Here is a 72,089-nt window from a genome sequence, read left to right as displayed (position 1 = left end):
GACTCTCATTGCTGAAGACGACACGTCTCCATTCGTCCCTCCATTCACGCCTGTCGCGACACCACTGGAGGCGGGCTGCACGATGTTGGGGCGTGAGCGGAAGACGGCCTAACGGTGTGCGGGACCGTAGCCCATCTTCGTGGAGACGGTTGCGAAATGTCCTCGCCGATACCCCAGGAGCAACAGTGTCCCTAATTTGCTGGGAAGTGGCGGTGCGGTCCCCAACGGCACTGCGTAGGATCCTACGGTCTTGGCGTGCATCCGTGCGTCGCTGCGGTCCGGTCCCAGGTCGACGGGCACGTGTAGCTTCCGGCGACAACATCGATGTACTGTGGAGACCTCACGCCCCACGTGCTGAGCAATTCGGCGGTACATCCACCCGGCCGCCCGCTTGCCCACTATACGCCCTCGCTCAAAGTCCGTCAGCTGCACATACGGTTCACGTCCACGCTGTCGCGGCATGCTACCAGTGTTAAAGACTGCGATGGAGCTCCGTATGCCACGGCAAACTGGCTGACACTGACGGCGGCGGTGCACAAATGCTGCGCAGCTAGCGCCATTCGACGGCCAACACCGCGGTTCCTGGTGTGTCCGCTGTGCCGTGCGTGTGATCATTGCTTGTACAGCCCTCTCGCAGTGTCCGGAGCAAGTATGGTGGGTCTGACACACTGGTGTCAATGTGTTCTTTTTTCCATTTCCAGGAGTGTACACGCTTCCAATGGGGGGTCACAGCGATGTCGCCAAACACGGATTATGATGCTGTAAATATAACCTGGATTCATCCAAAAAAATTGCGTTTTGCCATTCGTGCACCCTGGTTCGTCGTTGAGTACACCATTGCAGGCGCTCCTGTGTGTGATGCAGCGTCAAGGGCAACCGCAGCCATGGTCTCCGAGGTGATAGTCCGAGCTGCTGCAAACGTCATCGAACTGTTCGTGCAGATGGTTGTTGTCTTGTAAACGTCCCTATCTGTTGACTCAGGGATCGAGAGGTGGCTGCACCATCCGTTACAACCGTTATGTCAAACAGTTACTCTGTTATAAATTTTTATAATCAGGGCAAGACTTTGTACTCACCCTGTGTTTCCAAGAAAGTATCTTGGGAATGAATTTCTTAACTAAATATCAGGCAATATTTAATCTTTCGCTGCACAGTATCATCTTGTTGCAGCTGGGAGAGACCACTAAAAATGATACATGCAAGGTATTTCTGTCATGAGGCTAGAACTGAGTAAGCTGAGTACATAATCATTAAGGCTCAATTTGGATGACAGAGTGACGAAAGGCCTAGGGCAACTACTCTGTGTGTGTGTCAGTACCGACCTACCAAATAACATTTTGTATGTGGTAGAGTAATTGGTAGACAGTTATGAATCAGCGTATATTCCATTTTTTATATGTAGAAGCATGGCACACGTGCAAGAAGTGGATAGAGAACACATGGCTCCAGTTAGTGTCGATAATTTCGACACCAACGAGATGATTTTGGCAAAAGAGCTATTATTTGCCAAGTTGGACATCGTAGACGCGAACAATTTGGGCTGTCAGGTGAGGACCTCTCCCAGAAGCGACCACGAATACAGCACTTGAAAGGATAGGATAGTTATGGAGAAACAATTGTCAAAGTTTGATGACCTTCACAACCCTAGTGAATCGTTACCAGTGACACCCATTACACAGCGGAGAAACCCAACCATTTTCAACCAATAATGGAGCAATTTATCAATCAACACTCGAATGATAAAGTTATTCAATAGATCGGTAGCCCCTGGTGAGCACATGCTGCCATTGTGATCAAAAAGTCGTTCGATAGATATATATTCTATACCAAAAAATTGCAGAAAGATTAGGTAAGTTTGGTCAATGCAAGTAGTTATCAGTAATGGATCTAAAAGATTGTTACCACCAGTTAGAAGTCGTGCTGGAGGATCGGCCCATTAGTTCATTTACCAACATCTGCGCATGAGCAATACTGAGGGATGCCTTTTATGACTATTGTTATATGGGGTGTTGGATAGGTTGAAACCATGTCAGTGTAGGGTCTGCTTAGATGACATTATTGTTTTTTACAAAGGATGTAAAGGAGCACACGTAGGGACTACAAGAACTGTTTGAAAGTTTACTTGTTGATTATCGAGAAACGTCCTTTGTGTTGACGGCAGCGAACTATGTAGGCTACCTGATTAGCCAAGATAAAGACCGATCCGAGACGAATACATGTCGCGCGCGATTTCCCACCACCACAGACTGTGAAGCAGCTACAATCATTTTTGAGTTTATGCAGTCCTTGTAGAAAATTTGCCAAGGGAATTAGTGACATTGCCAAACCAATGAAACATTTATTAAAGAACGGAGAAAATCCAGTACATTCTAGAACAAGCAAGGCGCGCAACTAGCCCTACATTCATAATACCAAGTTTTACACTGTCCTGTGATGCGAGCAACGAAGCAACACAATGAGTTCTAAGTCAGGAAGTAAATGGGAAAGAGCATCTAGCAGTATATGCATCAAGACAAACAAAACGGAGCAAAACTACTCTATTACAGAGAAGGAAATATTGAGTTTAATATATGATGTCACTTACTTCTGGAATTACGTATATGGCAGAAAATTCAGAGTTGCAACTGATCATATGTCATTGAAAAGGCTGTTGGGATTTGAAGATCCTTCAAGAAGGTTGACTTGATGGGCACTGCAATTAAACGAATTCGATTTTGAGATGGCACACAAACTGGGAAAGAAGTTTGGTAACGCAGATGGGCTGAAAAAAAAATGTTCATACAGGCTGCTACCCAAAGCCTTGCGTAATGGAAAAAGGTGCAGACCTCTGACACAGACTGTCAGCTATTCAAAATACAGCTGCAGTTCAATATACATGATGGCCTATCATGTAGGATGATGAAGTTGGGGCCATGCATTGTGGTACCTGTAGTACTAACAGAAGAAGTATTGAGTGGTTATAACTAAACTGACTATGTTCCGAGTGCTGCAGAGGGCGTTGTATACATCGCAGGACGCTGAAGCACTGTGTGTATGTTCATTAATCAGAGCGCTCTCGGAGAAAGTTGTAAAAAAAAAAAAAAAGTTCCATTTCGCCGTCTACGGTGGTCTAGCGGTTCTAGGCGCTCAGTCCGCAACCGCGCGACTGCTACGGCCGCAGGTTCGAATCCTGCCTCGGGCATGGGTGTGTGTGATGTCCTGAGGTTAGTTAGGTTTATGTAGTTCTACGTTCTAGGGGACTGATGACAACAGATGTTAAGTCCCATCGTGCTCAGAGCCATTTGAACCAATAGTTACATTTTCATATCGGGAACATCATCGACAGAAACAGCTGTGAAGATGCCCCATGTCCATGAATGGGTTAAGGAATACGATCATGAAATTTGAAGAAACAAGCGAATTAGGTGGTGCAGCAAGATGAGGGAGGCAGCCCATTCCCAAGGCAGTTGTTGATGAAGTTGCTATACCTATAGCCGACAATACAGCACATGTCTTAAATTTTGCAGCCAGTGCTCGAACTGAGTCAGGGGAATGGTCTTTACTGTGGTCAAGAGTTCAAAAATTTTGCGGCGCGTTTTATTCTGGTATTCCTACAAGGTTCAGTGTGTGCACCATATGAAGCTCTAAGAAGGCTACAACTTTGCCCTTCGGTTTTTGACACACATGGAAATGGATGACATGTGACATACACTACTGGCGATTAAAATTGCTACTTCAAGAAGAAATGCAGCTGATAAACGGGTATTCATTGGACAAATATATTATACTAGTACTGACATGTGATTACATTTTCACGCAATTTGGGTGCATAAATCCTGAGAAATCAGTACCCTGAACAGCCTCCTCTGGCCATTATAACGTCTGGGCATTGAGAGAATCAGAGCTTGTATGGCGTGTACAGGTACATGCAGCTTCAACACGATACCACAGTTCATCAAGAGTAGTGACTGGTGTATGGTGACGAGCCAGTTGCTCGCCCACCATTGGTCGGACGTTTTCAATTGGTGAGAGATCTGGAGAATGTGCTGGCCAGGACAGCAGTTGAACATTTTCTGTATCCATAAAGGCCCGTACAGGTCGTGCATTATCCTGCCGAAAGGTAGGGTTTCGCAGGGATCGAATGAAGGGTAGAGCCACGGGTCGTAACACATCTGAAATGTAACGTCCAGTGTTCAAAGTGCCGTCAATGCGAACAGGAGGTGACCGAGATGTGTAACGAATGGCACCCCATACCATCACTCCGGGTGATACGTCAGTATGGCGATGACGAATACACGTTTCCAATGTGCGTTCACAGCGTTGTCGCCAAACACGGATTATGATGCTGTAAATATAACCTGGATTCATCCAAAAAAATTGCGTTTTGCCATTCGTGCACCCTGGTTCGTCGTTGAGTACACCATTGCAGGCGCTCCTGTGTGTGATGCAGCGTCAAGGGCAACCGCAGCCATGGTCTCCGAGGTGATAGTCCGATCTGCTGCAAACGTCATCAAACTGTTCGTGCAGATGGTTGCTCTCTTGCAAACGTCCTAATCTGTTGACCCAGGGATCGAGAGGTGGCCCTCCTGAACCCACCGATTCCATATTCCGGTAACAGTCATTGGATCTTGACCAACGCGAGCAACAATGTCGCGATACGATAAACCGCAATCGCGATAGGCTACACTCCGACCTTTATCGAAGTCGGAAACGTGATGGAAAGCATTTCTCCTCCCTACACGAGGCATCACATCAACGTTTCACCAGGCAACGCCGGGCAACTTCTGTTTGTGTATGAGATTTCGGTTGGACACTTTCCTCACGTCAGCACGTTGTAGGTGTCGCTACCGGCGCCAAACTTGTGTGAATGCTCTGAAAAGCTAATCATTTGCATATCACAGCATCCTCTTCCTGTCGGTCAAATTTCGCGTCTGTAGCACGTCATCTTCGTGACGTAGCAATTTTAATGGCCAGTAGTGTATTTAGTTTCACCAAGGAGTTGCGCAAACGCACGGCGCGCATGCGCAGCGTCCTGTAGCGCAGTTGCCTGCAGCCTAGTGTCGTCGTGTAAACTAGGCTTTAGAATTGCGAGACACGAAGTTGGCGAAGTGACGCGGCGGATCTGCGTGGCCGCCCTAAGCGTACCGCAGGCATCGCAGGGCTGAGGGTGTGGGGCGCATGTGCGGCAGGAGGCACGCGCCGAGGCGGCTGCGGCGGCCGGGCGGCAAGGCCGGCCGAGTTCCGGCTGCCCGCAAGTGTGTCGCCGTGCGGCCCAGATCCTGACCTAGCGCACGCCGCGCCGCGCCGCCAGCGCAGCAAGGACGGCGCCGCCTCGCAGGGGTCGGCGACCCGGCCAGCGCCGGCCGGCTACAGCCGCTGCCGCTGCCGCTGCGCGCACGTGCCTGCCGGCTCGCGGCGTGCCGAAACGGGAAAGCGTGCGTCTCGCCGTTTCTTCTACGAAGAATTTCTACGGGGCAGCTGCTTAACTTTCAGTCTGTAAGATCAAGTGAACGCACTGAATATCAAAATGCAGTCAACAGATCACACGAAGCGTTTCCTCCATTACAGAGAATGAGAAGAACATATAAATTTAGTTCTTAATAAAAAAAACACACACACACATACACACGCACGCGCGTGCGACCTGACAAAACTGAGTGAATAGTAAAATGCCAGAGCATGATGGCCTGTCAATAAATGGCATCATTTATACAGGGTGTTACAAATAGGTACGGCCAAACTTTCAGGAAACATCCCTCACACCCAAATAAAGAAAATAAGTTATGTGGACATGTGTCCGGAAACGCTTAATTTCCATGTTAGAGCTCATTTCAGTTTCGTCAGTATGTACTATACTACCTCGATTCACCGCCAGTTGGCCCAATTGAAGGAAGGTAATGTTGACTTCGGTGCTTTTGTTGACATACGACTCATTGCTCTGCAGTACTAACATCAAGCACATCAGTACGTAGCATCAACAGGTTAGTGTTCATCACGAACGTTGTTTTTCTGTCAGTGCAGTGTTTACAAATGCAGAGTTGGTAGATGCCCATTTCATGTACGGATTAGCACGGGACAATAGCCGTGGCGCGGTACGTTTGTATCGAGACAGACTTCCAAAACGAAGGTGTCCCGACAGGAAGACGTTACAAGCAATTGATCGGCGTCTTAGGGCGCGCGGAACATTCCAGCCTATGACTCGCGACTAGGGAAGACCTAGAACGACGAGGACACCTGCAATGGACGAGGCAATTCTTCGTGCAGTTGACGATAATTATAATGTCAGCGCCAGAGAAGTTGCTGCTGTACAAGGTAACGTTGACCACGTCACTGTATGGAGAGTGCTACGGGAGAACCAGTTGTTTCCGTACCATGTACAGTGCGTGCAGGCACTATCAGCAGCTGACTGGCCTCCACGGGTACACTTCTTCGAATGGTTCATCCAACAATGTGTCAATCCTCATTTCAGCGCAAATGTTCTCTTTACGGATGAGGCTTCAATCCAACGTGATCAAATTGTAAATTTTGACAGTCAACATGTGTGCGCTGACGAGAATCCGTACGTAATTGTGTAATCACGTCATCAACACAGATTTTCTGTGAACGTTTGGGCAGGCATTGTTGGTGATGTCTTGATTGTGCCCCATGTTCTTCCACCTACGCTCAATGGAGAAAGTTATCATGATTTCATACTGAATACTCTACCTGTGCTGCTAGAACATGTGCCTTTACAAGTACGACACGACATGTGTTTCATGCACGATGGAGCTTCTGCACATTTCAGTAGAATGTTCGTACGCTTCTCAACAACAGATTCGGTGACCGATGGATTGGTAGAGGCGGACCAATTCCGTGGCCTCCACGCTCTCCTGACCTCAACCCTCTTGACTTTCATTTATGGGGGCATTTGAAAGCTCTTGTCCACGCAACCCCCGTACCAAATGTAGAGTTCTTCGTTCTCGTATTGTGGACGGCTGTGATACAATACGCCATTCTCCAGGGCTGCATCAGCGCATCAGGGATTCCATGCGACGGAGGGAGGATGCATGTATCCTCGGTAACGGAGGACATTTTGAACATTTCCTGTAACGAAGTGTTTGAAGTCACGCTGGTACGTTCTGTTGATGTGTGTTTCCATTCCATGATAAACGTGATTTGAAGAGAAGTAATAAAATGAGCTCTACCATGGAAAGTGAGCGTTTCCGCGCGCATGTCCACATAAGATATTTTCTTTGTTTGTGTGTGAGGAATGTTTCCTGAAAGTTTGGCCGTATCTTTTTCTAACACCCTATTTTTTTTCCCACTGTGTACAAGCTCTAGGGATCGATTGATGAGAGGATACGGTACAAAAAGGGTGTAACGAACTTATGCCCAGAAATGCATGGTTTCCATTCTAGAGACCATTTATTTAGTCATACTTTGTTACAGGGACTGCAGTCTAATACACGATGTACCATGTAGCAACAATTGCAGTTGTAAGAGGTCCATGACTGAGGAATTTATTACTAGCGCACTTGAGCAGATGTTACTTCGATGGGTTGCTCACGCGTTGCCTGCGATATGTATGCTACAATAGAATCGCAGACCAGAGAACAGTGTAGGCAGCAGAAGTAGGAGTAGTAGCTCGCAGTCGGGCGGTTGGGCCGATCCTGTCTGAGCGATGTAGTATAAAAGCAGCCCTGCGCATATGTACTTTCTAACAATTGATTTTGTACTATTGTTATATCAAGGCGCATGTAAATGTTTTCAAAAAATTCTTTTGATAACAATCTTTCTTATAAAGATAACTTTTGATAATCATTAATCTGAATTTAAAGATTTTACTAATTTCTCCTATCTATCGTCATCCCTATTATCGAAGAAAAATCAGTTGTTTCTTTTAATACATGACAAACCTAGCAGCCAACATTGCACTGGGCTGTGCCAGAAAAATTTCTTATAGGAACATATATATACGCGTTATCCGGCGAATTCATTGAGGTAAGATTTTTCATTTTATTCAGAATGATTTTTCAGGGTCATGACGCACCATGCTGACGTCGAAATTTACCAGTTCAGATTCACAGTCAGTTAATTATTGAAAGCTTATATGTGAGCGACAATTTTCATTGTGTGGTTAGTCACATTTTTATTGCGAGGTTACGCAAATAAACTGTTGGGATGTTACACAATATGTGTTGAAAATGGTTTCCATGTGCTTTAACGCAATCTTGTACGTGCCGTAGCATGCTGCGTCTCACATGTTGACATCGGCCAGGCTGCATCGGAACAGTGTCAAAGGAAGCATGAATACGCTGCTCCTGTGTCTCCACATCTGGAATGGGCTCAGCATTCACGATACTTCTGAGATGGCCACATAAACAGAAATGGAAGGGATGAGATCCGGTGAACGATCAGGCCATACAACTGGACAGCCTTGTCCGATCCATCAACCAGGGAAGACACGATTGAGATTCGTCCGAACGTTAATGGTTACGTGGGCTGGAGCACCATCATATAGCAGCCACGTAACCCTTCGATGAGTCAGTGGCACTTCTTCCATCTGGGGAGGCAAACTCACCATCAAGAGAAACGCCAATAGTTCCCGCCTGTTAGGCGACGTGGAAGGAAGACTGGTCCCAAAATACAGGCGCCAATTATTCCGGACCACACATTCCGGCTGTACTGATGCTGATGGTTTGCTGCCACCGCACCAGGGGGTTTCTGCATACTATCCCCCAGATGACTCTTACGAAAGCTGAAGATATCACTTCGTGTAAAAGTGGCCTCATCTGTCAACAGGATTGATGACACAACCCCCTTGTAAAGTAACCAGTGACAAAACTGTTCCCGATGTGGAAAGTCTGTCGCTAATAAGCCCTCCACGCACTTTAAGAGATAAAGGTAGTAACAATTGTCATGGAGAATGTTCCACCCTGTACTGGCGGGCCAACTGCCTGGTACTGACACAGCGGTCGCCTTCCACAGTGTTAATCACATTTTCCTCCAAGTCTAGTGTCCGAACATTACTGGTACTTCCTTTATGAATGCCTACTTCCTGAAACGACCCTGTCTCGGACAAACGGCGAAACACTGTTGTAAGCATTGAATGCTATGGCTGTTGTCGATGGGGATAGGTCTCCGGGTACAACCTTGCTCTCCGCCGTCCGTTGCCACTTGCCTTTCCGTAAGTAAACACTACTTTGGCAAGTCCTCGATTCCAATACGGAACCACTGTGTACAATGCTGTATCGCGTCCACTACAAGGGAGTCAGCAAGAGAAGTGAATCGGACGCAACAAACCAATTACTATGGCAGGAGAGGATGCCAGGCCATGAGAGATGAGGAACAGTACCACCCTCTAGGAGGAAACCATGCATACTGTGACGGTACCTGCGTGATACAGCGCGTATTAAACACCCCAGTCTCTGTAACAAAGTATGGTTGAATAAATCATCTCTACCATGGAAACCATGCATTTCCGCACTCAAATTCATTAAACCTTTGGAAATTGAAATAAGAACACCGTGAATTCATTGTCCCAGGAAGGGGAAACTTTATTGACACATTCATGGGGTCAGATACATCACATGATCACACTGACAGAACCACAGGCACATAGACACAGGCAACAGAGCATGCACAATGTCGGCACTAGTACAGTGTATATTCACCTTTCGCAGCAATGCAGGCTGCTATTCTGCCATGGAGACGATCGTAGAGATGCTGGATGTAGTCCTGTGAAACGGCTTGCCATGCCATTTCCACCTGGCGCCTCAGTTGGACCAGCGTTCGTCCTGGACGTGCAGACCGCGTGAGACGACGCTTCATCCAGTCCCAAACATGCTCAATGGGGGCCAGATCCGGAGATCTTGCTGGCCAGGGTAGTTGACTTACACCTTCTAGAGTACGTTGGGTGGCACGGGATACATGCGGACGTGCATTGTCCTGTTGGAACAGCAAGTTCCCTTGCCGGTCTAGGAATGGTAGAACGATGGGTTCGATCGCGGTTTGGATGTACCGTGCACTATTCAGTGTCCCCTCGACGATCACCAGAGGTGTACGGCCAGTGTAGGAGATCGCTCCCCACACCATGATGCCGGGTGTTGGCCCTGTGTGCCTCGGTCGTATGCAGTCCTGATTGTGGCGCTCACCTGCACGGCGCCAAACACGCATACGACCATCATTGGCACCAAGGCAGAAGCGACTCTCATCGCTGAAGACGACACGTCTCCATTCGTCCCTCCATTCACGCCTGTCGCGACACCACTGGAGGCGGCTACACGATGTTGGGGCGTGAGCGGAAGACGGCCTAACGGTGTGCGGGACCGTAGCCCAGCTTCAAGGAGACGGTTGCGAATGGTCCTCGCCGATACCCCAGGAGCAACAGTGTCCCTAATTTGCTAGGAAGGGGCGGTGCGGTCCCCTACGGCACTGCGTAGAATCCTATGGTCTTGGCGTGCATCCGTGCGTCGCTGCGGTCCGGTCCCAGGTCGACGGGCACGTGCACCTTCCGCCGACCACTGGCGACAACATCGATGTACTGTGGAGACCTCACGCCCCACGTGTTGAGCAATTCGGCGGTACGTCCACCCGGCCTCCCGCATGCCCACTATACGCCCTCGCTCAAAGTCCGTCAACTGCACATACGGTTCACGTCCACGCTGTCGCGGCATGCTACCAGTGTTAAAGACTGCGATGGAGCTCCGTATGGCACGGCAAACTGGCTGACACTGACGGCGGCGGTGCACAAATGCTGCGCAGCTAGCGCCATTCGACGCTGTTCCTGGTGTGTCCGCTGTGACGTGCGTGTGATCATTGCTTGTACAGCCCTCTCGCAGTGTCCGGAGCAAGTATGGTGGGTCTGACACACCGGTGTCAATGTGTTCTTTTTTCCATTTCCAGAAGTGTATATACAGGGCAACGCCTATATAAGACAACGAGAATCTGGCGCAGTTATTATATCAGTTACTGCTTCTACAATGGCAGGTTGTCAAGATTTAAGTGAGTTTGAACGTGGTGTTACAGTCGGCGCACGAGCGATGGGACACAGTATCTCCGAGGTAGCGATGAAGTGGGGATTTTGCCGTATGACCATTTCACGAGCGTACCGTGAATATCAGAAATCCGGTAAAATATCAAATCTCCGACAACGCTACGGCCGGAAAAAGATCCCGCGAGAAGGGGTCAAAAAAAAAAAGAATCGTTCAACGCGACAGAAGTACAACCCTTCCGAAAATTGATGCAGATTTCAATGCCGGGCCATCAACAAATGTGATCGTGCGAACAGTTAAGTGAAACATCACCGATATGGGCTTTCGAAGGCGAAGATCCACTCGTATACCCTTGACGAGTGCGCGACACGAAATTTTACACCTCGCCTAGGCACGTCAACACCGACATCAGACTGTTGAGTGGACTGGAAACATTGTCTGGTCTGGCGAGTCTCGTTTCAAACTGTATCGAGCGGATGGACGTGTACGAGTATAAGTGTGTGTGTATTATGGAAGTTATTCAGTTGGAACTTGCTTTAATTGCCTTTATTCTGTGTTTCTTTAATTGATTCTTATTTTCAATTTTATGTTTCAATTCTTCTTTGATATTATCAGTAGTTGCTGTTAAGGTAATATATTAGTATGCACAAAATATAAATCATTGTGTGCAGCCTGTTTATTGAACATGTACGACCTGTTTAGAGTTTCAGGTCATAAATTCATAGAAAGAAAATGAAACAAGAAAAAAGATTTCTACAGGGTGAAAGTATCTAATGAAAAATATTTAATGATGAGAAATTGCTGAAAGCATCTAATAAGCGGAAAATTATTTAATTTGGAAATTCCTAATGAAAGGGACTTTAAACATTGGCAGTATTAAATGAAGCTAACTTTGTCGCGGAAATGCTCACTTACAGTGACTATATGTTACATGTCGAGAATGTGTTCACGTCTACTTTATTTTTCTGCAGGCAACAAGGAATTCTCCTTCCAAATGAGTTCCGTACTTAGGCCCTGAAAACGTGTTACTGCAACGGACGCTCGGTTCTGTTCTGTACCAGCGTACCTGTCAATGACAATGCTGTTGCGACATAATAAGGTGAAACGCAAAAGCGCTGTAAGATATATCATCACTTGTCAAGAAAGATAACACCCCACCCACTCGTCAGTGTTACCAACTCTTCAAAACGAAATAAGCCAAGTGTGTGTACCAAAAATCTATAAAAAAAGTTGGAATAATAGACAGTGTATCATTCTGCTGTTTTATTTTTGCAATAATTATACTGTATGAGAGATTGCGGCAGGGAAGCGACGTATACCAAAATTCAGTACGGTATGTATTATTAGATAACTCTAAACATATGAAGAAGAATTTGATCAAATTTTGTACACAGACATGTCCAAATATAATCAATTCCGATTGTATTTGGATGGACTTGTTTTTTACTTTGGAATCCAGTTTTTGAAAAATAATTTACTCATGTCAGGTACGCAATTCACTTTAAAACAACTTTATAAAATAACAGTTCCACAGGATTTAGCATCCTATCTTAAATGGGTGTACAACATAAAATTTTGATGGCTTTAGTAGGATAGAGAAAATGTATACCATAGATATTTAAAGTTGAAAAGCTCCCAGATAGCACAAAAGAATAAAAATTAAGAGGCATGCTTTGCGTATCACATTAAGAAATGATTTCTGGAAACACATGTACTTCAAATGCAGATATAACAATTTGAGATTTTATTTTTACACTATGCATGAAAAATATCAGACCATTTTGAAAACTTCGATATGTGCTTAAATAAACAGCTTCATGTCAGTTTCTTTTGCATAATTTCCTTTTTCTCTCACAATAAAAACGGAAACATCCCCTTAGAAAAATTTATAAATGACAGTGTTGGTAAACCTCTTACGTTATTTGATTTTCAAACAGTTGAGCAAAACTGAACGTACTCAGACACTTCTCTCTTTACCTATTCTGATCAACAGTAAACTAATACATAATGCTCTTAGCGCAACGCAATCTGAATTTCAATAATCCCTACAAAATAATGGCCCTGACTAACCATAACCTATACCTTCCACGAATCACTTACCTCACAAAAATCTTCATTACTCAAACTACTGCAATCCAGTGTCCGCCAATACTGCCAGCTAAACAAAAGTTTCAAACTACTGAAGGCACTAACTACTGATAGGCATACTTAGCAAAATAAAGATTTTGATGGAGAACAAACATTGTATTTACCTCAATAGTGTTCAAAAGTCATTATATATATATATATATATATATATATATATATATATATATATATATATATATATATATGTATATATATATATATATATATATATATCAGTTCACGACATCCAGTCTTACAAATTTCGTTCGCTCTCAAAACTCTGCCGTCTCTCTCCCCACATCCACCACTGCTGGCGGCTCACCTCCAACTGCGCAACGCTACGCGCTGTTCACATTCAACTTCCCAACACTACAATAGCAAATATTCCAACAATGCAAATCAGCCACAGGCTGCACACAGCACAGTCACTGATTTTCATACAGAGCGCTACGTGGCGTTGCCAACATAAAAACTTAAACAGCCTACTTACAAAATATAAATAAAGTTTGTGTTAAGTATTTATAAGACAAATTTTACAATATCTATAGTGTAATATTACATTATTACTTACAATTAGCAAACTTACTCGCCGAATAGGTGTTTGCTATTTTTCTACTCAATTCAGTCGATGGCATTTTGTTTATTGCAGCTGTGAAATAAGACTTCTGATTCATACTGCATAAATCAAAGTTCGCTTTGTTTAGAACAGCTTCCTTCATTATTGTGAAGTTCTGATGCTTTGCTGATGTCAGATATGCTGCAACGGCATATCCAGCAAGGCTCTCAACTGTTTATATTTCGTAGTTTTGTTTTCGGTCTTGTGTATGTGTATGCTGACAGGACCGGAAAGCAAATCTACACAGCTTCATATTGTTTTTTGTGCTTTTTAATTCAATCTAGTAATCATTTTCGTGGACTACTGAAACGTTTTTGGGAATCTGAGTTCAACGCAAATAATTTTCCTTTAATCGACATGGATTTGATTGCATTCGTATAGTCAACTGAAAAAGAGAAGCCAAATGATTTCGGAAAAGGCCATACATCTGGACGTCAGCTAAACCACTCGTTTGCCAGGGAAACGGTGTCAAAAAGAAGCTAGAGAGAATTCTAAAAATCTGATTTGGCAACATTGCCATTCCTCCTTCTGTTCGTTTGCTGACAATGCTCTTAGTTCTCATTGCAAGCGAAATGTATTCAAAATCTATAAGAAAAGGGAGAGGATGATTACAAATAAAAAGTAAAATGAAATCTGAACTTATTTAATATTCTCAAAATTGTAAATCTAACATTTAAACCACTTCTAAAAAAATTACTCACGTTTTAACCCTATCACAGAAACCAAGCATCACTGAAGTGTAAAACTGCTGTCGGTTTTACGTTTACATTATTAAACCAGAATTTCCATTTAACTAATAGAAGTAGATGGAACTTGCTAACACCTTCGACAGGTCATTGATAAATCATCTTCTCTACCTAACACTTGTAATTACTGAGCAATTAAAATTGTGTTGTTGTTGTGGTCTTCAGTCCTGAGACTGGTTTGAAGCAGCTCTCCATGCTACTCTACCCTGTGAAAGCTTAATCATCTCCCAGTACTTATTGCAACCTACATCCTTCTGAATCTGCTTAGTGTATTCATCTCTTGGTCTCCCTCTACGATTTTTACACTCAACGCTGCCCTCCAACGCTAAATTTGTGATCCCTTTATGCCTCAGAACATGTCCTACCAGGCGGTCTCTTCTTCTTGGCAAGTTGTGCCACATACTCCTCTTCTCCCCAATTCTGTTCAATACCTCCTCATTAGTTATGTGATCTACCCATCGAATCTCCATCATCCTTCTGTAGCACCACATTTCAAAAGCTTCTATTCTCTTCTTGTCCAAACTATTTATCGTCCATGTTTCACTTCCGTACATGGCTACTCTCCATACAAATACTTTCAGAAACGACTTCCTGACACTTAAATCTATACTCTATGTTAACCAAATTCTCTTCTCCAGAAACGCTTTCCTTTCCATTGCCAGTCTACATTTTATATCCTCTCTACTTCGACCATCATCAGTTATTTTGCTCACCAGATAGCAAAACTCCTTTACTACATTAAGTGTCTTGTTTCCTAATCTAACTCCCTCAGCATCACCCGACTTAATTCGACTACTTCCCATTATCCTCGTTTAACTTTTGTTGATGTTCATCTTATATCCTCCTTTCAAGACACTGTCCATTGCGTTCAGCTGCTCTTCCAAGTCCTTTGCTGTCTCAGACAGAATTACAATGCTATCGGCGAACCTCAAAGTTTTTATTTCTTCTCCATTGGATTTTACTACCTTCTCCGAATTTTTCTTTTGTTTCCTTCACTGCTTGTTCAATATACATATTGAATAACATCGGGGAGAGGCTACAACCCTGTCTCACTCCCTTCCCAACCGCTGCTTCCCTTTCATGTCCCTCGACTCTTATAACTGCCATCTGGTTTCTGTACAAATTATAAATAGCCTTTCGCTCCCTGTATTTTACCCCTGCGACCTTTAGAATTTGGAAGTGAGTATTCCAATCAACATTGTCAAAAGCTTTCTCTAAGTCTACAAATGCTAGAAACGTATGTTTGCCTTTCCTTAATCTACTTTCCAAGATAAATCGTAGGGTCAGTATTGCCTCACGTGTTCCAACATTTCTACGGAATCCGAACCGATGTTCCCAGAGGTCGGCTTCTACCAGTTTTTCCATTCGAATATAAAGAATTCGCGTTAGTATTTTGCAGCCGTGACTTATTAAACTGATAGTTCGGTAATTTTCACATCTGTCAACACCTGCTTTCTTTGGGATTGGAATTATTATATTCTTCTTGAGGTCTGAGGGTATTTCGCCTGTCTCATACATCTTGCTCACCAGATGGTAGAGTTTTGTCAGGACTGGCTCTCCCAAGGCCGTCAGTAGTTCCAATGGAATGTTGTCTACTCTCGGGGCCTTGTTTTCGACTCTTTCAGTGCTCTGTCAAAATCTTTTCGCAGTACCGTATCTCCCATTTCATCTTCATCTACATCCTCTTTCATCTCTATAATATTGTCCTCAAGTACACCGCTCTTGTATAGACCCTGTATATACTCCTCCCACTTTTTTGCTTTCCCTTCTTTGGTTAGAACTGGGTTTCCATCTGAGCTCTTGATATTCATACAAGTGGCACTCTTTTTCTCCAAAGCTCTCTTTAAATTTCCTGTAGGCAGTATCTATCTTACCCCTAGTGAAATAAGCCTCTACATCCTTACATTTGTCCTCTAGCCATCCCTGCTTAGCAGTTTTGCACTTCCTGTCGATCTCATTTTTGAGACTTTCGTATTCCTTTTTGCGTGCATCATTTACAGCGTTTTTATATTTTCTCCTTTCATCCATTAAATTCAATATTTCTTCTGTTACCCAAGGATTTCTACTAGCCCTCGTCTTTTTACCTACTCGATCCTCTGCTGACTTCACTACTTCACACCTCAGAGTTACCCATTCTTCTTCATCTGTATTTCTTTCCCCCATACCTGTCAATTGTTCCATCATGCTCTCCCTGAACCTCTGTACAACCTCTGGTTTAGTCAGTTTATTCAGGTCCCATCTCCTTAAATTGCCAGCTTTTTGCAGTTTCTTCAGTTTTAATCTACAGTTCATAGCCAATAGATTGTGGTCAGAGTTCACTTCTGCCCCTGGAAATATCTTACAATTTAAAACCTGGTTCCTAAATCTCTGTCTTACCGTTATATAATCTATCTGATACCTTCTAGTATCTCCTGGATTCTTCCATATATAGAAACTTCTTTTATGATTCTTGAACCAAGTGTTAGCTATGATTAAGTTATGCTCTGTGCAAAAGTAGTAAATGAGTTTTTCACTAATTCCCACTAGCCCTATATCTAACTTTAACCTATCCATTTCCTCTTTTAAATTTTCTAACCTACCTGCACGATTAAGGGATCTGACACTCCACGCTCCGATCCGTAGAATGCCAGTTTTCTTTCTCCTGATAACGACGTGCTCTTGAGTATTCCCCACCCGGAGATCCGAATGGGGGACTATTTTACCTCCGGAATATTTTACCCAAGAGGATGCCATCATCATTTAACCATACAGTAAATCTGCATGTCCTCGGGAAAAATTACGGCTGTAGTTTCCTCTTGCTTTCAGCCGTTCGCAGTACCAGCACAGCAAGACCGTTTTGGTTAGTGTTACACGGCCAGATCAGTCAATCATCCAGACTGTTGTCCGTGCAACTACTGAAAAGGCTGCTGCCCCTCTTCAGGAACCACGCGTTTGTCTGGCCTCTCAATAGATACCCCTCCGTTGTGGTTGCACCTACGGTACGGCCATCTGTATCGCTGAGGCACGCAAGCCTCCCCACCAACGGCGAGGTCCATGTTTCATGAAAATTAACAACCCAGGAATCACTAAACGTACGCAAAGAAATGCGACAAATACCTTTTGACTATCAGCAGTTTCTGCATCAAAATCAAATTCCAAAACTCTTTCCTCCAATAATATTAAATTCTTATCTATTCTCCACATCCCAAAATTTATCATCTTAACAAGATAGCCAACTGCTCTAACCCACTGCACTTAGCTAAGCCAACCGATCACCGTTACTCCTCGTACAAGACTCGACTGCGACTGGCTCTCCACGCTACCGCTGTTCTGCCTACTGCGCGCTATTTTAATCAAGAATGATTTTCTTAATGCTCAAAGACGATGTTTCCTTTCATGTGTCCAAGCTTTACAAATGTATCTGTGGAAGTTAAAGTCTTTGCAGTCGATCCGTTACCCAAATGACTGAAAAACTCGTGCTGTGGAAAATTATGTCTTACTAAATCAATACATTACATTGAGTCGATACGTTACGAGTACAGTCGACAAACTGTTTTTTATAAATGAAATTTCTTGAAATGAAATGAAATGTTAGTGGCAGCCAATGTGTGTCTCTAAGATTCTTCTATAAATGCAAGTCAAATTGACCCATAAAATGTTCCTGTATCATATAAAGTAGGTGGGTTTGTCATTATAGAGACCTTTCAAAAGTGCCGTAGGAAGAATGGTAAATATTGAGGAGTATGAGAGAAACGACAATTCGAGGCAGAAAAGTCTAATATCCATGGACTCTTAAAACGCATACCTTAAGAGCTATGAGCAGTTGTTCATCTTTGTGACCATGAAAGCAGAAGGCTAAATGGCGTGTAACCATGTGAGACCGCTGACAAGAGAACTGTGCGGTAAGAAGGATTAGGTGCAACAGAGCAGCGTTACTGGAACTGCTGGCACGTAACGTCAGCGAGTGCTAGTGTTGATACCATGTACAGGGGTGGCCTAGTTCGCGGGCTTGCTGCACAGTGGAACGATGCAATGCTGAATATGATGCAAGGCACGCGGTACTGGGATGTGTGCGCCAGTGGTTATATCATCGACTCATTTCCTGTGGGGGACGGACATTTAGTCCGATCTGCTTCAATAGAAGTCAGTCCAATGTGGTGACAGGAGGTGACTCACGGATATATCATTATGACTCGGAAATGAAAATCTGAACATGGGATGGTGTCATGTTTTTTTTTCCAAGGCTGACAATTCAGACCTTGTTAAGACTTCCTCTCATTAACATGTTTTCGGTGTAGTTGTTCCTGTAAGGCTGTCACTTCCACTCTTGTATCCCTTATGCTATCCACTGATGATTTTATAAGTCTTGCTGCTGATGTTCTAACTTCCAGTAAATTTATTCAAGTCTGCATCATGTTTAAATTCTAATTCACTGCGCCAATGATTTGTTTTCATATACCTTGTTAGTTCTATGGTCAAGTCCTTTACCGTTCGCGTTCATCAACTGAGTGGTATGCCACTTCATTCCTGCTCCATTGTTGTTTGCTACTTTTTCAACTTGTCCTAATGTGTTATCCAGCTCCCGAATATCGTCGATATCTACCGTCGCAAATACTGTCTTTAACACGGTAATTTTCCACCTGTATCTACAGGGTGGTCCATTGATAGCGACCGGGATAAATATCTCACGAAAAAAAGCAACAAACGAAAAAAGCTACAAAGAACGAAATTCGTCTAGCTTTAAGGGAGAAAACAGATGGAGCTATGGTTGTCCCGCTAGATGGCGCTGCCATAGGCCAAACGGATATCAACTGCGTTTTTTAAAATAGGAACCGCCATTTTTTATTACATATTCGTGTAGTACGTAAAGAAATACACTCCTGGAAATGGAAAAAAGAACACATTGACACCGGTATGTCAGACCCACCATACTTGCTCCGGACACTGCGAGAGGGCTGTACAAGCAATGGTCACACGCACGGCACAGCGGACACACCAGGAACCGCTCGTGTTGGCCGTCGAATGGCGCTAGTTGCGCAGCATTTGTGCACCGCCGCCGTCAGTGTCAGCCAGTTTGCCGTGGCATACGGACCTCCATCGCAGTCTTTAACACTGGTAGCATGCCGCGACAGCGTGGACGTGAACCGTATGTGCAGTTGACGGACTTTGAGCGAGGGCGTATAGTGGGCATGCGGGAGGCCGGGTGGACGTACCGCCGAATTGCTCAACACGTGGGGCGTGAGGTCTCCACAGTACATCGATGTTGTCGCCAGTGGTCGGCGGAAGGTGCACGTGCCCGTCGACCTGGGACCGGACCGCAGCGACGCACGGATGCACGCCAAGACCGTAGGGTTCTACGCAGTGCCGTAGGGGACCGCACCGCCACTTCCCAGCAAATTAGGGACACTGTTGCTCCTGGGGTATCGGCGAGGACCATTCGCAACCGTCTCCATGAAGCTGGGCTACGGTCCCGCACACCGTTAGGCCGTCTTCCGCTCACGACCCAACATCGAGCAGCCCGCCTCCAGTGGTGTCGCGACAGGCGTGAATGGAGGGACGAATGGAGACGTGTCGTCTTCAGCGATGAGAGTCGCTTCTGCCTTGGTGCCAATGATGGTCGTATGCGTGTTTGGCGCCGTGCAGGTGAGCGCCACAATCAGGACTGCATACGACCGAGGCACACAGGGCCAACACCCGGCATCATGGTGTGGGGAGCGATCTCCTACACTGGCCGTACACCTCTGGTGATCGTCGAGGGAACACTGAATAGTGCACGGTACATCCAAACCGTCATGGAACCCATCGTTCTACCATTCCTAGACCGGCAAGGGAACTTGCTGTTCCAACAGGACAATGCACGTCCGCATGTATCCCGTGCCACCCAACGTGCTCTAGAAGGTGTAAGTCACCTACCCTGGCCAGCAAGATCTCTGGATCTGTCCCCCATTGAGCATGTTTGGGACTGGATGAAGCGTCGTCTCACGCGGTCTGCACGTCCAGCACGAATGCTGGTCCAACTGAGGCGCCAGGTGGAAATGGCATGGCAAGCCGTTCCACAGGACTACATCCAGCATCTCTACGATCGTCTCCATGGGAGAATAGCAGCCTGCATTGCTGCGAAAGGTGGATATACACTGTACTAGTGCCGAAATTGTGCATGCTCTGTTGCCTGTGTCTATGTGCCTGTGGTTCTGTCAGTGTGATCATGTGATGTATCTGGCCACAGGAATGTGTCAATAAAGTTTCTCCTTCCAGGGACAATGAATTCACAGTGTTCTTATTTCAATTTCCAGGAGTGTAGTTAGCTGGCAGTAGTGGCGCTCGCTGTATTGCAGTAGTTCGAGTAACGAAGATTTTTGTGAGGTAAGTGATTTGTGAAAGGTATAGGTTAATGTTAGTCAGGGCCATTCATTTGTAGGGATTTTTGAAAGTCAGATTGCGTTGCGCTAAAAATATTGTGTGTCAGTTTAAGCACAGTCTTGTATAATTTTTCTAAGGGGACGTTTCATATGCAAGGTATTTCTGTCATGAGGCTAGAGCTGAGTAAGCTGGGTACATAATCATTAAGGCTCAATTTGGATGACAGAGTGACGAAAGGCCTAGGGCAACTACTCTGCTGTGTGTCAGTACCGACCTACCAAATAACATTTGGTATGTGGTAGAGTAATTGGTAGATAGTTATGAATTAGCGCATATTCCATTTTTTATATGTAGAAGCATGGTACACGTGAAAGAAGTGGATAGAGAACACATGGCTCCAGTTAGTGACAATAATTTCGACACCAATGAGATGATTTTGGCAAAAGAGCTATTATTTGCCAAGTTGGACATCTTAGATGCGAACAATTTGGGCAGTCAGTTGAGGACCTCTGTCAGAACCACGAATACAGTATTTGATAGGATAGTTATGGAGAAACAATTGTTAAAGTTTGAGGACCTTTACAACCCTAGTGAATCATTACCAGTGACACCCATTACACAGCGGAGAAATCCAACCATTTTCACCCAAGAATGGAGTAATTTTTCAATCAACACTCGAATGATAAAGTTATTCAATAGATCAGTAGCCCCTGGTGAGCACATGCTGGCATTGTGCTCAAAAAGTCGTTCGATAAATACATATTCGTTACCAAAAAATTGCAGAAAGATTAGGTAAGTTTGGTCAATGCAAGTAGTTTTCAATAATGGATCTAAAAGATTGTTACCACCAGTTAGAAGTCGTGCTGGAGGATCGGCCCATTAGTTCATTTACCAACACCTGCGCATCAGCAATACTGAGGGATGCCTTTTATGACGATTGTTATATGGGGTGTTGGATAGGTTGAAACCATGTCAGTGTAGGGTCTGCTTAGATGACATTATTGTTTATTACAAAGGATGTAAAGGAGTACACGTAGGGACTACAAGAACTGTTTGAAAGTTTACTTGTTGATTATCGAGACATATCCTTTGTATTGACGCCAGCGAACTATATAGGCTACGTGATTAGCCAAGATAAAGACCGATCCGAGACGAACACATGTCGCGGGCGATTTCCTACCACCACAGACTGTGAAGCAGCTACAATCATTTTTGAGTTTATGCAGTCCTTGTAGAAAATTTGCCAAAGGAATTAGTGACAAGCAAGGCGCGCAGCTAGCCCTACATTCATAATACCAAGTTTTACACTGTCCTGTGATGTGAGCAACGAAGCAACACGATGAGTTCTAAGTCAGGAAGTAAATGGGAAAGAGCATCTAGCAGTATAAGCATCAAGACAAACAAAACCGAGCAAAACTACTCTATTACAGAGAAGGAAATATTGAGTTTAATATATGATGTCACTTACTTCTGGAATTACGTATATGGACCGAGCGAGGTGGCGCAGTGGTTAGCACACTGGACTCGCATTCGGGAGGACGACGGTTCAGGAGCAACAGTGTCCCTAATTTGCTGGGAAGTGGTGGTGCGGTCCCCTACGGCACTGCGTAGAACCCTACGGTCTTGGTGTGCATCCGTGCGTCGCTGCGGTCCAGTCCCAGGTCGACGGGCACGTGCACCTTCCGCCGACCACTGGCGACAACATCGATGTACTGTGGAGACCTCACGCCCCACGTGTTGAGCAATTCGGCGGTACGTCCACCCGGCCTCCCGCATGCCCACTATACGCCCTCGCTCAAAGTCCGTCAACTGCACATACGGTTCACGTCCACGCTGTCGCGGCATGCTACCAGTGTTAAAGACTGCGATGGAGCTCCGTATGCCACGGCAAACTGGCTGACACCGACGGCGGCGGTGCACAAATGCTGCGCAGCTAGCGCCATTCGAAGGCCAACACCGCGGTTCCTGGTGTGTCCGCTGTGCCGTGCGTGTGATCATTGCTTGTACAGCCCTCTCGCAGTGTCCGGAGCAAGTATGGTGGGTCTGACACACCGGTGTCAATGTGTTCTTTTTTCCATTTCCAGGAGTGTAAAAGTTTCAAACTACGGAAGTCACTAACTACTGATAGGCATAGTTAGCAAATGAAAGATTTTAACAGAGAACAAACAATGTATTTACCTTAATAGTCATAATATATATATCAGTTCATGACACCAATTCTTACAAATTTCAAAACTCCGCCATCTCTCTCCCCACGTCCACCACTGCTGGCGGCTCACCTCCAACTGCGCAACGCTACGCGCTGTTAACATCCAGCTGCCCAACACTACAATGGCGAGTATTATAACAATGCAAACCAGCCACAGACTGCAGACAGCACGGCCAGTGATTTTCATACGGAGCGCTACGTGGCGTTACCAATAAGAAAACCTAAACAGCCCACTTACACATGTATCATTTTTAATGGCCTCTCCCAGCTGGAACAGTATGATACTGTGCTGCAAAAGATTAAATATTGCCTAATATTTAGTTAAGAAATTCATTCCCAAGATACTTTCTTGGAAATACAGGGTGAGCACAAAGTCTTGCCCTGATTATAAAAATTTATAACAGAGTAACTGTTTGACATAATAAGTTACATTTGATGCCGTTACATAGGTTAATGTTACTAGTTGTTTTGACCAATAGATGGTTCTATGCTCCACTACAAAGACGCGGTCTGTTAGTTACTGGCGAAATGGCGTCGCAGCACGAGTAAGCGCAATGTGTGCTTTGGTTTCAGAAAACGAAATCGCCTATCAGTGTCCAGCGTAAATTTCGGGCTTCTTATGGACGCAGGCCTCCCGACGTTAAATAAATAAAGCGATGGTATGCAAAGTTTAATGAAACAGGCAGCGTTGAACATCGTTCTCGAAGTGAAAGGTTTCGATTGAGTGATGCAACTGTTGATCGTGTTCGGCAATCGTCATCTTCGGTGGAACTCGCGAGAGTGACGCTCTTCGATAATTGCCCCAGCAAAAAAATGGATCTGAGCTCTATGGGACTCAACTGCTATGGTCATCAGTCTCCTATAACTTAGAACTACTTAAACCTAACTAACCTAAGGACATCACACACATCCATGCCCGAGGCAGGATGCGACCGTAGCAGTCGCACGGTTCCGGACTGCGCGCCTAGAACCGCAAGACCACCGTGGCCGGCCAATTGCCCCAGCACTTATCGAAGCGTTAGGGTGTTTCAGCAGCAGCAGGAGCGGTAGTCGACGCAGAGCAGTTCCAGAAGCAACAGCAGCAGCAGCAGCAGCCGGTCCCTCGCAGCACCAGCCGGTCCCTTGCAACCCCAGTGGGTCCCAGCAGCCCCGCGACAGTGGTGGATGCTTGGATGCTGACAGCCAATGGCCGCACACCCCCCCTCCCCCCGGGGCAGTGGCTCTTCATCCCCTGTGGTCACCCTCCCGCCAGCAGCAGCGGAGTGGGGCTTTGGCCCCAGTAGACATCTCCACCTTCATCTTCGTCTGTATCTTCGTCTTTGTCTTCATCTCTGTTTCATCTCCATGAGTAACCTGTTACTGTCTTCATCCCTAATTTGTCCATGTCTCCTGTCCTGTTTTTTCCTTTCTTCCCCTCTTCATCACCACGACAACACCCACCATCACTGCAACCACCACCCCACTCCTGCGCCCTTTGTTGCCCCATTCCCAGCTCCTTCCCTCTTAGCCTCCTCCTCTAACCCCTTCCCTCCACTACCCCACCCTGTTTCCACCGTACCTGCAGCCCCGACAGGGTGGTGGCTCGGAGGACCCAAGCCCACTCCAAACTACCGCCATCGCCATCGGCTTCGCCATCTTCAGCACCAGCACCAGCACCAGCACCCATGCTGGGACCTGCCACCTCCCACTATCTCCCAGTTGGCCTGCCGGGGTGGCCGAGTGGTTCTAGGCGCTACAGTCGCGAAAGGCAAAGGTCCCGAGTTCGAGTCTCTGTCCGGCACACAGTTTTAATCAGCCAGGAAGTTTCATATCAGCGCACACTCCGCTGCAGAGTGAAAATCTCATTCTGGAAACACCCCCAGGCTATGGCTAAGCTATGTCTCTGTAATATCCTTTCTTTCAGGAGTGCTCCTTCTGCAAGTTTCGCGGGATAGCTTCTGTCAAGTTTGGAAGGTAGGAGACGAGGTACTGGCAGAAGTAAAGCTGCGAGGACGGGACCATGAGTTGTGCTTGGGTAGCTCAGTTGGTAGAGCACTTGCCCGCGAAAGGCAAACGTCCCGAGTTCGAGTCTCGGTCCAGCACCAACAGAGATGGTAGCATTGTTCATATCTCTCTGCAAGATTGAAGGGTCTTTGATTCGTACATACATTCACAGTGTCTAACGGTCATTTCATTAATAAAATTGTTCATACTGAATTGTGACTTATAAACTGTATGGCGGACCCTCAGTGAAATATCCCTGATTATCCTATTAACTGCCATGATCCCCATTTTGGGATGGACTCAGATTTACTTCACGGCTATTTAATTTTTTTATTTTACATTCATTTTCCGAGTCTCTGTATGAGTCAGGTAACTCAAAAGTAAATGCAGGTTGAAGAAAACTGTTAATGAGTTAAGAAAGTCTTATTCATGTCACGTACAGAGAAAGAAGAGAGAGAAGGCTGATGTCCTCTGTGATACTGCAGGTATGTTCAGTGTGCTGGGTACAGTGTCAGTGGTTTGCCTGCCAAGCAAACAGGCACAATACATCGTCCACATGCCTACTCCAAAATTGTAGTTTAAAACTTAGGAGCTCAGCAACTAAAAATGTTTGTTCAACATTATCTATAAACATTTCAATTGATAAGGAGTCCAATGGGGACCCCATTGATAACCCAGCTGATTGACTATATGGTCTGCTGAGATTGGAAATGCTTTAAGCATGTCTCAGTTGCTAATAATATATCCTCTGTCTCGGTTGGGTTAGCAATTGGGTCCCCAATGAACTCCTTACTAGCCGAAATGTTTATGAATAGTTTTCAAGAAACTTTTTAGATAAAGAACCCCTAAGTTCTAAAATACAGATCTGAACTAGATATGTGGATGATGTGTTGTGCTTGTGGACAGGTACCACCAGACAATTAAATAAATGATGAAGGCTTTTCGCGTTATCAGCCGAGTCAAGGTGACGTTCTGCGCCAGCTTTTCAGCAAGTTTCCTTCCTACTTGTTATCTTCACAGCGCAATAAAATTAAGTTTACAGCGGAGAAGGATGGATACTATCAACTTTCTAGATCTTAGCATTGACATTAGTGGGGAACAACATTTATTTAAGATATGTGGGAAAATAAGTTCGACAGTACAGTAACACCAATCAGTTTCCAGTGTCCACACCACACACAGACATGCAGCCTTCCACTTCATGGTACACCGCCTACTGCCTATATGATATTTCAAACCAGATTTTGAAAAGGAATTGAAAATAATAAAATAGATAGCACACAGCAAACGATTACAGTCTTATCTTAATCGACAACATAGGCTGTAGAAAAAGAGACAGAGGATAACATCACTTCTGTGTTCACGCCAGAAAGCGCTAAACTACACTGATAACCTATTTTCTCGTCAGAAAGCACTAAACCACACTGCTAACAATGGGATCCACATACTAAATTTAGGTAAGACTTCACAGCTGCTTGACAGACAGTTAAAATCATCCAGAAAGTATAGACCAGCGTTTTATACTCGGAACACTGTCGCCCACATTCTGTTCAACAGCAAAGAGAAGATTCCACCTTTAAAACAGAGTGGCATGTATAAAGTTTCCGACGATATGTGTCGCACATTATATATATGTTAATCAAGTATGGCTATAACTAATAGACTGAATGAACATGAAAGGAGTTGGAGACCGAAAATGAAAGATACAGTCTTTGCTGAACATTCTCTGAGTGAATGACATCCCTATTGTATTAAATGTTGTGTTCTCCAGACAGGAATTAAAAGCAGAAAACTAACCCCACTAGAAATTATGGCAATTAATAAACACCAATCAAAGTGTAAGTAGGCTATTTAGGTTTTCTTATTGGTAACGCCACGTAGCGCTCTGTATGAAAATCACTGGCTGAGCTGTGTGCAGTCTGTGGCTGGTTTGCATTGTTCTCTGCCATTGTAGTGTTGGGCAGCGGCAGCTGGATGTGAACAGCGCGTAGCGTTGCACAGTTGGAGGTGAGCCGCCAGCAGTGGTGGACGTGGGGAGAGAGATGGCGGAGTTTTGTAATTTGTAAGACTGGATGTCATGAACTACCATATATATTTTGACTATTAAGGTAAATACATTGTTTGTTCTCTATGAAAATCTTTCATTTGCTAACTATGCCTGTCAGTAGTTAGTGCCTTCAGTAGTTTGAATCTTTTATTTAGCTGGCAGTAGTGGCGCTCGCTGTATTGCAGTAGCTTGAGTAACGAAGATTTTTGTGAGGTAAGTGATTTGTGAAAGGTATAGGTTAATGTTAGTCAGGGCCATTCTTTCGTAGGGATTTTTGAAAGTCAGATTGCGTTGCGCTAAAAAATATTGTGTGTCAGTTTAAGCACAGTCTTGTATAAATTTTTCTAAGGGGACGTTTCAAAAGATTCTGATCTGGTCCTTAATGACCAAACACAGTTTCGTTATTCACTCTTATTAAGAAACAGCAGCATTAGTTAACATTTTTCTCACCATGCTTGTTATAGCTGCTTCGCACCCACATTCCATAGACTCTTTTCTCCCCCGCCTCACCCCCTCCTCTTTTTCTCACCGTGTTCACCAAATTCAACAGTTTTGCCGTCTAACATAGTCTGAGCACATACACACTTGTACGTCTTTGGATATACAGGTGTATAAGATTAATTTGTTCAGAGCTTCTTAAGGAAACAACATTGTGCTTGTGTTTTTGTATCGATATTAATCGTAAAATGTCACATATCTTTGGAAAACAATTTTTGTGCAGCTATGAACACCACACCACCCCCCTCCCCCTCCATGATCCATGGACCTTGCCGTTGGCGGAGAGGCTTGCGTGCCTCAGCGATACAGGTAGTCGTACCGTAGGTGCAACCACAACGGAGGGGTATCTATTGAGAGGTCAGACGAACGCGTGGTTCCTGAAGAGGGGGCAGCAGCCTTTTCAGTAGTTTCAGGAGTAACAGTCTGGACGATTGAGAGATCTACCGCTGTAACTTTTCCCGAGGACATGCAGATACACTGCAAGGTTACATGATGATGGCATCCTCTTGGGTAAAACGTTCTGCAGGTAAAATAGTCCCCCATTCGGATCACCCAGCGGGGACTATTCAGGAAGACGTCGTTATCAACAGAAACAAAACTGGCATCCTGCGGATCGGAGCGTGGAATGTCAGATCCCTTAATCGGGCGGGTAGGTTAGAGAATTTAAAAAAAGGGAATAGATTGACGAACAGCGTAGTGAATGCATTATTGTAGCCAAGATATATACGAAGCCCAGGCCTACCACAGTAGTGTAAGTTTATATACCAAATAGCTCCACAGATGATGAATAGACAGAAGAAATGTATGATGCGATAAAAGAAATTATTCAGAAACTCAAGGGAGACGAAAATTTAATAGTCATGGGGGACTGGAATTCAATTGTAGGAAAAGGAAGAAAAGGAAATGCAGGGGGTGAATATGTACAGGGGGTAAGAAATGAAAGAGAAAGCCGCCTAGTAGAATTTTGCACAGAGTATAACTTAATCATAGCTAACACTTGGTTTAAGAATCATGAAATAAGGTTGTGTACGAGGAAGAGGACTGGAGACACTGGAAGGTTTCAGGTAAATTATATAATGGTAAGACAGAGATTGAAGAACAAGGTTTTAAATTGTAAGACTTTTCCACGAGCAGATGTGGATCTGACCACAATTTATTGTGAACTGTAGACTAAAACTGAAGGAACTGCAAAAAGGTAGAATTTAAGGAAATGAGCTATGGATAAACTGAAAGAACCTAAGGCTGTAGAGAGTTTCAGAGAGAACTTTAGAGAACGATTGACAATAACAGCGGAAAGAGATACAGTAGAAGAAGAATGGGTAGCTTTGAGAGATGAAATAGTGAAGACTGCAGAGCATCAAGTAGGTAGAAAGAAGAGGGCCTTTAGAAATCTATGGGTAACAGAAGATATATTGCATTCAATTGATGAAAGGAGAAAATATAGAAACGCAGTAAATAAAGCAGGCGAAAAGGCGTACAAGCGTCTCAAAAATAAGATCGACAGGAAGTGCAAAATGGCTAAGCAGGGATGGCTAGAGGACGTATGTAAGGATGTAGAAACATGTATCACTAGGGGTGAGATAGATACTGCCTACAGTAAAATTAAAGAGACCTTTGGAGAAAAGAGAAACACCTGTATGAATATCAAGAGCTCAGAAGGAAAACCAGTCCTAAGCATAGAAGGGAAAGCAGGAAGGCGGAAGGAGTATATAGAGGGTGTATACAATAGCGATGTACTTGAGGGCCACATTATGGAAATGGAAGGGGATGCAGATGAAGATGAGATGGGAGATATACTGCGTGATGAATCTGACAGAACACTGAAAGACCTAACTAGAAACAAGACCCTGGGAGTACACAACATTCCGTTAGAACTATTAATAGCCTTGGGAGAGCCAGCCATTACCAAACTCTTCCATCTGGTGGACAAGATGTACGAGACAGGCGAAATACCCTCATACTTCAAGATGAATGTAATAATTCCAATTCCAAAGACAGCAGGGCTGACAGGTGTGAAAATTACCGAACTATCGGTTTAATAAGTCACGGTTGCAAAATACTAACACGAATTCTTTACTGACGAATGGAAAAACTGGTAGAATCCGACCTCAGGGAAGATCAGTTTGGATTCGGTAGAAATGTTGCAACCCGCGAGACAACACTGACCCTACGAATTGTCTTAGAAGATAGGTTAAGGAAAGGCTAACCTGCGTTTCTAGCATTTGTAGACTTATAGAAAGCTTTTGACAATGTTGACTGGAATACTCTGTTTCAAATTCTAGAGGTGGCAGGGGTAAAACACAGGAAGCGGAAAGCTGTTAGCAATTTCTACAGAAACCACATGGCAGTTACAAGAGTCTAAGGGCATGAATGGGAAGCACTGGTTGTCAAAGGAGTTAGATAGTATTGTAGCCTGTCACCGATGTTATTTAGTATGTAGATTGAACAAGCAGTAAAGGAAACAAAAGAAAAATTTGGAGTGTAGTCGAATTAAAACAGTTGATGCTGCAGGAATTAGGTTAAGAAATGAGATACTTAAAGTAGTAAATGAGTTTTGCTGTTTGGCAAGTAAAATAACTGATGATGGTCGAAGTAAAGAGGATATAAAATGTAGACTTGAGATGGCAAGGAAAGCATTTCTGAAGAAGAGAAAATTATTAACATCTGATATAGATTTAACTGTTCAAATAGCCGGCCGCGGTGATCTCGCGGTTCTAGGCGCGCAGTCCGGAACCGTGCGACTGCTACGGTCGCAGGTTCGAATCCTGCCTCGGGCATGTATGTGTGTGATGTCCTTAGGTTAGTTAGGTTTAAGTAGTTCTAAGTTCTAGGGGACTAATGACCACAGCAGTTGAGTCCCATAGTGCTCAGAGCCATTTTGAACTGTTCAAATGGTTCAAATGGCTCTGTACATGGTGTGGTCAAATTTATCTTTGAATGAATAGTACCACACCGTGAAGATATGAGTGCACTTGTACATAAATGTGTGTATGCCCTGGAATGGTGTCAGGGTATGTTACCGTTCTACCTCTGCCGTAACAATTACATTTATTATTTTTATTTTTGCGTTTGTAAACAGTCTCGGAAAACATCTGGACTGTTTACCGTATTGTACTGGGCTCCAACGCGCTGCTCCTCGCCACCGTCGCCAAGGTGGAACTGGATGCTGTGCCTCCGTGGAGCTGATGTACTGCCGGTTCTGCGTCGTGTGGCGCTATGATCTGGGTTTCACGCACGTATTATATACCCATTCACATCTTCGACATCATAACAGGAATCCGGCGAAACTTCAACTAGCCGACATCGCTGTGACCGGGAAAAAGATCCAACAAGAACCGGACCAACAGAGAGAATCGTTCAACGTGACAAAGTGCAACCTTTCCTAAAATTGCTGCAGATTTCAATGCTGAACCATCAATAAGTGTCAGCGTGCGAACCATTCAACGGAAGATAATCAATATGGGCTTTCGGAGCCGATGGCCCACTCATGTACATCTACATCTGCGTGATCACTCTGCTGTTCACAATAAAAGTGCCTGGCAGAGGGTTCAATGAACCACCTTCAAGCTGTCTCTCTACCGTTCCACCCTCGAACGGCTCGCGGGAAAGACGAGCACTAAAATTTTTCTGTGCGAGCCCAGACTTCTCTTATTTTGTCGTGATGATCATTTCTCCCTATGTAGGAGGGTGCCAACAGAACTTTTTCGCAATCGGAGGAGAAAACTGTTGATAGAAATTTCATGACAAGATCCTGTCGCAACGAAAACCGTCTTTGTTTTATTGACTGCCACTCCAATTCACGTATCATGTCTGTGTAATTATCTCCCCTATTTCGCGATAATACAAAACGAGCTGCCCTTTTTTGTACTTTTTCGATGTCATTCGTCAGTCCCACCTGATGCGGATCCCACAACGCACAGCAATACTCCAGAATAGGGCGGACAAGCATGGTGTAAGCAGTCTCTTTAGTAGACTTGTCGCACCTTCTAAGTGTTCTACCAACGAATCGCAGTGTTTGGTTTGCTGTATACACAACATTATCTATGTGATCATTCCAATTTAGGTTATCTGCAATTGTAATGATTTGCTATTTAGTTGAATTTACAGCCTTCAGATTTCTGTGCGTAATCGAAATTTAGCGGATTTCTTTTAGTATTCATGTAAATAACTTCACACTTTTCTTTATTCGGGGCCAGTTGCCATTTTTCGCATGATACAGATATCTTATCTAAATCATTTTAAAATTCGTTTTGGTCACGTGATGATATTACAAGACGGTAAATGACAGCATCATCTGCAAATAATCTAAGAGGGCTACTCAGATTGTGACCTATGTCGTTAATATAGATCAGGAACAATAGAGGGCCTATAACACGCAGGATATTACTTCTGTTTTTCTCGATGACTTTCTGTCTATTACTACGAACTATGGCCTTTCTGACAGGAAATCACGAATCCAGTCGCACAACTGAGGCGATATTCCACATGCATCCAGTTTGGTTTGAAGACGCTTGTGAGGAACGGTGTCGAATACCTGCTGGAAATATAAAAATATAGAATCAATTTGACATACTCTGTCGATAACACTTATTACTTCATGAGTATAAAGAGCTAGTTGTGTTTCACAAGAACGATATTTTCTGAAATCGTGCTGACTATGTGTCAATAAATCGTTTTCTTTCAGGTACTTCATAATGATCGAATACAGTATATGTTCCAAAACCCTACTGCAAATCGACGTTAGAGATATAGGCCTGTAATTCAGTGGATTACTCCTATTTCCCTTTTTGGGTATTGATGTGATACGAACAATTCTCCAGTCTGTAGATACGGATCTTTTCATGAGCGAGCAGTTATGTATAGTTTCCTCGGCCACACGTCGCTCTATGTATCCACTGTCGAACAAAGCGAGCAGAGCATTCGCGACAAATAGTTCGAATTGTCTTCCAGCACACACAGTCGATGACTGGTTGACTGGTGAAGAGCTATTGCCTAGTAACATATCCATGTACTTCGTGTACCGCTGCCGCTTGTGCAGGAAGAACAGCTGTTGCTATCTCTCCGTCTGACATCGAATCTCCGGCAATTTTACCTTCATAGTAGTTTTCAAAAGGTGTACGTAAAAGGAAATTATTTTTTGGTTGACCCTTCTTGGAACTTACAGCCTCGGAGTTTCGACAGTAAACCACACCGTGAAGCACAACGCCTCTCATTTAGTGTCTGCTACAGGAGTTGTATGAGCATATCCTTGACACTTTTGTGGTTACAGCCTGGTAAGCCTCGTGAGGGGGGAGATATATCTCATGTGACAGAAGAAACAACAAGAGATGATTTAGATCAGGATCCAGTATTAAATCAGAATTCGAGAGAGCTTTGGAGGACTTAAGATCATATAAGGCAAAAGGGTTAGATAACACTCCAGAAGAATTTCTGAAATCATTGGGGAGAGTGGCAACGAAATGACTATTCACGTTGATGTGTAGGATGTATGAGTCTGTCTACATACTCTGACTAATGGAAAAACATCATCCACACTATTCCAAAGACTGCTAGAGCTGACAAGTGCGAGAACTGTCGCACAATCAGCTTAACAGCTCATGCATCCAAATTACTTACAAGAATAATATACAGAAGAATGGAAAAGAAAATTGAGAGGGGTTAGGTGTCGATCAGTTTGGCTATAGGACAGGTAAAGGCAGCAGAGAGGCAATTCTGACGTTGCGGTTGATAATGGAAGCAAGACTAAAGAAAAATTAGGACACGTTCATAGGATTTGTCGACGTGGAAAAATTGGTCGACAATGCAAAATCGTGCAAGATGTTCGAACTTATTAGAAAAATAGGGGTAAGCTATAGGGAGAAACTGGTAATATACAAAATGAACAAGATGCAAGAGGGAATAATAAGAGTGTACGACCAATAACGAAGTGCACTGGATGTAATACAGGGATGTAGTCTTTCGCCGCTACTGTTCAATCATCACGTCGAAGAAGCAATGACGGAAGTAAAAGAAAGGTTCAGGAGTGGGATTAAAGTTCAAGGTGAAATAATATTAATAATATGATTAGCTAACGACATTGCTATCCTGAGTGAAAGTGAAAAAGAATTGCATGATCCTCTGAATGGAACGAACAGTCTAATGAGTTCAGAATATGGATTGAGAGTGAATTGAAGAAAGACGAAAGTAATGACAAGAAGCAGAAATGAGAACAGTCAGAAACTTAACATCAGTATTGACGGTCGCAAAGTAGATGAAGTTAAGGAATTCAGCTACCTAGACAGTAAAATAACCAATGGTGGACGGAGCAAGGAGAACATCAAACACAGACTAGCACTGGCAAAAAGAGCATTCCTGGTTAAGAAAGTCTACACTTTGAGAAAGAAATTTCTGAGACTGTGCGTTTGGAGCACAGCAGCTTATGATAGTGAAACCGGAACCGAAAAGAAGCGAAGCATTCGCGATGTGGTGCTACAGAAGAATGTTGGAAATTAGGTAGACAAATAAGGAAAGGAGTAAGAAGGTTCTGTGCAGAATCGGTGATGAAAGGAATACGTGGAAAACACTGACAAGAAGAAGGGACAGGATGATTTGTCACCTGTTAAGACATCAGGGAATTGTACTAGAGGGAGCTATAGAAGGTAAAAACTGTAGAGGAAGCCGATATTGGAATACATCTAGCAAATAATTGAGGCCGTAGGTTGCAAGGGCTTACGAGGTTGGCACTGGAGAGGAATTCATGGCGGCCTGCATAAAACCGATCAGAAGCCTGATGACTCAAAAAAGATTGATAAAATAGTATCTTGCTATCAACATTTCCAATGTTGAGCTTTTCTAACCACTGCAGATAGTTAATGAAATTACGACCACAGAGCCAAACAGACAGTATCACTGCCGCTGCACAGTAAGCGTTTTCTCAGTTAGAGTGCTACAATGCTGCATCTTAAGTAGCCGCTTCCGTAGGCGGCGGCCAAGCGCTGTGATTGAGGTCACCAGGTGCGCTAGCGAGGAGACGCAGTTCATTCTCTGTCCGGCTAAGACTGGTGAGTGGGTGGCGGTGATCCACACAGAAACTAAAGACACTAACTTATGGAACATTCGTTTTCTAGACGAGTACGACCTGTGCTAGAGAGCGTATCCTTCGTTCTTCCCGAGAGCCGTTGATCTTCCTTAACTCAAGTCCTTTGAAAAAAAAAACTACTTAAATATAATTGTTTAAAAAGGGCTCTCCCAGTTTTAAGGTGGATGCCAGTAATTGAAATATTCAGTTTAACTACGACATTACAACAATAACGACATCAAAGGGAAATGTCAAATGGTCAAGGAAAAGTCGATGCGTTTCTTGAAGGGAGATTAAAAATAAGAGAGTTTCAGTTGACAAATTATTACGCTTATTTCTTTACCCTTTATCGTTCCTTATTCAGTGTAAGAAAAGATGAAAACGTGGTTTGGAACAAGACTTCCTTACCACGTTTTATTTGAGTATCTGTTTGTGGGGAATCAATGATTACACACATCACAGGTGTCTCAAAAATACACTTGTAATCAGAGACACGATTATGTAAATGATATTATAAAAAAATCTAGAATTAATTTAGATGGTAAAATGGTGAAAAATGCAATACACTACTGGCCATTAAAATTGCTACACCAAGAAGAAGTGCAGATGATACACGGGCATTCATTGGACAAATATATTATACTGGAACTGACATGTAATTACATTTTCACGCAATTTGTGTGCTTAGATGTTGAGAAATGAGTTCCCAGAACAACCAACTCTGGCCGTAATAACGGCCTTGATACGCCTGGGCATTGAGTCAAACAGAGCTGGGATGGCGGGTAGAGCCACGGGTCGTAACATATCTGAAAATGTAACGTCGACAGTTCAAAGTGCCGTCAGTGGGAGCAAGAGGTGACCGAGAAGTGTAACCAATGGCACCCCATACCACCACGCCGGGTGATACGCCAGTATGACGATGACGAATACACACTTCCAATGTGCGTTTACTGCGATGTCGCCAAACACAGATGCGACCATCATGATGCTGTAAACCGAACCGGATTCATCCGAAAACAATGACGTTTTGCCATTCATGCACCCAAGTTCGTCGTTGAGTACAGGGGCTCCTGACTGTGATGCAGCGTCGAGGGTAACCGCAGCCATGGTCTCCTAACTGATAGTCCGCGCTGCTGCAAACGTCGTAGAACTGTTCGTGCAGATGGTTGTTGCCTGGCAAATGTCCCCATCTGTTGACTCAGGAATCGAGACGTGGCTGCACGATCCGTTACAGCCATGCGGATAAAATGCCTGTCATCTCGACTGCTAGCGATACGAGGCGGTTGGGATCCAGCACGGCATTCCGTATTACCCTCCTGAACCCACCGGTTCCATATTCTGCTAACAATCATTGGATCTCGACCAACACGAGCAGCAATGTCGCGATACAATAAACAGCAATCTCGATAGGCTACAATTCGACGTTTATCAAAGTCGTAAACGTGATGGTACGCATTTCTCCTCCTTACACGAGGCATCACAACAACGTTTCACTAGGCAACGCCGGTCAACTGCTATTTGTGTATGAGAAATCGGTTGGAAACATTCCTCATGTGAACACGTTGTAGGTGTCGCCACTGGCGCCAACCTTGTGTGAATGCTCTGAAAAGCTAATCATTTGCAAATCACAGCATCTTCTTCCTGTCTGTTAAATTTCACGTATGTAGCACGTCATCTTCGTGGAGTAGCAATTTTAATGGCCAGTAGTGTACAATAGACTGCGTGTGGAGATATTACGCCAACAAAGTAAGAAAGAAAAAAAGAATTTTAACGAGTCTACATAAAATTTGAAAGTGACACCATAAATATTTCGTGGTCAATAGCTGCTTCAGAACATGAATAGAGTCAACATGTCAGGGAGCCAACTACTACAAGACTGACTAGGGCTAGTTTTTACACTGTCCTGTCTCATTAATTTGGCCAGCTATCAAAAGATTGAATACTCACCAACTGCAGCATGAACCGCTGGGAGACGTGCGCGAAGAGAGTGAGTGAGGTTCTGTAAGGAACCGACAGGCGCGTGGCAAAGTGCGCTAGGTTTCCCGTATGAGGATCGATGGCGCGAAGAGCCCGATGGAGGTGATCATACAGATTCTCGATTGGGTTTTAATCTGGGGAGTTTCGTGGCCAGTAGAATACGGTAAACATGTCATTTTGCTCTTCGAACCAAGCACGAATTCTGCGAGCTGTGTGACACGTTGCGTTACTCTGCTGGTAGATGCCATCGAGCGGAGAAGAAACAAACTGCATGTAGGCACATACATGGCTTATAGTGCCTTACAGAATGACAAAATCACCCAGGGAATGTCACGAAAACATTCACCGTACCATAACGCTCCCTCGTCTTGACTGGACCCTTCAGACCATTGTTGCAGGATGTTTGCTTTCGATGTGTTTCACGCTGACGGAGCAATCTGAAAAGACCACCTGTCGGCATTCAGCGGCATGCAAATTCCAGCCTTTGTCGCTGATGAACAGAAGTCAGCATGGGTGCATGAACCATACGCCTTTTGCGGTGGTCCATACGCAGCAACTATGAAATGTCCCCTTTGGAAAATTATAATTACTGTGTTGATAAACTCCTACGTTATTTGATACAAAGACAGCTGAGTAAAACTGAACATACTCAGACAGTTCTCTCTTTACTTATTCTGATCATCACTAAACTGACAACATTTTTAGCGCAACGCAGTCTGACTTTCAATAATCCCTACAAAAGAATGACCCTGACTGACAACAACCTATACCTTTCATGAATTACCTCACAAAAATCTTCGTTACTCGACCTACTGCAATGCAGCGAGCGCCGATACTGTCAGCTAAATAAAAGATTCTAACTACTGAAGGCACTAGCTACTGATAGGCATAGTTAGCAAATGAAAGATTTTCATACAGAACAAACAATGTATTTACCTTAATAATGTTCAAAAGTCATCATATACACTCCTGGAAATGGAAAAAAGAACACATTGACACCGGTGTGTCAGACCCACCATACTTGCTCCGGACACTGCGAGAGGGCTGTACAAGCAATGATCACACGCACGGCACAGCGGACACACCAGGAACCGCGGTGTTGGCCGTCGAATGGCGCTAGCTGCGCAGCATTTGTGCACCGCCGCCGTCAGTGTCAGCCAGTTTGCCGTGGCATACGGAGCTCCATCGCAGTCTTTAACACTGGTAGCATGCCGCGACAGCGTGGACGTGAACCGTATGTGCAGTTGTCGGACTTTGAGCGAGGCCGGGTGGACGTACCGCCGAATTGCTCAACACATGGGGCGTGAGGTCTCCACAGTACATCGATGTTGTCGCCAGTGGTCGGCGGAAGGTGCACGTGCCCGTCGACCTGGGACCGGACCGCAGTGACGCACGGATGCACGCCAAGACTGTAGGATCCTACGCAGTGCCGTAGGGGACTGCACCGCCACTTCCCAGCAAATTAGGGACACTGTTGCTCCTGGGGTATCGGCGAGGACCATTCGCAACCGTCTCCATGAAGCTGGGCTACGGTCCCGCACACCGTTAGGCCGTCTTCCGCTCACGCCCCAACATCGTGTAGCCGCCTCCAGTGGTGTCGCGACAGGCGTGAATGGAGGGACGAATGGAGACGTGTCGTCTTCAGCGATGAGAGTCGCTTCTGCCTTGGTGCCAATGATGGTCGTTCCATCCGTTCCACAGGACTACATCCAGCATCTCTACGATCGTCTCCATGGGAGAATAGCAGCCTGCATTGCTGCGAAAGGTGGATATACACTGTACTAGTGCCGACATTGTGCATGCTCTGTTGCCTGTGTCTATGTGCCTGTGGTTCTGTCAGTGTGATCATGTGATGTATCTGACCCCAGGAATGTGTCAATAAAGTTTCCCCTTCCTGGGACAATGAATTCACGGTGTTCTTATTTCAATTTCCAGGGGTGTATATCAATTCATGAAATCCATCTTTACAAATTTCCTTTTTCTGGCGGTCACACGTCCAGATCGTCCGCTTATAGTAACCTCTCAAAACTTTGGCATTTCTCTCTCCACATCCACCACTGCTGGAGGCTCACCTCCAACTGCCCAACGCTACGTGCTGTTCACATCCAACTGCCCAAAACTGCACAAGCGAATATTCCAATAATGAGTCCAACCAGCCACAGACTGCACACAGCACAGTGATTTTCATACAGAGCGCTACGTGACGTCACCAACATAAAAACCTAAACAGCCTACTTACACAACGTTCGCTGAACAGTCGTTGAGGTGACATTGTTCGTAGTCCCTTGGTCCATGTGGACGGTCACTTGCTCAACAGCTGCACCTTTATTCGCTGGTACAAATCTCCGCAACCGTCGTTTACCCTGTCATCTATGGCCCGCGTTGCACCACAGTTACCTCTGTGCCAGTTTTGGATATCGCTATTTTGCTATGCTCGGTATACTTTAACCTTGGCGGTACACGAACAATTTACAAACTTAGCCGTTTAGGAAATTCTTCCACCGTTGACCCGAAAGGCAATGATCGTGCCCTTTTAGACGTCAGATAAACCGCACAGTTTCCCTGTTACGTTCAACGACTATGCTGCCTTCCACGACCCCCGGACACGCTACCCTCTGCCGTCTGTGAATTGGTGTTTCACGGTGACGTCAGACATAGGCGGTGGTTACATTAATGTGAGTGGACCGTGTATTATTTTAATTCCTCACAGGGTTGAGGGAGGAGGGCGGCGGGTTCGCAGCACATAAAACCGCAATTTAGTTCCACTGAGACAGCAATATACAATTTCACTTTCCATATAACAGAGTCTTTAAATAGTAAAATGTCACCAATAGGGATTTTCTGTGACTTGTTCGAAGCATTTCATTGTGTGAACCATGACATTATGTTACTTAAATTACAATTATATGGTATAAATGGAATACCATATGATTGGTTTAAGTCGTACCTACATAACAGGGAGCAAAAAGTTTTCTTATATGGGTCAAGTGATTTAAATAAGCTTGCCACTTCATCTAACTGGGGTGAAATTACATTATGTGTTCTACAGGGTTCAATCATGGGTCACCTGCTGTTCTTGATATATGTGAACGACTTCCCTTCCTATCTGAAACAGGAAGCTGAACTGATACCGTTTGCTGATGATACAAGCATCATTATTAATCCAGTCAAAGAAACTCCAATTGAATATGATACAAAGAAGGTCTTTGGAAAAGTCATTAATTGGTTTTCTGCAAATGGGCTTGTTCTAAACTTTGAAACAAAACACAGTACATCGAATATTCTGCTGAAAAAAGTACAGTCCCTTCAACTATAATACATTAAGAGAAGTCAGTAGACAGGGTAGAACATACTAAGTTTTTGAATGTACACATAGATGGCAGTCTTAATTGGAAAATACATATTTTGGATCTTCTAAACCGACTAGGTTCAGCAACTTTTGCAATCAGAATAATTGCCAATTTTGAGGATATAGAAATTAGAAAGCTAACATACTTTGCATACTTTCACTCTCTGATGTCATTCAGAATAATATTTTGGGGTAACTCAACATTCAGACAAAAAGTATTCAGTGCTCAAAAGAAAGTGGTTACAATAACGTGTGGGGTACATAGTCGCACATCTTGCAGGCATCTTTTTAAAAGATTGGCAATTCTTACAACAGCCTCACAGTACGTTTACTGACTAATGAAATTTGCGCTCAACAACATGGACCAGTTTAAAAGCAACAGCTGGCCGGGGTGGCCGAGCGATTCTAGACGCTACAGTCTGGAACCGAGAGACCGCTATGGTCGCAGGTTCGAATCCTGCCTCGGGCATGGATGTGTGTAATGTCCTTAGGTTAGTTAGGTGTAAGTAGTTCTAAGTTCTAGGGAACTGATGACCTCAGATGTTAAGTCCCATATTGCTCACAGTGACATTCATTATTATAATACCGGAAAAAAGAAAGACCTACACTATACTCAACCTATCTTTGGCAAATACAGAGGTAAAATATGCTGCTATAAAAAATTTCGACAAATTACCAGATTAAATAAAATGTCTGAGAGACAGCAGTAACAGCTTAAAAAAATAAATTGAAATCATTGACAACTCCTTCTACACCATAGGTGCATTCTTGAATAGGAATAAATAAATCTATAAATATAGTATACGCATTTTGTGCCATTTAAGGGAATTGGGTAAATAATAGAAATATTAATCTTTAACTCTGTATTAAAAATTCTAATTTCATATGTGCATTTCTTGAGCACCTGAGACGTTCCACATCATAACGGTCTACGTTATGGCACACACAACCAACTAACTAACTAACTAACTAACTCACTCAAAGGTTTAACATTTTGAGAAAGTTTTATATATTCTGAGTGAGTCACATAACATGTAACACCCCTTTCTTTTCCTGGACGTTTACAAATATCGAAATGCGGTTCTCGACAAATGTAAGAGATTCGAGGGGCACGTATGTTTTTGTTTGGTTAATGTTTTTAGCGATGTTATAAAAAAATGGTTCAAATGGCTCTGAGCACTATGGGACTTAACATCTTAGGTCATCAGTCCCCTAGAACTTAGAACTACTTAAACCTAACTAAACTAAGGACATCACACACATCCATGCCCGAGGCAGGATTCGAACCTGCGACCGTAGCAGCAGCGCAGTTCAGGATTGCAGCACCTAGAACCGCACGGCCACCGCGACGGCCCGCTGTTATCAATGGAGATATTGAGACAAGTACGTATTTTTTAAATAGAATCATATACTTTTTATAACTGCATTCGATAGCTCTTGAGAAGACAATTGCAATGATATAGCGTTTGTGAATGTTGGCACTGAAACCTGTCGTACAAAATTCGAGAAATGTGCAAGAATGTGAGAGCCCCCATTTGCGGTGCAAACATGACCAAGCACTCGTCTCGGACCAGGCTGCGTAGTTCTAAACCGCAGAGCACGCCTGCGCTACGAGAATAAAGCTTTATTTCCCCTTGAACCAACTTAGACCTAGATGCAGGTTCACCTACGAAGGTTGTATATGGAAATATGACATAAGCTAGAATATAGCGTATCACAAAGGGCTTAGGAAAACTACAACACATTTTAGAATGAAATTTTCACTCTACAGCGGAGTGTGCGCTGATATGAAACTTCCTGGCAGATTAAAACTGTGCGCTTTCCCGCGAAAGGCAAAGGTCCCGAGTTCGAATCTCGGTCCGGCACACAGTTTTAACCTGCCAGGAAGTTTTATATCACACATTTGTGTATCCTCCCAGATTTACGTGAGCTGAAACAAAGAAATCAACTGCACATTCTTCAAAAATGAAGAGGTTATACGCTGGAAAAAGTAATTATTGTATTAAATATCTAAATTTTAGAAGGAAGATTTGATGTTTCGCAAAATACATGCTGTCGGACATCTGTTCTAAAATATATCAAGTGGGATACATTCGTTGAACTAAACATTTTATTCAAAATGCTTTGGTGACCACCAATACACCGCAAAGAAAATATTCTTAACGAAACGTCGTTTCATGCTGAACGTAAGCTCGTAATGTCAGTGTTTCAAGCTACCTGCAATACGTGCTGTCGACTTACTTGAAATTGCTATGCAAATTCGTACACACGTAAATGAAGTAAACAGTTTACTAACAATGTTTTGTTAACCACCCAAATCTCGTAAAATAAACTTCGTCTTAAAAAAGAAAACCTTATCCTTTATTTACGTACGTGTTCAAACTGTTGATCGTGGACTGAAAGGCACATTTGCAATCGTCGTTCGAAAGAACGATGAACAGATGTAATTACTGTGGATGATAAGCTAGAGCATGCACTGGCGATTCGACGACACGTATCGCCGGGCATAGGCGGGGCTTCGTCTTAGACTGCATCCTTGAGTGCTGCCCAAAGAAAGAAATCTAGAGGAGTCAAATAGTGGCACTTCGCAGGCCACTTGACAAAAGAATTTCCTCCTATCTATCGTCCAGGTAAGTTCTCATTCAGTATTTGCGTTGCAACATCGGACGAGTGAGCTGGACTACCGTAGTGTTTCAATCACATACACTGTCGAATATCCAGTGATACCTCTTGTAGAAGAACCGGCAGAATGTTCTTCAGGAAGAGTGCGTAGAATTTCCATTTAGAACACCTGAGATGAAATAATGCGACACAGTGTAATTTCCTATGATGCCGGATCATACATTTACGCTCCGCGCCCGTTGATGTTACACATGATGAGCCAGTGTGGAGTTTCGGCTCCCAAGAAGTGCATGTTACGTAAATTATTGGTTCAAATGGCTCTAAGCACTATGGGACTTAACCTCTGTGGTCATCAGTCCCCTAGACTTAGAACTACTTAAACCTAACTAATCTAAGGACATCTCACACATCCATGTCCGAGGCAGGATTCGAACCTGCGATCGTAGCAGCAGCGCGGTTCCGGACTGAAGCGCCTAGAACCGCTGGGCCACAAAGCCCGGCTTTGTGTAAATTTACATTAGCGTGGTTACTAAAAGTTGCTTCATCAAAGAGCACGCATTGGAAAAACGTAACGTCCTCTCTCAGTTGCTGAAGAGCAAAGCGACAAATTTCTGCACGACGTTCAAAATCACAGTCGCCGAGTGTCTTATGTAGTGAAGGATGATAGGTATGGGAACTCTGTCACTGTAGTATGCGAATGACACTCGTCTGGCTGATTCCACATTCCTTGGCAATGTGTCTCGTACCACTGTGCGGATTCATTAGCAACGTAGCCAGAATAACTTCATCGTGTTCCCTGTCAGTTTCAGTATTCTTTCTTGACCTCTTTTTGCATTTCAAGCAGCCTGTCCGCACTGGCGTCATAATACTCGTAATCCGTGCAACTGCGCTGCGCGTCGAACGTACCACTGTGCTATTTTTAAGGCATTTCTTTTGCGTTCATCATATAAAAGTGGTATATCCTCTTCTCATTGGTGTATATATCTGCACGCAAGGAATGTTAAAGCAGAAATAAGTGGCCTGCAGTGCAGACAAGTGAACAGGAAAAAGTGTTGACAAAAAAATGGCTCTGAGCACTATGGAACTCAACTGCTGTGGTCATTAGTCGCCTAGAACTTAGAACTACTTAAACCTAACTAACCTAAGGACATCACACACATCCATGCCCGAGGCAGGATTCGAACCTGCGACCGTAGCAGTCGCACGGTTCCAGACTGCTCGCCTAGAACCGCGAGACCACCGCGGCCGGCCATGTGTTGAAATTCTGACAAAAGTGTCGCACGAGAGCTCTGCTTGGCGGTATTTGCACTGCTGATGCCGATTCCAGCCACAGTGCTCTCAAATTCAAGGACACTTCTCGAATTTTTTACGATATGTTTCAACGTCAACAGCAATCAACACTATATCAATGTAATCGTCTTCTCAAGGGTTATCGAATGTATTTATAAAAATTACACAGTTCCATTTAAAGAAACGTAGTTGCTTCAGTAGTTGTTGATATCAGTGTTAAAAACATTAGCCGAACAAAAAACTACGTGACCCCCGACGTTCTAACATTTGACGAAATCCGCGTTTCGAAGTGTGTGATCGTTCAAGAAATAAAAGGGTGTTACATCTTACGTGCCTCACAGGTGAAAATAAATTTAGTTTTAAAAACTTTTGTGAACTCTTTTTGTTTTAAAACTTTTTAGATGTTTTTGCACAACAGTTAAATAATTCAGTTACGGTAAAAATCATCCTGAAAAACTGCCTGTCCCACACCAATCCGAGAAGCATATATTTTGTCGGATGTGAAACTTATAATAAAAAAGGAAAAAGCAATGGAAAGAATTAAAATAGGATGGCAGATACCTGTGGCTGGTTCATCACTGGAACAAAAAGGATTACCAGCCAATCTCCTACTCATTAAAAGCTTAGGCTGGAGTCCAGACACTACACAACAGTTATAAACCTTATCACACTCGTCCCATTATCAGCTAAAATAGAGAAGAGATACCCGACTACATTTGCTTCCGCCCTCTCATCCCAATATGAAAAGCACTCATTTAAAATGTACCGAATAATGATTGGTACTGATACCCAGTGGCTCCCTGTTTCAGGGGCCCACTCCATGTGTCAGGGAATACTACAGGAGCAATATGTCATAAGAATATTCAGATTCCATGAAATGTCAAGGGTGTTCAAATTAACAGAAATAAATTGTAGCCATAAATACAAAACAATAACTCGCCATAACGAGAAAAATTAAGTATTTATTTGAAGATACACTACGGAATTCAACTGATTTCTTCATTCTACATGGTGTTATACGTGTACTAGACAATGAGTCAAATACCGACCAGTAATGTAGCAGACAATAAAAATCTTGTCACGTATTCTTATGAAGCATTTGTATAACGATTGGAATTCACGGTATCCAGTGTTTTATGCACTACGCGATACTTCGTTTATTTGGATAAAAGCATATGGGGCCTGAATATGGCGAAACGAATCGCCAAAACTGGCTGCTTTCAGAATAAAATAAAATAAAGTATACTGCTGTTGGTGAAGTTTATTGACTTTGAAAAATAATATTTGTAGTAATTGAACAACCTTCATGAAATTGTCGTCTTTCTTAACGCCGGCCGGTGTGGGCGTGCGGTTACAGGCGCTTCAGTCTGGAACCGTGTGACCGCTACGGTCGCAGGTTCGAATGCTGCCTCGGGCATGGATGTGTGTAATGTCCTTAGGTTAGTTAGGTTTAAGTAGTTCTAAGTTCTGGGGGAGTGATGACCATAGATGTTAAGTCCATAGTGCTCAGAGCCACTTTTTTCTTTCTTGACTCCTCTATAAATTCTAGAATTAATCATTGACAAATTAGCCACTCATTTCAATTCGACATTCTTGCTCAGTATGACTATCACACTGTGTGTAATAACTATCTGATGTGCAGAATCTAGTGCCAATACCTTTATCAGCATACACTTACAGCATGGGTTGGGTTTTTTTGGGGGAAGGAGACCAGACAGCGAGGTCATCGGGCTCATTGGATTAGGGAAGGAAGTCGGCCGTGCCCTTTCAAAGGAACCATCCCGGCATTTGCCTGGAGCGATTTAGGGAAATCACGGAAAACATAAATCAGGATGGCCGGACGCGGGATTGAACTGTCGTTCTCCCGAATGCGAGTCCAGTGTCTAACCACTGCGCCACCTCGCTCGGTCACTTACAGCATGAAGTTAACCTACGTAGCCTGTTGTACTGCCTGTTTCCACAACAGGTACCTAATGCCAGTTTCTAGTAACCTCATAACTATTGTTAAGTTATATACCTGCTGTGTAAATATTTCGTTGTTGACGCGTACGGAAGACATAGTTCCAGGGAATTAGCAGCATTGTAGATGGTGCCTGATTTTTGCTTTCACAACTGTGTCACAAAGTTTATTTTTTCATTCAGCCCTTGGTGCATCGACACACTATCCCGCCTAATGCATATCACTATTTCCAGTAATAAAGCCCCAGAGTCGCCAGAGTTAAGATGTTTGCCAGGTACAAGAGGAGCAGTCTGTGGCCAGGCGGTTACCCACCCCACAGGCAGTACATATGCAAGCGCTCCACAAGGAGAAACTCCGCAATTGTCGCCATCGCGATGAAGTAGGGAAGCTCACAGCACACGAATCATCTGTGTACTCGTCGTAAGTGATTTATACACTGCTCTAACCAATAGGAAGCAACAGAAATTTATCCGTAATGGGGCAGTATTCTAAAATTGGTGTAGGCGAGTTTGCAGGTATGTTATGCCACAATAGCTAAAGTTTGAAAATGGTGTCACATATCCATATCACCCCACAGGCGTGAAAGTTGGCAACAGAATTGCAAGTTACCGTCAGACACCGACAGTCGTCGTGTTGGATCCGGCAAATCAAATGGTGAACACCTGGTGAGCCACGCTTCCAGTGGCTCTGTATCATGAGCGTCCTCAGCAGCCGCAATATAGAACTGCCAGCGGCAGCCAGATAGCCACTTGCGCTTGAAAAATCTTCGCTACGTTGTGCTCTGCAGACGCCGCCTAGGCGAGGCTCCGATACCATCGTTCGTGCTTAGTTCAGAGAGCCTCATACTCGTTGCTATTATATCAGCTGGACTCTGTTACTTGCTGCATTATTTGTAATGAGTCTTCGTACGCTTGGAGAAATACAAGTTAAGTTAATCCCCTGTTTACTGTGTTAACTCGTTCGCTAATCGTTTCAACTCCTGTCCAGTTTTCCTTTGACGACGGTTGCTGCACCACTCTGGAGCCCTGTCTCTTATTACCGTTGTGTACAAAGTCGTACACAGCACTGTAGCACAAATGATCATTAGTTATTCACTCTGTATTTCTCGTAGGTGGATTACTATAAACCCTTAGAGGTATACATACGTCATTAGAATATATTAAGACTATCATTTTATAATATTAAATTTCTTATCGCCGTTTGGTATGAAATTATTTTGTTCTGTCTTCGACAAAACGATCTTCAGGTTAGGAAATAAAGCTACACAATAAAATTTTAACGAAAATTTTATTCATTTAGCACAGTGAAGGAGCATAATGTAACTCAAACCTAGCTGCATGAGATTCATCAGATCAAACCCAGTTCACTCTCTTATATGGTTATTATATGTCGTCTTTCGTCGTTTTGCTATCGTGTAGTTCACGTATTGACACACATTCGTGGATAATACGAGGTCTATCCAAAAAGTAACTTCCTATCGGTCGGGAAATGGTAACCACTGGGACAATCCGGTAAAGGTTTGCACAGATATGTCGGGCAGTGTCTCTAGTATGCCCGTCGATCGTGTCGCTTCTCTCTTTTCAGTTTTGAGTGAACAGTGAGCACGTAAAGATGCATAGGGAATAGCGTCTCCCGCCAAGTATGAGGGCCTGGTTAGAGATTTCTCCTGTGTCATGGAGCCCACATAACACAACTGTGGTGTAGTTCCCTTTCCATACCAATTCTCGGCCGCATACTGCATGGGCAATGTAGACGCTCCTGCAGCGTTTCCGCTGAGAAGTGTTTGGTCACCCGCAAAACAGTCTGTAATTGGCTCCCCCTGAGTCTCATCTCTGCTCACAAGAACCGCTGGCTGTGAACACAAAATTTTTCCACAGACAACGAGCTGCAGACCAGTGCAGATAACTGGCCGGAAGTACAGGCGGCTGCTTTCTATGACGAGGATATTGGAAAATTGATACAACACTACGACAAAACTCGAAGTTGGAGCGGTGACTGTGTAGAGAAGTAGATGGAACGTGTACCTAACTGTTGCAAATAAAACATTTCTGGTTTTCAGTGTGGTTTCCATTTCACGACCGATCGGAACTTACTTTATGGACAACCCTCGTAGCTGTAACAAGAACACGACCCAAGAATTCAGTTTACCTGTTTATTATGTATCTAGTGTCGGTCTCGAAAAATTAAGGTCAACAGAAGGTACACAAAACACAGCCTCCACACTTTGCAGTTCACAGGAATGAGGAACGCTCTCATCGTACTAAGCGAGACTGAAATTCGCTACCGAAACTCATTCGCAACCAATAAGCAGTGACATTTACCACAACCATCCTAAAAAATTATCTTAAAGTGACATAAAAGAATTCTTTTCAGCACAACTCACCCAGTTTTTCAAATTTCGGGACGCTTACCATAGTAGTGGGCGACTTTAATTACGGGATCGAGCAACAAGCCCAAAACCCAATTTTAATAACTGGGCCGAATGCATCGAATGAGGAGCAAGCTACAGTTGGCAGTTGTGTGTCGCAAAGGGAACCCATTATAGACAGAGATCACCTCCGTCACGAATACAGTTGCCAGCCGTCCTATCTGGTATAAGCTCACACGCAATGGCATGCCGGATACAGTTATTCGTAAAATACTACCGCTTAGTTTCTTAGATTACTCTGCCTACCATTTCCTGTGGTGTCATACGCGTGAATCCACTTGCAGAGCAGGAAGTATGAGACGTCTAAACATAATCTGCTTCACAGAAGGCAACTGCAGTACGCGATGGTTTCACTTCGGGACAAATGCGTCTCCTCCTTCCAGCAGAACTGACTGGAGGCTCAATTGCACCAATTCGAAAAATGACTCATTTTTAAGGCTTTATGTGTGGAATGAAGACACAATAGAGACAATGCACTCAACACTATTGTTTTACAGCACTCCACCAATTATGCGAAAATTCAGATCATCTACGACAGAACCTCTCACTAAACGGATAAAATGAGGCTAAGATTCTCTGTTTTACTAGTATAGCGACTAATAGTTACAGAATTAGATAGCGAGATACAGTGTTAGAATTTAATGAAACCACAGTCATACATCAGTTTAACTCGTACGCTTGGAGGAGTCGGAGGGCTAAGTTCATGACACACAAAAGGCAATTAAATAACACACAGCCCAGCATTATCAAAAGGTTTACTGCATCTCGGTTACTCCTACTAAACATATACCGACATGGCGTGCTCGATTGTATCACCATGTCTTCAAGATGGGTCGTAATCGACAGATGTTCTCAATCCTTTGCCGCAGAAGAACTAACGTGAATCTCAACAGCAGGCTCCAGCCATTAAGTCCTCTTTAGCACACGGTACCACAAGTTGTTATAAGTGGTTGTGCAAACGGAGACTATAATTCTTGAAAATTTTAAGGAACTGATAAGTTGCATACTATTAATGAAGACCTTGACAGAGGGAGTTATCATCCCTATATACAAGAATATCCAATAGCGAACGATGTACCACGAGCGTAAATATCTGTTTCATGCTATATATCCAAGCAATTAATGCACAACTGTGGATGGTCACTTCCCGAATGCTGGAAGACGATTATTCTAGTTTGGCGCAGAATGGATCCATGATAATGAAATCTCCTCGGGCTTCCATCTGGGTAGATGCGTCAAAAATCCATGACGTTTCGATGAGTGTCATTCTTATCATCTTCGCCATCATCGAAACGTCGCGGATATTCGACGCAGCTACCCGGATGGAAGCCCGAGAAGATTTCATCAGCCTTACACACCTTAAAAGCCTACATTCACATATGAATCCATGATGTTGCACTATGCAGAAACAATGTATGGATGGTGTGGCATTTAAATAGTTATTTGCTCTTTACATTCTTAGAATTTCAAAATTCCTAATGTCACATGGAGTACACGAAGGTGAGAAGTTCAAAATTGTTCAAATGTCTCTGAGCACTATGGGACTTCTGAGGTCATCAGTCCCCTAGAAGTCAGAAGTACTTAAACCTAACTAACCTAAGGACAGCACACACATAGATGCCCGAGGAAGGATTCAACCTGCGACCGTAGCAGTCGCGCGGTTCCAGACTGTAGCGCCTAGAACCGCTCAGCCACTCCGGCCGGCGAAGATGATAAGTATCGAAGCATATTTCATAATCTGTATATGGGAGTCAGTTAAATTTTCGTTAGATGAAAATACAGAGTGATATACACTATAGGATACAAAAGGCATGGGATATCTCCTAATATCGTGTCAGACCATCTTTTGCCAGACGCAGTGCAGCAACTCGACGTGGCATGGTCTCAAGAAATCGAAGAAAGTACCCTGTGGAAATATTTAGCCATGCATATCTAAAGTCGCCCGTAACTTCTATAGTTTCTGCGATGCAGGATTTTGTGCACCGACTGACCTCTCGATTATGTCCAATAAATTTTAGATGGCGTTCATGTCGGGCTATCTGGATGGCCAAATCATTTACTCGAATTGTCCAGAAAGTTCTTCAAACAAATCACGAAAAGTTGTAGCCCGTTGACATGCCGCATTGTCATCCATAAAAATTCCATCGTTGTTAGAAGTCCGTGAATCGCTTCAAATGGCCTCCAAGTAGCCAAACATAACCATTTCCAGTCAATGATCGGTTGAGTTGGACCAGACGACACAGTCCGTTCTATGTAAACACAGTCCATACTACAGCTGGCACAGTGCCTTGTTGGCAATTTTGGTCTATGGCTTCGCGCCGCACTCGAACCCTACGATCAGCTTTACCAACTGATATCGGTACTAATCTGAACTGGTCACGGTTTTCCAGTCGTCTAGGTTCCATCCGATATTGTCATGAGCCCAGGAGAGGCGCTGTAGGCAATGTCTTGTTAGGAAACCAGTTTTCTTTCATGTACCTGTTTTATAAACGTTATGATTCTCTGTGTCTTTAAACTGAGAGAGTCAAGATTTTACAATCTTTTTCGATTTACCGGACGAGGTGGCCGAGCGGTTCTAGGTGCTACAGTCTGGAACCGCGCTACCGCTACGGTCGCAGGTTCGAATCCTGCCCGGGCATGGATGCGTGTGATGTCCTTAGGTTAGTTAGGTTTAAGTAGTTCTAAGTTCTAGGGGACTGATGACCTCAGAAGTTAAGTCCCATAGTGCTCGGAGGCATTTGAACCTTTTTTTTCGATTTCTACGTTTATTGCAGGGAATAGTGGGAATAAAAAACCGAAGATAATCTATTTCAGAAAGCGGTTGTTTTGAGCGGTTTTAACAATCGGGTTAAACAGGCGAGTAAAGCAATCCAGTGTAGTCGAAAACCAGCCCTACTTTCATGTGGAGGAATTTTCCTGAGGAACCGTTGATTACACTAGGAGGTACTGGATATCCGTGAACCAAGAACTTACGAGAGAGTCAACGACTGTCGTGTAGTGAACATCTTCGCCTGCCGCCTTGCCGGCGCCCAGCTCTACGTCTGTCTCGTTCAGAGCGCCGGACGTGCCCTCGCCGTGAGTGTGCATTTTGGCCGCTGACATTCCTCTACAAGCTGGCCACACTCGCGGCGGCTGAGTCTTGATGTGAAGTAAAACTGAGCAGCCCTGTTGTTTGCTGTTGAAAAGAAGCTTTCAGATGAGATCTCAAAAAAGATTCTTAGGGAATTTCTGAGGGACAACTAGTAACAATCGTACAGACTTAGACTCCGTGCACCTTCCCTGTCCTGCCGGGCTGGACTTGGCCAGCCGCTTCACGGCTGAGATCCGCCTTGCCTTAGTGGGGAGGGTGTGCATCACCGCCGAATAGGACACGCATCAACTGAGACGATAGAAAGATTGGATAAAGCTTCTTAGTATAGACTGCAGCGATACGAAGTTATCGGCCAGCCCAGTGCTAGTGGCACCGTCACTGGGATTAGCTCGGTGGGCAAGGCAACAACAATTAAGTTTATAGATCACTGGCACACCTGTAACGCTGCAGGTAGCATAGGCTAGTAGATGTATCTTAATACTAACAGAATTTAGAGAAAGATATATAATAATAACATCTCTCGAGTAAAAGAATTTAAATATTTTGGTGAATGGATTGCAGAAAATTGTAATGAAAAGACTGCTCTCAAATCAAGAGTTCAGAAAATGGAGACGGCGTTTCAATTAACAAAAAAAAACATTTACAACAGTAAGAGTCTCTCGTGGAACTGCAAAATACGACACTGCACAACAGTAATTAAACCCGAAGCTCTCTACGCATCTGAGACACTAAACCTTCTACATAGAACACTAAAAGAGGAATTGGAAGTGAAAGAACGTAAAATACTGAGGAAAATCCTAGGACCAAGAACACAAGATGGTGTGCATTATCCAAAGCCCAATGCACAAATATATAAAAATATCTCCAAAATAACAGACACAATGCGCATGAGAAGAATCCAATTCATGGGGCATTTAGAAAGAATGGACTCAAACGGGTTATCGCACAAAATCCATACAGTTTTAAAGAACAAAAGTCCAAGACCGAACTGGTACAAACAGACGGAAAAAGACTTGAGAGAATTAGGGTCTCCGAATATACACCATAGAAATGAAATCAGAAAAATCACAAACACACGGGGTTTTGAGGAAGAAGAAAGAAAAACTAACCGACGTACGTGGTCTACTCAACGAAAGCTAGCCCATTCGTTGTTTATGAAGGAATACTGGGCGAAAAGGAAGGCCAACAAATGTTGATTACGCGTGGTCTTAAGTGATCCATCCGCGAAGAAGAAAAAGAAAACTAACCAAAATTCACACATAAGTAGAAACTAAAACTAGAGGAGTAGAGGTCCCTGTAGTGGTAGAGTAATTAAGTACTTACCTGTAGTATACAAATAACAGCTGAAAAAAATGAAAAGTATGAAATTAGGACCCACTAATGCATTTAGGTAGTTGGTTAACAAGTATAAATACAATAATTGAATAAAGACATTAAAAAAATTGAAGAAGCTGGTAGTATAATCTTGTAGAGAATAGGTATCAGAAGACTACAACGTCAGGCTTAAAATACAGCGTGGCGTTATAGTGCAAAAAACACTCGCCACACAGCCCATGAGAAATGAGTCTTAGTATCCACTGCTGAAGTTGCGATGCGCTCCATTCCCACAGAAATGTACCTACTGAAGGGACTAAGGATGTTGTAGTAGTAGTTGTTGTTGTTATGAACTTTATTCTAAAGACTGGTTGGATGCAGTCTATCCATCGCATAACCACAGCATCTTACATCCATTTGACTTGGCTACGGTAGTCTACCTCCCCAATCCTACTAATCTTTATTTTTATTAACTTTTACCCGTAGCTTCATTAGTTTTTTGTGATGAGTGATTGTGAGTAAATAAGTTACTGTATGTACAATAACATCAGGTGCCCTTATGTGTGTGCCCGTTCGGGTAAGCACAGCTCGTGATGCGTGCCCTTTTCTCCCCCCTTCCAAGCTGACCCTTGTTTCTCCTTTCTCTTAGTTTCTTACCTGATACACTTATTTCAATTTTTGTTTACATTTCACAACACATACTGATTTTTTTAGAATTGTTAGTAAAATCTCTCTGTGAAAAGCTTGTCACACATTTCTGTTGTTCTTATTTAGTCCTGGTTCTAATGGGTCTGAGCACTATGGGACTTAACGTCTGAGGTCACCGGTCCCCTAGAACTTAGAACTACTTAAACCTAACTAACCTAAGGACATCACACACATCCATGCCCGAGGCAGGATTCGAACCTGTAGCGCCGAGAACCGGTCGGCCACTCTGGCCGGCTTATTTAGTCCTGTTCTTAAAGCATTTCGATTATGTCAAATGTTGACCAGCTATTCACAACCACATTTTTTTCTGTTCATATATTGTTGTAACGATGTTATCTTCATAAATAAATCAGAAAAAAATGCGCGTCCCTTGGACGCATAGTTTTTGGTAGTCGGGATTGCGTTCGCGGTGTCCTGACGAGTTTTTTAAAAAAATCGCACGATGCCTCAGCATGCGCAGCGCTGCTGATGAGCAGTGCCTACAGACGGGCGTGGGCTGGATCACGCACCTATTCATCGTGCTACTGAAGTGGCTATACTTTAAACACGTGTACATTATTTAACAAATGAGGCAGAAGTATGGATTAAACACACCGAAGATTGTATAAGCATTATATTCACTGTAACTTCTGAAATTTTCCCAGCGTATTTCTTCTTCTAATAATTTTCGGTTGTGCAGTCGGATCCCATTGACATTCTACCACGATAATTCGTCCCTGAGGCTTCCGGCCCTCTTCAGATGAGTGGCAACTACCGAAGAGCTCAGGGGCCATATTCTGTATCGTTCATACCGATTGGTGCATCAGTAGTGGCGTCATTTTCGGTTCTTTAGCCGATGTTACTATTCTGTAAGTTTCTGAAACCTATTACCGATCGGTCCTCCTCCGATTTTTCGGCAACTGTACCGAGAGCTTTTGGATTTCGGTATGGCCCTCTTGTTCAGTTCGGCGTGGTTTATTTACACCTATAATTTGTTATTTTAAACATATTGAGCGGTTTTAGCTTCGAATTTAGTGATTGTGTTACTGAATAATCACCAGGAAGCTCCTGGGTCGAAAGTGAGTTCATAATAGACACAAAAAAAGGTTCAAATGGCTTTCAGCACTATGAGATTTATCATCTGAGGCATAATAGACCATTTTCCTTTGTTAGAAATATGGTTTTTATTGTTGTTACTCTGAATGATTATATTCTCGCAAAATACCTGTTATTTTTAAGTAATTAAGAGTGAAAAAAATCATTAAATTTCAAAAGGTCGGCTCTGCTTATGTATATCACATGAGTGTGAGCTAAAATTGCTAGTGACTTCACGTACTTTTTTCCTCAAATGGTTTACTTTTTAATTATCGAATGCGTTTAAAACTTTAAAGTAACAATTCAAAGGAATTTTGTGAAGCCTGATGGAGGAAACTTTCCTAAATTTCATCCATTTACGGCTTACAGCCGCATCATTCGGCAACGAAGTCAGCCTGCGTCTCTCTCTACTAGAATTAAATGGAATAAAGGACAAGAAGCCAACGAGTTGTAGTAGCACAGTGGCTAAGTCAACGAACTACCGTGCCAAAGATCACAGGTTCGTACACTGCTGTATATCAAAAGGTTTTTTTTCCTCTTCGTGTTTGTAAAACATTCTGAGACTTCGTTAAACGTCAAAGTTAAGCATTATTCTGATATTCGTTGTTATTTACACGTAAGATGGTTCAAATGGCTCTGAGCACTATGGGACTCAACTGCTGTGGTCATTAGTCCCCTAGAACGTAGAACTACTTAAACCTAACTAACCTAAGGACATCACACACATCCATGCCCGAGGCAGGATTCGAACCTGCGACCGTAGCAGTCTCACGGTTCCGGACTGCGCGCCTAGAACCGCGAGACCGCTGCGGCCGGCTACACGTAAGAGCTCGCTTTCTCAGTAATGAGTATCTTCGGTCTCGTGGCTTCCCTATGTCTGAGAAATGAAAGATAAAATTGTTGGGCATAATTTGCTTTGGCCCTTGTCCCACTTCAACGCTGGGTCAACCTTGTTACTATTTATTTGACAATGTTAGTGTCAGATGGTGGCCGGATGCCCTTTCTGTCGCCACCCCGTTGCCCCCTACGTAGCCCCCCCCCCCCCCCCACCGAACAACAATAGACAGAGATGAAAGACTCCCACCACAATATGTTTAGACTATACCACCACATGCTTTCAGCCGTTCGCAGTACCAGCACAGCAAGGCCGTTTTGGCTAACGTTGCAAGGCCAGATCAGTCAATCATCCAGACTGTTGACCCTGCAACTACTGAAAAGGCTGCTGCCCCTCTTCAGGAACCACACGTTTGTCTGGCCTCTCAACAGATACCCCTCCGTTGTGGTTGCACCTACGGTACGGCCATCTGTATCGCTGAGGCACGCAAGCCTCCCCACCAACGGCAAGGTCCATGGTAGCTGAAAGCAAGGGGAAACTACAGCCATAATTTTTCCCGAGGACATGCAGCTTTACTGTATGATTAAATGATGATGGCGTCCTCTTGGGTAAAATATTCCGGAGGTAAAATAGTCCCCCATTCGGATCTCCGGGCGGGGACTACTCAGGAGGATGTCGTTATCAGGAGAAAGAAAACTGGCGTTCTACGGATCGGAGCGTGGAATGTCAGATCCCTTAATCGGGCAGGTAGGATAGAAAATTTAAAAAGGGAAATGGATAGGTTAAAGTTAGATATAGTGGGAATTAGTGAAGTTCGGTGGCAGGAGGAACAAATTCTGGTCAGGTGACTACAGGGTTATAAACACAAAATCAAATAGGGGTAATGCAGGAGTAGGTTTAATAATGAATAGGAAAATAGGAATGCGGGTAAGCTACTACAAACAGCATAGTGAACGCATTATTGTGGCCAAGATAGATACGAAGCCCACACCTACTACAGTAGTACAAGTTTATATGCCAACTAGCTCTGCAGATGATGAAGAAATTGAAGAAATGTACGATGAAGTAAAAGAAATTATTCAGATAGTGAAGGGAGACGAAAATTTAGTAGTAATGGGTGACTGGAATTCGAGTGTAGGAAAAGGGAGAGAAGGAAACATAGTAGGTGAATATGGATTGGGGCTAAGAAATGAAAGAGGAAGCCGCCTAGTAGAATTTTGCACAGAGCACAACTTAATCATAGCTAACACTTGGTTTAAGAATCATGAAAGAAGGTTGTATACGTGGAAGAACCCTGGAGATACTAAAAGGTATCAGATAGATTATATAATGGTAAGACAGAGATTTAGGAACCAGGTTTTAAGTTGTAAGACATTTCCAGGGGCAGATGTGGACTCTGACCACAATCTATTGGTTATGACCTGTAGATTAAAACTGAAGAAACTGCAAAAATGTGGGAAATTAAGGAGATGGGACCTGGATAAACTGAAAGAACCAGAGGTTGTACAGAGTTTCAGAGAGAGCATAAGGGAACAATTGACAGGAATAGGGGAAAGAAATACAGTAGAAGAAGAATGGGTAGCTCTGAGGGATGTAGTAGTGAAGGTAGCAGAGGATAAAGTAGGTACAAAGACAAGGGCTGCTAGAAATCCTTGGGTAACAGAAGAAATATTGAATTTAATTGATGAAAGGAGAAAATATAAAAATGCAGTAAATGAAGCAGGCAAAAAGGAATACAAACGTCTCAAAAATGAGATCGACAGGAAGTGCAAAATGGCTAAACAGGGATGGCTAGAGGACAAATGTAAGGATGTAGAGGCTTATCTCACTAGGGGTAAGATAGATACAGCCTACAGGAAAATTAAAGAGACCTTTGGAGAGAAGAGAACCACGTGTATGAATATCAAGAGCTCAGATGGCAACCCAGTTCTAAGCAAAGAAGGGAAGGCAGAAAGGTGGAAGGAGTATATAGAAGGTTTATACAAGGGCGATGTACTTGAGGACAATATTATGGAAATAGAAGAGGATGTAGATGAAGACGAAATGGGAGATACGATACTGCGTGAAGAGTTTGACAGAGCACTGAAAGACCTGAGTCGAAACAAGGCCCCCGGAGTAGACAATATTCCATTAGAACTACTGACGGCCTTGGGAGAGCCAGTCATGACAAAACTCTACCAGCTGGTGAGCAAGATGTATGAGACAGGCGAAATACCCTCAGACTTCAAGAAGAATATAATAATTCCAATTCCAAAGAAAGCAGGTGCTGACAGATGTGAAAATCACCGAACTATCAGTTTAATAAGCCACGGCTGCAAAATACTAACGCGAATTCTTTACAGACGAATGGAAAAACTGGTAGATGCAGACCTCGGGGAGGATCAGTTTGGATTCCGTCGAAATGTTGGAACACGTGAGGCAATACTGACCTTACGACTTATCTTAGAAAAAAGATTAAGAAAAGGCAAACCTACGTTTCTAGCATTTGTAGACTTAGAGAAAGCTTTTGACAATGTTGACTGGAATACTCTTTTTCAAATTCTAAAGGTGGCAGGGGTAAAATACAGGGAGCGAAAGGCTATTTATAATTTGTACAGAAACCAGATGGCAGTAATAAGAGTCGAGGGGCATGAAAGGGAAGCAGTGGTTGGGAAAGGAGTGAGACAGGGTTGTAGCCTCTCCCCGATGTTATTCAATCTGTATATTGAGCAAGCAGTAAAGGAAACAAAAGAAAAATTTGGAGTAGGTATTAAAATTCATGGAGACGAAGTAAAAACTTTGAGGTTCGCCGATGACATTGTAATTCTGTCAGAGACGGCAAAGGACTTGGAAGAGCAGTTGAACGGAATGGACAGTGTCTTGAAAGGAGGATATAAGATGAACATTAACAAAAGCAAAACGAGGATAATGGAATGTAGTCAAATTAAATCGGGTGATGCTGAGGGTATTAGACTAGGAAATGAGACACTTAAAGTAGTAAAGGAGTTTTGCTATTTAGGAAGTAAAATAACTGATGATGGTCGAAGTAGAGAGGATATAAAATGTAGACTGGCAATGGCAAGGAAAGCGTTTCTGAAGAAGAGAAATTTGTTAACATCGAATATAGATTTATGTATTAGGAAGTCGTTTCTGAAAGTATTTGTTTGGAGTGTAGCCATGTATGGAAGTGAAACATGGACGATAACTAGTTTGGACAAGGAGAGAATAGAAGCTTTCGAAATGTGGTGCTACAGAAGAATACTGAAGATAAGGTGGATAGATCTCGTAACTAATGAGGAGGTATTGAATAGGATTGGGGAGAAGAGAAGTTTGTGGCACAACTTGACTAGAAGAAGGGATCGGTTGGTAGGACATGTTTTGAGGCATCAAGGGATCACAAATTTAGCATTGGAGGGCAGCGTGGAGGGTAAAAATCGTAGAGGGAGGCCGAGAGATGAGTACACTAAACAGATTCAGAAGGATGTAGGTTGCAGTAGGTACTGGGAGAAGAAGCAGCTTGCACAGGATAGAGTAGCATGGAGAGCTGCATCAAACCAGTCTCAGGACTGAAGACAACAACAACAACATACCACCACATATGAAACATTTTGATTCATCAGATGCATGTTATAAACTACAACGAACGTCTATAGCTGCACTCGCTACACGCTCTCGAAAAGGAGTTTTTTTTTAAATTTTGTTTTTGTGAACCAAATCATTGATATATCATATAGGGAAGTAGGCTGCTTCATGATTTATATCTCTAGGAGCGAGTTACAACCACATTCTGTGCATGTTCTTATTCTTTGATACTCTCTTAAACAATTTTTCGGCTTCATGGTGTTGTGTCCCGTCTATGCAACCACTTGAAGGCAGTTAGTTTGTTGCCATGTGCGTTTTGCTTCTTTTATTTGCGAAGCACCTTCACAAATAAAAAGAAGCGAAACGCGTATGCCAATAAACAAACTGCCTTCAATTGGTTGCATAGACGGAAAGTACCTCCATGAATTTTGAACCAGCTAAGGAACGACGGAAAACAGAGAAAAACTATATTTTTTCCTTTATTATATTTCAATGCTACATACGGGGTGCGCTGGCAGCAGCATAGGCACTGCTCTTCATCCAAGAGACAGTACATAACAGGGAGACAGTTAAAACAATATAAAGGAGGAAATACGGCGAAACAGACATATAAAGGGGACACATAATGGAAGATAGCGTAAAAAGAGGGTGACTGTAAAAATGAGCTGATAAAAATCTAAAAACTGTACAAAAAAAGCCACACACTGTGATGATTAAAAAAACACAAGGCGAAGTATAGCCGGAGCATAAAAGTTGCGATGGGCAGCGTAACATAGAACAATCAACGACAGAAACACTATGGATAAGTCCAGCACACGATTAAAATCACAGATCTTGATGTCAGGGGAGAACAGCACCAAATACAACACTGACGTAGCACACCAACGATGATGAACAAACTGAGAGGATCTGCCAGGGGTACGCAAACAAGGGAGAAGGGAAGAAAGGGGAAGGGACGGTGCTAGAGGGGGGGAGAGGGGGAGACAGGTGGGGGGCGCGTCGAAGGGGGCCATGGAGGGAAGGATGGGGGAGGGAAACAGTCAAGGATGGGGTGCAGAGACTCAGGTGTTGAAGGAGGAAAATCCATTCTGGGAGAAGGAGGGGAGAGGGTAAAGGAGGTGAGGTCATATAGGAGTTCTGTGGGCGAAATAAGGTGGATACAGAAGGCAAGATGGAGTGCGTGGCATTCTAGATTTGGAGGGCATTATAAAAGTGAGGGGCGTGGGGGGGGGGGGGGGGGATGAGGTGGCTGACATCCAAAGATCAGACAACGCTGGCATAACAGAGGATTCCTAATTCATATTTCGAAATGTAAAATCCAAAACAAGATGTTGATGTGAATGAGAATAAAATGACATAATGTGACATTCATGACAGCCTCCAGAACACAGTCAATATTGTATCGTTATCATGCATTCATGGAAGCATGTGGTCAGCGAAATTTGAACAGTATTGCGTACACTAACCACACTTTTCGGCACTGTGAAGAATAACATGCCTGTCTCGGCTGCCAGCCACTTTGGGGTCATGCTGCTGTGGCGCTGCAGTGCGCATGCATGTGTCTGAGGCAGAATGCTTTTGATTGTTTAGCCCGAGGAGAACTGACAACAGCGTTTTGGTTCGCTAGGACCGTTCGGCATCGCTTCTGAAATACTTACAGAATTATGTTGGGGCTCCCCTTCGAAAACAAGACCGTTCGGGGAGTTAGAGTACCGAACCGACCGTCAAAATGGCGGAAAGATACAGAATAGGGTCCCAGGTGCATTCACGGTATATATCCCAAATCCAGCACGTGCATAGTGCCAGTGTCGTTTGGCACATGCATCAGGTGATGACATGCACGGGACTGCTGAGTTGTGTCTGCTGCCCTCAGTAGTGGAAGTAAGAGAGGATCTGATCATTGAGTATCAAATGACCCCATCGATTCCATTGTGACTGGATAATTTGAATTACAGAATTCCAGTTTTTATCAAGCTGGAAGTCGTTGACACGATTTACAAGATTATCAGCAAGACCACCAATCTCCAGAGACGAAGAAGAGATTGAAGAAATACAGGGTGTTCTCTTGGTAGTGGCCGGGCCAAATATCTCACGAAATAAGCATCAAACGAAAAAACTACAAAGAACGAAACTCGTCTAGCTTGAAGGAGGAAACCAGATGGCGCTATGGTTGGCCCGCTAGATGGCGCTGCCATAGGTCAAGCAGATATCTGGTTTCCCCCTTCAAGCTAGACGAGTTTCGTTCTTTGTAGTTTTTTCGTTTGATGCTTGTTTCGTGTCACTATCAATAGACCACCCTGTGTACGACAAGATAAAAGAAATAATTCAGATAGTTCAGGGAGACGAAAATATAATAGTGAAAGGTGCTCGAATTCAATAGTAGGAAAGGAATAGAAGGAAAAGCAGTAGGTGAATGTGAACTGAGGGATAGGAATTAAAGAGGAAGCTGTCAAGTAGAGTTTTACACAGAGCATAATTTCATCATTGCTAACATCATAAAAGAATGTATGTACGGAAGACACTTGGAGACATCAGAAGGTTTCACATTGACTATATAATTTTAATACAGAGATTTAGAAACCAGGTTTTAAATTGTAAGACGTTTCCAGGGACCGATATGGACTCGGTCCACAATTTATTGGTCATGGACTGCACATTAAAACTGAAGAAATAGGAAAAAAGGTAGGAAATTAAGGAGGTGGTACCTGGATAAGTTGAAAGAATGAGAGGTTTCTGAGTGTGTCAGAGGGGTAATTAGGCAATGGGTGACTAGAACAGGGGAAAGGAACTCAGTAGAAAACGAATCAGCTTTAAGAGATGAAATAGTGAAGGCAACAGATGATCAAATAGGTAAAAAGACAAGGCCTACTAGGAATCATTGGATAACACTAGATATATTGAATTTAACTGACAAAAAGAGAAGATATAAAAATGCAATAAATGAAGCAGGCGAAAGGGAATACGAACGAAGAAAAAATGAGATCGACAGTTAGTGCAAAATGGCTATGCAGGAATGGCTAGAAGGCAAATGTAAGGATTTAGAAGCATATTTCATTAGGGTAAAGACAGATATCGCCTACAGGAAAATTAAAGAGGCCTTTGGAGAAAAGAGGAGCAGTTCTATGAATACTAAGAGCTCAGATGGGAAACCAGTCTTAAACAAGGAAAGAAAAGCTGAAAGGTTGGAGGAGTATATAGAGGGTATCTACAAGGGAGATATGATACTGCGAGAAGAATTTGACAAAGGTCTGAAAGACCTAAGCTGAAACAAGACCCCGGGAGTAGTCGGTATTCCGTCAGAACTACTGATAGCTTTGGGAGAGCAAGCCATGACAAAACTCTGCCATCTGGTGCGCAAGATTTATGAGACAGGCTAAATACTCCCAGACTTCGAGAAGAATGTGGTAATTGCATATCCAAAGAAAGGCAGTTTCTGAGAGGTGTGGAAATTACCCAACTATCAGTTTGGTTGCAAAATACTAACAAAAATTCTTTATAGAAGAATGGAAAAACTGGGAGCAGCCGACGTCGGGGAAGATCAGTTTGGAGTCCGGAAAAATGGAGGAACACGTGAAGCAGTACAGACCCTAAGACTTATCTTAAAAGATAGGTTAAGGAAAGGCAAAGCTACATTTATAGCATTTGCAGGTGTAGTTAAAGCTTTTGACAATGTTGCCTGGAATACTCTCTTTGAAATTCTGAAGGTGGCAGGAGTAAAACGTAGGGAGCGAAAGTCTATTTACAACTTGTACAGAAAGTAGACGGCGCACTTTTGACATTGTGGATCTCGGAATACTGAATTCACTAACGGTTTCTGAAACGGAATATCCTCATGCTTGTAGCTCCAACTACCATACCGCGTTGAAAGTCTGTCAATACCCGTAGTGCGGCCAGAATATGGTTCAAATGGCTCTGAGCGCTATGGGACTTAACTTCTGAGGTCATCAGTCCCCTAGAACTTAGAACTACCTAAACCTAAATAATCTAAGGACATCACACACATCCATGACCGAGGCAGGATTCGAACCTGCGACGTAGCGGTCACGTTGTTCCAGACTGTAGCGCCTAGAACCGCTCGGCCACACATGCGCGCCGGCCAGAATAATGTTGGAAAGTTTTTCACTTGAATCTGCTGATACAAATGACAGCTCCGTCAATGCACTGCCCTTTTATATCTTTTGTGCACGATACTACACTCATATGAGTATGTACTTATAGCTATCCCATGATATTTGTCACCTTACCGTACAAGACAAGTATCTAAATTTGTATGATGTATTACAATCAGTGGCGATGTGCTTTCAGATCCAAGTGTATACTGGAAGCTGCAGAGCACCGCATTTACGAGAAATCAAACACGCATTGTAAGGTGCTATCAAAAACATTGGTGATGTTTATCCAAATGAATTAGATCTTCGTAAACACCAAAGAAAGCTAACCGATCCACCATATGCAACTTATTTTCTTCAGCAGCATAATATAGAAGCGTTTTTTGATGACTTGATCACCGTAGATGAACAATGGGTCCAAAACGAGACAGGCAGTGGCTCTATCAGAATGAATGGCCATGAAGTACAGCTAAGCCAGGTCTACACGCCAAATAGTCGCTTTTGTGTGTTTGTTACAGTATTCGCTGGGTCTTTCATTTTGAATTACTGAAACCTGGACAAACTGAGAATGCCGACCTTTACTGTGAGCAACTGGAACGAGTAAAACAATCTTTAACTAAAAATTGCCCAGCGACTGTCAGCAGAAAAACCGTTATTCTTCAACAGGCTGATCAAGATCGCAATGCGAAAGACCAGCAGTGGAAAAACTTAACGAATTGAGGTGAGGGATATTGCTTCACTCACCATACTCTTCATATATTGCACCGTCAGATTTCCGTTAATTCCCAGTGGCAAAAAAATTTGAATATGTGGATGTTGTGCGAAATGCCATCTCTAGATAATTTGCTCCAGAACCAATTAATTTTTATCGATTCCGAATCGTAAATTTGAATAGTACATTGCAAAAGATTGTTGATGAGGAAGATGATAACATCGTTAGTTAGATATAATTTGTAAATTGAATTTGAGGTAAAAAATTACGTCAGTTTTTTGTACAGTTTCTGTTAGAACTGCATTCAATTTTTTTTTAATTTCAGTATATGTTGACAGAAGTATAAAATTTAGTAATCCAAGTTGATGGACCCCGCTCTTACATTATGTTGAAACTTCATGAAAACGACATTACTTTCCGGTCCCCCAAATATCTGTGGACAGTCGCCAAACACACACACATTAGAAGCCAAACGGGTGGCTAGTGGCGCACGTGCCGCACGAGTCGCGCGGGTGCAGCGCATATTGCGACGCGTACACCGTACTTCGCACGCGCAGTCTGGCGACGCTCTGCGCTGACAGAACCGAAGCACGTGCAACCTGTTATCTTTCTCAAGCGATTTTACAGAAACTATTCACTAAAAATATTTGGTTTTTGCCTTGCTTGTAGCCTTATATGTCAGCTTCGTGGCGAAGTACCCATCACCTCGCTAATGACCATTCTTATTGTGATGTACACATTTTAGTAAGACACTACGCAAAACTCAAAAAGTTTGCAACGAAAATTAGAGGCCGCTATGATTTTGCGTTTGTTGCTTATTACACAATATGTTGCTGCGTATAAAATTTAGCTAACATGTTGAATTTTTATTTAGGCTTCGGAGGAGGTCTCTATCTACCTCCGATCTCGAGAAAACGGATCCCATGTAGCGCGCTCACTTCCGATCTCACGCCTGCGAGAATGAATACTTGCAGCATCTCTCATATCTCCTAAACCACTCGAGATATCGAAACGAAAGTTTGGCGAATGATAGCACACAAGGAGGAGAGTGTTTTGCCAATTCTTAAACACACAGAGCTTTCTTATCTATGGCGATATATCGGTACTTACACTTCAAAACGTTCAAATGTGTGTGAAATCTTATGGGACTTAACTGCTAAGGTCATCAGTCCCTAAGCTTACACACTACTTAACCAAAATTATCCTAAGGACAAACACACACACCCATGCCCGAGGGAGGACTCGAACCTCCGCCGCGACCAGCCGCAACTTACACTTCCCCTTTTTATTTATTTCATTCCAGTGACTGTAATTTTTTAAGAGCTTGTATGAAAATAAACATGAAATTTCTTGTTTTATGTTACTGCAAACCGACACTATGATGTTGTTCGTTAGCTACTGAGCTCTGTGATTGCCAATTACTTGTTTAATGTCCGCAGCTCGTGGTCTATCGGTAGCGTTCTCGCTTCCCGCTCACGGGGTCTGTATAGTTTTGTTTTGTTTTGTTTTTCTTCTGTCACTGGAATTATATCATATGCCTCCGCGATGTTTTCAGATTGCAAGAAGGAACAGAGGGTAGTGAATAAGGAAGCAAGGAATATTGTAAAATCATGTGATGAAGAATCAAGGCAGAAAAGTAAAACAAGGTTATCTTCTCGCTGCCTAGAGTGCTGGCGTATCTGTACGATCTGTTACAAATATTTAGAAAGGGATAATCTCAACAGGTGTGATCCCTTTGTGCTCCTGGTAAAATTGCCCACGATCTGAAGTATAGGAGTCTCGCTGTGATTACTTGGATGTGGATGTAATAATGTAATACGACACACTGCACTACATACATGTGAACATCACATTTCCTCTGCTAGCTAGAAACAGTCGAAAAGCAGTCACAAATAACAATGTTTTAAATGATGCGCCGTGATGAGAAAAAGCATTTCAATTGTTGCATGCACGTTATCAGTATTAATAAACTAATTATACAACAGGCTACACAAATGAAGACAATGGTCGGTATTATTACGAAAGTAGAATATCCTAGAAGAGTGTCATGATTACATATATTTAATTTGTTGAAATGTACTGCTGACAAAGGCAGACCCACTTTCATGACGATGTTTTTCTAACTCCATCTCACAAAGCACACATGGCTAGCTCGTGCATTCCTGTCGCGCCCATTATCCTCCGCTGCTGACAATACACTGACCACTGTGTTTTGTGGTTGATCAATTGTTTATTTTTCTCAATAACAACTACTTTATTCGCGATCACACATTGTCAGTTTAGCAAGCCGTAGGTGAGTACCCGGTATCTGTCATGTGCCTATCGTTCCGCCTGAAGGAACGCTCGTCATTACTTTAATACTGCTCAGATCAAGAGAAGGAATAAAATCCTTTGGTAAGTTTCCATTCCAGTCGCTCAGTGCTAAAAATACTATAGGTCACGGGGATTCCACCGAAATTCCAACCAAATTGGCATTCTATTTTTGTGTGAGCTGTTAACTGTTTCTCATTCGAAGAAGCACCACCGTTTGCGAGTAACAGCCACATTTCTCTTAGAGACTGGTTTAATTGTACTTCCTTTGTCACAGTGTAATTTGCCAAACTCATATCACAGCAGCTATTAGGACAGAATTCCGAAATGGAGTGTCTCATTAAACAAGTAATTGGTAATCAGAGAGCTAAATAGCTTACGAAAAACTTCTTAGTGTCGGTTTGAAGTAACATAAGAGAAAAAAATTCATGTTTATTTTCATACTAGGAAGCTCTTGTTTTGCTAGCTCTCGATCTCTTAAAAAATTACAGTCACTGCAGTGAAATAAATAAAAAGTATAAGTACTGATATATCGCCATAGATAAGAAAGTTCTGTGTGTTTCAGAATTGGCAAAACACTCTCCTCCTTGTGTGCGATCATTCGCCAAATTTTCGTTTCCATGTCTCGAGCGGTTTAGGAGATATGAGAGTGTTGCGAGTATTTCATACCCGCGGGCGTGAGATCGGAAGTGAGCGCGCTACATGGGATCCATTTTCTCTAGATCGCAGGCAGACCTCCTCCAAAGTTAAAACAAAAATTCAAATCGTTGGCTACAATTCATACGCAGAAACATATGGTGTAATACGCACGAAACGCAAAATCATAGCGACCCCTAATTTTTCGTTGCAAACTTTTTGAGTTTTCCGTAGTGTCTTAATAAAATGTGTACATCACAATAAGAATGGTCATTAGCGAGGTGATGGGCACTTCGCCACGAAGCTGACATATAACGCTACAAGTAAGGCAAAAATCATATACTTTCAGAGAACAGTTTCTGTACAATCGTTTGAGGAAGGTAAGAGGTTGCGCGCTCTTCAGTTCTGTCAGCGCAGAGCGTCGCCAGTCGGCGCGTGCCAAGTATGGTGTTCAAATGGCTATGAGCACTGTGGGACTTAACTTCTGAGGTCATCAGTCGCCTAGAACTTAGAACTAATTAAACCTAACTAACCTATTATGGACATCACACACATCCATGCCCGAGGCAGGATTCGAACCTGCGACCGTAGCGGTCGCGCGGTTCCAGGCTGTAGCGCCCAGTACCGCACGGCCACTCCGGCCGGCGAAATAAGGCGTACGCTTCGCAATACGCTCTGGACCCGCGCGACTCGTGCGGCACTTGCGTCTGTTGCTGTAGTGTCGTGTCACGTCACACGGCTATACGCGACTCAATATGCGCCTAGCCTTAACCCTCAGTATTCCGACGCTCTGGAGCGTCATTGGCTGACGTTTCAGGACGTGGGTTTCTGTCCTCAATTTGTTCTTCAATGCGTTCTCTACAACCCTTTGGAGTTCGCAGTTTCATTTTGTGTTGTCCTGGATCCGGTCTGTAGTGTGGATGGGGAAAAACAGTCCAATGAATTTTTTTTAGCTCCTCTCAGATATACAGGCTCGTGTGAGTCCTTGCGTTGTCATGGAGAAGAAGAAGTTCGTTTGCATCTCTCTGTCATCTGAAGTGAGAGTGTCCGCACGTTCCAACATTGCAGGAATCACAGCTGTGAGCGGCCGCCACGAGGAACATTAAGACAGTTGTGCGCGACCTTCTTGCGATGATGAAAGGTGACTCACCGTGCCTTTATTCACTGATAGATCATCGTAGAAATCTGCAAGCACCTTTGAATACCCGTGATGGTCTCTCTGGTTTGCCCTTCAAAAGAATCTTAATGACATCTGTTAAGACATCCGTTAAGACGCCATTTTGAAGGCTGCGTATCGGAACTTCATGAAACTATATGGGCTAAAGCAAAAATATTCCACGATGTCCCACTACAAAATCCACATTTTTGGCTGAGAAAAAAAGTTTTGCATTACATATTGAACGCCCTTCGTATACAGGACAAATGCTATGTTCCTCCACGCTGTGAGTTCCACGTTAAACTAACTGCGTTCGCCGGTTTACGAACTGGAGGATTGCAAAGCATTGCTGTTTTCGATAGGGCCATGGCCGGTTTTTCTTTAACATGACAATATAATTTAAGACTGTACATACGGTCTAATCACAGACGTTTTTCCTTATGACTTAACACACAGGTACCTCTCACGCAGTCCTCGATTTTTTGATAGTACATCTGTTGCCACATTCATTTTACACTATTGGCCATTAAAATTGCTACACCACGAAGATGACGTGCTACAGACGCGAAATTTAACCGACGAGAGGAAGATGCTGTGATATGCTAACCATTAGCTTTTCAAAGCGTTCACACAAGGTTGGCGCCGCTGGCGACACCTACAACGTGCTGACATGAGGAAAATTTCCAATCGATTTCTCATATACAAACAGCAGGCGACCGGCGTTGCTTGGTGAAACGTTGTTGTGATGCCTCGTGTGAGGAGAAATGCGTACCATCACGTTTCCGACTTTGATAAAGGTCGGATTGTAGTCTATCGCTATTGCGGTTTATCGTATCGCGACATTGCTGCTCGCGTTGGTCGAGATCCAATGACTGTTAGCAGAATATGGAATCGGTGGTGAAGGAGGGCAATATGGAACGCCGTGGTGGATCCCAAAGGCCTCGTATCACTAGCAGTCGAGACGACAGGCCTCTTATCTGCATGGCTGTAACGGATCATGCAGCCACGTCTCGATCCCTGAGTCAACAGATGGTGCCGTTTGCAAGACAAAAACCATCTGCACGAACAGTTCGACGACGTTTGCAGCACCGCGGACTATCAGCTCGGAGACGATGTCTGCGGTTATCCCTGACGCTGCATGACAGACAGGAGTGCCTGCGATGGTGTACTCAACGATGAACCTGAGGCACGAATCGCAAAACGTCCTTTTTTCGGATGAATCCATGTTCTGTTTACAGCATCATGTTGGTCGCATCCATGTTTGGCGACATCGCGGTGAACGCACATTGGAAGCGTGTATTCGTCATCTCCACACTGGCGTATCACCCGGCGTGATGGTATGAGGTGCCGTTGGTTACACGTCTCGGTCACCTCTTGTTCGCATTGACGGCAGTTTTAACAGTGGACGTTGCATTTCAGATGTGTTACGACCCGTGGCTCTACCCTTCATTTGATCCCTACATTTCAGCAGGGTAATGCACAACCGCAGGTCCTGTACAGGTCTTTCTGGATACATAAAATGTTCGACTGCTGCCCTGGCCAGCACATTCTCCAGATGTCTCAGCAATTGAACACGTCTGATCAATGGTGGCCAAACAACTGGCTCGTCATAATACGCCAGTCACTGCTCTTGATGAACTGTGGTATCGTGTTGAAGCTGCATGTGTAGCTGTACCTGTACACGCCAAGCATGCTCTGTTTGACTCAATGCCCAGGCGTATCAAGGCCGTTATTACGAACAGAGGTGGTTCTTCCGGGCACTGATTTCTCAGGATTTCTGCACCCAAATTGTGTGAGAATATTATGACATGTCAGTTCTAGTATAATATTTTTGGCCAATGAATACCCATTTATCATCTGCGTTTCTTCTTGGTGTAACAATTTTAATGGTCAGTAGTGTAAGTAACAGAATACAGGTACGTATCTCCAAAGATAATTGTGAAATATTCACTTAAATAGAACGGGTGAGATAGCGTTCGTTAGGTCGAAATAAAAGAGCATAACACAGACCTTGAATTTTTTATGTTAGTTGACAAACTACTATTCTCGCGATCAAATATTGTATTCACTGATTGTGGGAGAGCCATTTCGTATTTTAGCTGGAGACACAAGTTGAAGACTAGTTTCGGCAGCTGTGGATGTTGTGCACGCAGACGCAAATGTAACGCGGGTCCGAAGGTCAGCAGCGTTGCCCAAGTGAGTCACACAGTTGCAGCTGTCGAGGGTCGCGCAGTTATGTAGCATTCCGGGAGTCTGAGTTCAGAGGCCGATAACCCTGGCTATTCGCGGAACTGCGTTAAACTTTGTTGACATGAGCGTTTCCTAGGAAATGAGCACAGCTGAGAACGAAATTACCAGTGGCCTAGGAAACCTCACAGGGTTCGGCACACTCATGTATGAGCACTTCACGCAATAAATTCTACTTGACTACTTTCAAGTTAACGCTGTATTCCCACTCTATGGCACTGTAACTTAGCAGTTACACACTGAACTGATAAAAGTCGTGGGATAGATATGCACAGATACAGATAGCGGCAGTATCGCGTACACGAGGTATAAATGGGCGGTGCATTGGCGGAGCTGTTATTTGTACTCAAGCGATTCACGTGAAAAGATATTGAGGCGTAGTGCCGTGTACCGATCCTGCCTTGGAGGCGGCTGAGTGGGAGATGTGTGTCACATCTGGATAGTGACAGATGGTGACGCGAGACTGGACGAGCACGTAGTTTGTGTATCAGCTGATAGAAGGCAATATTGGACAGGGGACTGATTTAGTTTCGATTGTGCTCACTAGAGTGTCCTAAAGTAATAGAATGTTTTTCATAAACTGTTCTAGTATTGTCATAAAGTGTTATTATGTCTTTCTGTGTACGTAAAATGTTATAAATGTGTTTTAGCAGGGTGAGTGATGTGTGAGTGTGGTTTTAGGTTAGTATGAAGATAACTGTTTAACGAGTTATGTTGTGGGATTTAGTGTGGGAACATTTAGAAGAAGTATGGATGTGGACAAACGCGATTTTTGTAGAATAGATTTATAAAGTAAGTTTATGGTAAATGGAAGTTAATTCACGTATAAATAACACTAGTAAATAACTTTATGCATGAACAAAACTTCAGCATATTAGATAATTACGTCAGTAAAAAGTGCAGTCGTTAGGTTTACTATTTTGCGATTGGTTATTGATGAAAAGCTCCGATTGACGCGGGAGAATGTTGTTTTGCTATTGGCTGTTGAGTAAGCTGACCAATGGTAAAACAATATTCTTCGCGCACCTTTCTCTGCTGGTAGAGAAGTATTAGAGTGTTCTAGAGAAGAGTCGGAGCCTGGCCAGGAAACACTTTGGACGTGTGTAGTAGTAGTTCCGATGGAAATGATAAGTTGTCTTATCTAGTAGTGTTTCATACATCAGAAGTGTTGTAAAGTGACGGCACAATTACTCCGATCGGTGTGTAGAAATTTCGGAATTTTTAATTGTATTTTGCGACGAGAAAAAGACATAAATTCCGCGTGGCGTACTGAGCAGGTCGGTGGCTAAAAACTGTGACTGCATTAGGTACCGACAGACTTAATATTTAGCGAGCATTCTCAATCAAAAACAATCCGTATTTTTATAGCTATTACGTTTTCGAGAAATACAACAGCATAAACTTGCTAACGTGAGTGAAAGGGATTGTGAGTGACTGTGTTAAGACTAGCGCAGGCTTGGCAGTGATACTTTTTCACCTAAGTTTCAGAATATATTAATTAAGGACAAAATTTCCAACCTTTTATTTCGTGTGAGAACTTTCTCCCGAAATATAGATTAGTGACTTTAATTGCAGCCTGGTTCACGTCGAAGTACAGTAGGTTTCACTCGGCTTCCCTACTGATGATATGCTGAGACAATGTTCACAGGTAGGTGTAGGTACTTCGTAAAGGGTGATTTTGGCCGTAAGACGGGAATTATGAGACTTTCAAAGCGAAATGGTAGTTGGAGTTAGACGCAAGGAACAGTCCATTCCGGAAAACGTTAGGGAACTCAATATTCCGAGAACCACACTGTCAAGAGGGTGCCGAGAATACCAAATTTCAGGCATTACCTCGGACCACACTTAACGACCGAGAGCAGCGGCGTTTGTAGAGAATTGTCAGTGCCAACAGACAAGCAACGCTCGTGAAATAATCGCAGAAATCAAAGTGGGACGTGCTACGAACGTATCCGCTAGGACAGTGAGGCGAAATTTGGCGTTAATGGACTATGGCAGCAGACGAGCGACGCGAGTGTCCTAGCTAACAGCACGACATAGCCTGCGATTTCAGTTAGTTCAGATGGTTCAAATGGCTCTGAGCACTATGGGACTTAACTTCTGAGGTCATTAGCCCCCTAGAACTTAGAACTACTT

Source organism: Schistocerca gregaria, chromosome 1 (genome assembly GCF_023897955.1).
Source record: "Schistocerca gregaria isolate iqSchGreg1 chromosome 1, iqSchGreg1.2, whole genome shotgun sequence".
NCBI lineage: Eukaryota > Metazoa > Arthropoda > Insecta > Orthoptera > Acrididae > Schistocerca > Schistocerca gregaria.
Note: the sequence above shows the minus strand (reverse complement) of the source record.